Source organism: Hydractinia symbiolongicarpus, chromosome 4 (assembly GCF_029227915.1).
Source record: "Hydractinia symbiolongicarpus strain clone_291-10 chromosome 4, HSymV2.1, whole genome shotgun sequence".
NCBI lineage: Eukaryota > Metazoa > Cnidaria > Hydrozoa > Anthoathecata > Hydractiniidae > Hydractinia > Hydractinia symbiolongicarpus.
Window position 1 is genome coordinate 17,985,421 of NC_079878.1, and position 72,089 is coordinate 18,057,509.

Here is a 72,089-nt window from a genome sequence, read left to right on the forward strand (position 1 = left end):
TCCACGTAAATAACGTGCTTCTACGAGCATAGACAGGTGGCCATAGGTCTAGTCCTTGCACTCTTAATGGACTATGACGCATCAAGTCGTTTTCCATTCCTCAATGGCCATAGAACACCATCAACTACATGCGCAGTCTTCTAAATGCTGTAATACGGCTTTTTGCAGCCTAACAGGGATCTTACACGTAAATCACGTCTTCCAGGAGCCTAGACAGGTGAGGATCGGTCTGATCCTTCCCCTCTCAATGGACTACGAGTCCTCAAGTCGTTTTCCATTCCGCAATGGCCATAGAACACCGTCAAGTACGTGCACAGTCTTCCAAAAAGTTATAATACGGCCTTTTGCAGCCTAATAAGAGCTTAACACGTAAATCAGGACCTTCCCGGAGCCCAGACTTGCTGCCATAGGTCTAGTCCTTCCACTCATCATGGACTACGACGCCTCAAGTCGTTTTTCATTCTGCAATGGCCATAGAACACCATCAACTGCATGCACGGCCTTCTAAATTTGTAGTACGGTCTTTTGCAGCCTAATAGGGCCTTATACGTGAATGACGTGCTTCTACGAGCATAGACAGGTGGCCATAGGTCTAGTCCTTGCACTCTTAATGGACTATGACGCATCAAGTCGTTTTCCATTCCTCAATGGCCATAGAACACCATCAACTACATGCACAGTCTTCTAAATGCTGTAATACGGCTTTTTGCAGCCTAACAGGGATCTTACAAGTAAATCACGTGTTCCAGGAGCCTAGAGAGGTGAGGATCGGTCTGATCCTTCCCCTCTCAATGGACTACGACGCCTCAAGTCGTTCTCCATTCCACAATGGCCATAGAACACCGTCAAGTACGTGCACAGTCTTCCAAAAGGTTATAATATGGCCTTTTGCATCCTAATAAGAGCCTAACACGTAAATAACGACCTTCCCGGAGCCCAGACTTGTTGCCATAGGTCTAGTCATTCCACTCATCATGGACTACAACGCCTTAAGTCGTTTTCCATTCTGCAATGGCCATAGAACACCATCAACTACATGCGCAGTCTTCTAAAGGCTGTAATACGGCTTTTTGCAGCCTAACAGGGACCTTACACGTAAATCACGTGCTTCAAGTAGCCTAGACCGGCGGGGATCAGTCTAGTCCTTTCACACTCTATGAACTACGACGCCTAAAATCGTTTTCTATTCCGCAATGGCCATAGAACACCGTCAAGTACGTGCCCAAACTTCTAAAGCTTATAATACGGCCCTTTGCAGCCTAATAAGGGCCTTACACGTAAATGACGTTCTTCTACGAGCATAGACAGGTGGCCATAGGTCTAGTCCTTGCACTCTCAATGGAATACGACGCCTCAAGTCGTTTTCCATTCTGCAATGGCCATAGAGCACCATCAACTACATGCACAGACTTCCAAAGGTGTAATACGGCTTTTTGCAGTCTAATAGGGGCCTTATACGTGAATGACGTGCTTCTACGAGCATAGACCGGTGAGGATCGGTTCAGTCTTTCCACTCTCAATGGACTGCGACGTCTCAAGTGGTTTTCCATTCCGCAATGGCCATGGAACACCGTCAAGTACGTGCACAATCTTCTAAAGGATATAATACGGCCTATTGCAGGCTAATAAGGGTCTTCCACGTAAATGACGTGCTTTTACGAGCATAAACAGGTGGCCACAGGTATAGTCCTTGCACTCTTAATGGACTACGACGCGTCAAGTCGTTTTCCATTCCTCAGTGGCCATAGAACACCATCAACTACATGCGCAGTCTTCTAAAGGCTGTATTACGGCTTATTGCAGCCTAATAGGGGCCTTACACGTAAATCACGTGCTTCAAGTAGCCTAGACTGGTGCGGATCGGTCTAGTCCTTCAGCTCTCAATGAACTGCGTTGCCTCAAGTCATTTTCCATTCCGCAATGGCCATAGAACACCGTCAAATACGTGAACATTCTTCTAAAGGTTATAATACGGTCCTTTGTATGCTAATAAGCGCCATACACGTGAATGACGTGCTTCTACGAGCATAGACCTGTGAGGATCGGTTTAGTCTTTCCACTCTCAATGGACTACGACGACTCAAGTGGTTCTCCAATCCGCATTGGCCATAGAACACCGTGAAGTTCGTCATTAGTCTTCTAAATGTTGTGATATGGCATTTTGCAGCCCAGTAACGGCCATACACGTTAGTCACGTGCTTCCACGACCATAGACCGGTGGGGATTGCTCTAGTCCTCCCACTGTCAATGGACTACGACGCCTCAAGTCGTTTTCCATTTCGCAATAGCCATAGAACACCATCAAGTACGTGCCCAGTCTTCTAAAGATTATAATACGGCCTTCTGCAGCCTAATAAGGGCTTAACACGTAAATCACGACCTTCCCGGAGCCCAGACTTGTTGCCATAGGTCTAGTCATTCCACTCATCATAGACTACAACGCCTCAAGTCGTTTTCCATTCTGCCATTTCCATAGAACACCATCAACTACATGCGCAGTCTTCTAAAGGCTGTAATACGGCTTTTTGCAGCCTAACAGGGACCTTACACGTAAACCACGTGCTTCAAGTAGCCTAGACCGGCGGGGATCAGTCTAGTCCTTTCACACTCTATGAACTACGACGCCTAAAATCGTTTTCTATTCCGCAATGGCAATAGAACACCGTCAAGTACGTGCCCAAACTTCTAAAGCTCATAATACGGCCCTTTGCAGCCTAATAAGGGCCTTACACGTAAATGACGTTCTTCTACGAGCATAGACAGGTGGCCATAGGTCTAGTCCTTGCACTCTCAATGGAATACGACGCTTCAAGTCGTTTTCCATTCTGCAATGGCCATAGAGCACCATCAACTACATGCACAGACTTCCAAAGGTGTGATACGGATTTTTGCAGTCTAATAGGGGCCTTATACGTGAATGACGTGCTTCTACGAGCATAGACCGGTGAGGATCGGTTCAGTCTTTCCACTCTCAATGGACTGCGACGTCTCAAGTCGTTTTCCATTCCGCAATGGCCATAGAACACCGTCAAGTACGTGCACAGTCTTCCAAAAGGTTCTAATACGGCCTTTTGCAGCCTAATAAAGGCCTTACACGTAAATGACGTGCTTCTACGAGCATAGACTGGTGGCCATAGGTCTAGTCCTTGCACTCATCATGGACTTCGACGCCTCAAGTCGTTTTCTATTCCGCAATGGCCATAGAACACCGTCAAGTACGTGCCCAAACTTCTAAAGCTTATAATACGGCCTTTTGCAGCCTAATAAGGGCCTTACACGTAATTGACGTTCTTCTACGAGCATAGACAGGTGGCCATAGGTCTAGTCCTTTCACACTCTATGAACTACGACGCCTAAAATCGTTTTCTATTCCGCAATGGCCATAGAACACCGTCAAGTACGTGCCCAAACTTCTAAAGCTTATAATACGGCCTTTTGCAGCCTAATAAGGGCCTTACACGTAATTGACGTTCTTCTACGAGCATAGACAGGTGGCCATAGGTCTAGTCCTTGCACTCTTAATGGACATGACGCATCAAGTCGTTTTCCATTCCTCAATGGCCATAGAACACCATCAACTACATGCGCAGTCTTCTAAATGCTGTAATACGGCTTTTTGCAGCCTAACAGGGATCTTACACGTAAATCACGTGTTCCAGGAGCCTAGAGAGGTGAGGATCGGTCTGATCCTTCCCCTCTCAATGGACTACGACGCCTCAAGTCGTTTTCCATTCCACAATGGCCATAGAACACCGTCAAGTACGTGCATAGTCTTCCAAAAGGTTATAATATGGCCTTTTGCAGCCTAATAAGAGCCTAACACGTAAATAACGACCTTCCCGGAGCCCAGACTTGTTGCCATAGGTCTAGTCATTCCACTCATCATGGACTACAACGCCTCAAGTCGTTTTCCATTCTGCAATGGCCATAGAACACCATCAACTGCATGCACGGCCTTCTAAATTTGTAGTACGGTCTTTTGCAGCCTAATAGGGCCTTATACGTGAATGACGTGCTTCTACGAGCATAGACAGGTGGCCATAGCTCTAGTCCTTGCACTCTTAATGGACTATGACGCATCAAGTCGTTTTCCATTCCTCAATGGCCATAGAACACCATCAACTACATGCACAGTCTTCTAAATGCTGTAATACGGCTTTTTGCAGCCTAACAGGGATCTTACAAGTAAATCACGTGTTCCAGGAGCCTAGAGAGGTGAGGATCGGTCTGATCCTTCCCCTCTCAATGGACTACGACGCCTCAAGTCGTTTTCCATTCCACAATGGCCATAGAACACCGTCAAGTACGTGCACAATCTTCTAAAGGATATAATACGGCCTATTGCAGGCTAATAAGGGTCTTCCACGTAAATGACGTGCTTTTACGAGCATAAACAGGTGGCCACAGGTATAGTCCTTGCACTCTTAATGGACTACGACGCGTCAAGTCGTTTTCCATTCCTCAGTGGCCATAGAACACCATCAACTACATGCGCAGTCTTCTAAAGGCTGTATTACGGCTTATTGCAGCCTAATAGGGGCCTTACACGTAAATCACGTGCTTCAAGTAGCCTAGACTGGTGCGGATCGGTCTAGTCCTTCAGCTCTCAATGAACTGCGTTGCCTCAAGTCATTTTCCATTCCGCAATGGCCATAGAACACCGTCAAATACGTGAACATTCTTCTAAAGGTTATAATACGGTCCTTTGTATGCTAATAAGCGCCATACACGTGAATGACGTGCTTCTACGAGCATAGACCTGTGAGGATCGGTTTAGTCTTTCCACTCTCAATGGACTACGACGACTCAAGTGGTTCTCCAATCCGCATTGGCCATAGAACACCGTGAAGTTCGTCATTAGTCTTCTAAATGTTGTGATATGGCATTTTGCAGCCCAGTAACGGCCATACACGTTAGTCACGTGCTTCCACGACCATAGACCGGTGGGGATTGCTCTAGTCCTCCCACTGTCAATGGACTACGACGCCTCAAGTCGTTTTCCATTTCGCAATAGCCATAGAACACCATCAAGTACGTGCCCAGTCTTCTAAAGATTATAATACGGCCTTCTGCAGCCTAATAAGGGCTTAACACGTAAATCACGACCTTCCCGGAGCCCAGACTTGTTGCCATAGGTCTAGTCATTCCACTCATCATAGACTACAACGCCTCAAGTCGTTTTCCATTCTGCCATTTCCATAGAACACCATCAACTACATGCGCAGTCTTCTAAAGGCTGTAATACGGCTTTTTGCAGCCTAACAGGGACCTTACACGTAAACCACGTGCTTCAAGTAGCCTAGACCGGCGGGGATCAGTCTAGTCCTTTCACACTCTATGAACTACGACGCCTAAAATCGTTTTCTATTCCGCAATGGCCATAGAACACCGTCAAGTACGTGCCCAAACTTCTAAAGCTCATAATACGGCCCTTTGCAGCCTAATAAGGGCCTTACACGTAAATGACGTTCTTCTACGAGCATAGACAGGTGGCCATAGGTCTAGTCCTTGCACTCTCAATGGAATACGACGCCTCAAGTCGTTTTCCATTCTGCAATGGCCATAGAGCACCATCAACTACATGCACAGACTTCCAAAGGTGTGATACGGATTTTTGCAGTCTAATAGGGGCCTTATACGTGAATGACGTGCTTCTACGAGCATAGACCGGTGAGGATCGGTTCAGTCTTTCCACTCTCAATGGACTGCGACGTCTCAAGTCGTTTTCCATTCCGCAATGGCCATAGAACACCGTCAAGTACGTGCACAGTCTTCCAAAAGGTTCTAATACGGCCTTTTGCAGCCTAATAAAGGCCTTACACGTAAATGACGTGCTTCTACGAGCATAGACTGGTGGCCATAGGTCTAGTCCTTGCACTCATCATGGACTTCGACGCCTCAAGTCGTTTTCTATTCCGCAATGGCCATAGAACACCGTCAAGTACGTGCCCAAACTTCTAAAGCTTATAATACGGCCTTTTGCAGCCTAATAAGGGCCTTACACGTAATTGACGTTCTTCTACGAGCATAGACAGGTGGCCATAGGTCTAGTCCTTCCACTCATCATGGACTACAACGCCTCAAGTCGTTTTCCATTCTGCAATGGCCATAGAACACCATCAACTGCATGCACGGCCTTCTAAATTTGTAGTACGGTCTTTTGCAGCCTAATAGGGCCTTATACGTGAATGACGTGCTTCTACGAGCATAGACAGGTGGCCATAGCTCTAGTCCTTGCACTCTTAATGGACTATGACGCATCAAGTCGTTTTCCATTCCTCAATGGCCATAGAACACCATCAACTACATGCACAGTCTTCTAAATGCTGTAATACGGCTTTTTGCAGCCTAACAGGGATCTTACAAGTAAATCACGTGTTCCAGGAGCCTAGAGAGGTGAGGATCGGTCTGATCCTTCCCCTCTCAATGGACTACGACGCCTCAAGTCGTTTTCCATTCCACAATGGCCATAGAACACCGTCAAGTACGTGCACAGTCTTCCAAAAGGTTATAATATGGCCTTTTGCAGCCTAATAAGAGCCTAACACGTAAATAACGACCTTCCGGGAGCCCAGACTTGTTGCCATAGGTCTAGTCATTCCACTTATCATGGACTACAACGCCTCAAGTCGTTTTCCATTCTGCAATGGCCATAGAACACCATCAACTACATGCGCAGTCTTCTAAAGGCTGTAATACGGCTTTTTGCAGCCTAACAGGGACCTTACACGCAAATCACGTGCTTCAAGTAGCCTAGACCGGCGGGGATCAGTCTAGTCCTTTCACACTCTATGAACTACGACGCCTAAAATCGTTTTCTATTCCGCAATGGCCATAGAACACCGTCAAGTACGTGCCCAAACTTCTAAAGCTTATAATACGGCCTTTTGCAGCCTAATAAGGGCCTTACACGTAATTGACGTTCTTCTACGAGCATAGACAGGTGGCCATAGGTCTAGTCCTTGCACTCTTAATGGACTATGACGCATCAAGTCGTTTTCCATTCCTCAATGGCCATAGAACACCATCAACTACATGCGCAGTCTTCTAAATGCTGTAATACGGCTTTTTGCAGCCTAACAGGGATCTTACACGTAAATCACGTGTTCCAGGAGCCTAGAGAGGTGAGGATCGGTCTGATCCTTCCCCTCTCAATGGACTACGACGCCTCAAGTCGTTTTCCATTCCACAATGGCCATAGAACACCGTCAAGTACGTGCATAGTCTTCCAAAAGGTTATAATATGGCCTTTTGCAGCCTAATAAGAGCCTAACACGTAAATAACGACCTTCCCGGAGCCCAGACTTGTTGCCATAGGTCTAGTCATTCCACTCATCATGGACTACAACGCCTCAAGTCGTTTTCCATTCTGCAATGGCCATAGAACACCATCAACTGCATGCACGGCCTTCTAAATTTGTAGTACGGTCTTTTGCAGCCTAATAGGGCCTTATACGTGAATGACGTGCTTCTACGAGCATAGACAGGTGGCCATAGCTCTAGTCCTTGCACTCTTAATGGACTATGACGCATCAAGTCGTTTTCCATTCCTCAATGGCCATAGAACACCATCAACTACATGCACAGTCTTCTAAATGCTGTAATACGGCTTTTTGCAGCCTAACAGGGATCTTACAAGTAAATCACGTGTTCCAGGAGCCTAGAGAGGTGAGGATCGGTCTGATCCTTCCCCTCTCAATGGACTACGACGCCTCAAGTCGTTTTCCATTCCACAATGGCCATAGAACACCGTCAAGTACGTGCACAGTCTTCCAAAAGGTTATAATATGGCCTTTTGCAGCCTAATAAGAGCCTAACACGTAAATAACGACCTTCCGGGAGCCCAGACTTGTTGCCATAGGTCTAGTCATTCCACTCATCATGGACTACAACGCCTCAAGTCGTTTTCCATTCTGCAATGGCCATAGAACACCATCAACTACATGCGCAGTCTTCTAAAGGCTGTAATACGGCTTTTTGCAGCCTAATAAGGGCCTTACACGTAATTGACGTTCTTCTACGAGCATAGACAGGTGGCCATAGGTCTAGTCCTTTCACACTCTATGAACTACGACGCCTAAAATCGTTTTCTATTCCGCAATGGCCATAGAACACCGTCAAGTACGTGCCCAAACTTCTAAAGCTTATAATACGGCCTTTTGCAGCCTAATAAGGGCCTTACACGTAATTGACGTTCTTCTACGAGCATAGACAGGTGGCCATAGGTCTAGTCCTTGCACTCTTAATGGACTATGACGCATCAAGTCGTTTTCCATTCCTCAATGGCCATAGAACACCATCAACTACATGCGCAGTCTTCTAAATGCTGTAATACGGCTTTTTGCAGCCTAACAGGGATCTTACACGTAAATCACGTGTTCCAGGAGCCTAGAGAGGTGAGGATCGGTCTGATCCTTCCCCTCTCAATGGACTACGACGCCTCAAGTCGTTTTCCATTCCACAATGGCCATAGAACACCGTCAAGTACGTGCATAGTCTTCCAAAAGGTTATAATATGGCCTTTTGCAGCCTAATAAGAGCCTAACACGTAAATAACGACCTTCCCGGAGCCCAGACTTGTTGCCATAGGTCTAGTCATTCCACTCATCATGGACTACAACGCCTCAAGTCGTTTTCCATTCTGCAATGGCCATAGAACACCATCAACTGCATGCACGGCCTTCTAAATTTGTAGTACGGTCTTTTGCAGCCTAATAGGGCCTTATACGTGAATGACGTGCTTCTACGAGCATAGACAGGTGGCCATAGCTCTAGTCCTTGCACTCTTAATGGACTATGACGCATCAAGTCGTTTTCCATTCCTCAATGGCCATAGAACACCATCAACTACATGCACAGTCTTCTAAATGCTGTAATACGGCTTTTTGCAGCCTAACAGGGATCTTACAAGTAAATCACGTGTTCCAGGAGCCTAGAGAGGTGAGGATCGGTCTGATCCTTCCCCTCTCAATGGACTACGACGCCTCAAGTCGTTTTCCATTCCACAATGGCCATAGAACACCGTCAAGTACGTGCACAGTCTTCCAAAAGGTTATAATACGGCCTATTGCAGGCTAATAAGGGTCTTCCACGTAAATGACGTGCTTTTACGAGCATAAACAGGTGGCCACAGGTATAGTCCTTGCACTCTTAATGGACTACGACGCGTCAAGTCGTTTTCCATTCCTCAGTGGCCATAGAACACCATCAACTACATGCGCAGTCTTCTAAAGGCTGTATTACGGCTTATTGCAGCCTAATAGGGGCCTTACACGTAAATCACGTGCTTCAAGTAGCCTAGACTGGTGCGGATCGGTCTAGTCCTTCAGCTCTCAATGAACTGCGTTGCCTCAAGTCATTTTCCATTCCGCAATGGCCATAGAACACCGTCAAATACGTGAACATTCTTCTAAAGGTTATAATACGGTCCTTTGTATGCTAATAAGCGCCATACACGTGAATGACGTGCTTCTACGAGCATAGACCTGTGAGGATCGGTTTAGTCTTTCCACTCTCAATGGACTACGACGACTCAAGTGGTTCTCCAATCCGCATTGGCCATAGAACACCGTGAAGTTCGTCATTAGTCTTCTAAATGTTGTGATATGGCATTTTGCAGCCCAGTAACGGCCATACACGTTAGTCACGTGCTTCCACGACCATAGACCGGTGGGGATTGCTCTAGTCCTCCCACTGTCAATGGACTACGACGCCTCAAGTCGTTTTCCATTTCGCAATAGCCATAGAACACCATCAAGTACGTGCCCAGTCTTCTAAAGATTATAATACGGCCTTCTGCAGCCTAATAAGGGCTTAACACGTAAATCACGACCTTCCCGGAGCCCAGACTTGTTGCCATAGGTCTAGTCATTCCACTCATCATAGACTACAACGCCTCAAGTCGTTTTCCATTCTGCCATTTCCATAGAACACCATCAACTACATGCGCAGTCTTCTAAAGGCTGTAATACGGCTTTTTGCAGCCTAACAGGGACCTTACACGTAAACCACGTGCTTCAAGTAGCCTAGACCGGCGGGGATCAGTCTAGTCCTTTCACACTCTATGAACTACGACGCCTAAAATCGTTTTCTATTCCGCAATGGCCATAGAACACCGTCAAGTACGTGCCCAAACTTCTAAAGCTCATAATACGGCCCTTTGCAGCCTAATAAGGGCCTTACACGTAAATGACGTTCTTCTACGAGCATAGACAGGTGGCCATAGGTCTAGTCCTTGCACTCTCAATGGAATACGACGCCTCAAGTCGTTTTCCATTCTGCAATGGCCATAGAGCACCATCAACTACATGCACAGACTTCCAAAGGTGTGATACGGATTTTTGCAGTCTAATAGGGGCCTTATACGTGAATGACGTGCTTCTACGAGCATAGACCGGTGAGGATCGGTTCAGTCTTTCCACTCTCAATGGACTGCGACGTCTCAAGTCGTTTTCCATTCCGCAATGGCCATAGAACACCGTCAAGTACGTGCACAGTCTTCCAAAAGGTTCTAATACGGCCTTTTGCAGCCTAATAAAGGCCTTACACGTAAATGACGTGCTTCTACGAGCATAGACTGGTGGCCATAGGTCTAGTCCTTGCACTCATCATGGACTTCGACGCCTCAAGTCGTTTTCTATTCCGCAATGGCCATAGAACACCGTCAAGTACGTGCCCAAACTTCTAAAGCTTATAATACGGCCTTTTGCAGCCTAATAAGGGCCTTACACGTAATTGACGTTCTTCTACGAGCATAGACAGGTGGCCATAGGTCTAGTCCTTCCACTCATCATGGACTACAACGCCTCAAGTCGTTTTCCATTCTGCAATGGCCATAGAACACCATCAACTGCATGCACGGCCTTCTAAATTTGTAGTACGGTCTTTTGCAGCCTAATAGGGCCTTATACGTGAATGACGTGCTTCTACGAGCATAGACAGGTGGCCATAGCTCTAGTCCTTGCACTCTTAATGGACTATGACGCATCAAGTCGTTTTCCATTCCTCAATGGCCATAGAACACCATCAACTACATGCACAGTCTTCTAAATGCTGTAATACGGCTTTTTGCAGCCTAACAGGGATCTTACAAGTAAATCACGTGTTCCAGGAGCCTAGAGAGGTGAGGATCGGTCTGATCCTTCCCCTCTCAATGGACTACGACGCCTCAAGTCGTTTTCCATTCCACAATGGCCATAGAACACCGTCAAGTACGTGCACAGTCTTCCAAAAGGTTATAATATGGCCTTTTGCAGCCTAATAAGAGCCTAACACGTAAATAACGACCTTCCGGGAGCCCAGACTTGTTGCCATAGGTCTAGTCATTCCACTTATCATGGACTACAACGCCTCAAGTCGTTTTCCATTCTGCAATGGCCATAGAACACCATCAACTACATGCGCAGTCTTCTAAAGGCTGTAATACGGCTTTTTGCAGCCTAACAGGGACCTTACACGCAAATCACGTGCTTCAAGTAGCCTAGACCGGCGGGGATCAGTCTAGTCCTTTCACACTCTATGAACTACGACGCCTAAAATCGTTTTCTATTCCGCAATGGCCATAGAACACCGTCAAGTACGTGCCCAAACTTCTAAAGCTTATAATACGGCCTTTTGCAGCCTAATAAGGGCCTTACACGTAATTGACGTTCTTCTACGAGCATAGACAGGTGGCCATAGGTCTAGTCCTTGCACTCTTAATGGACTATGACGCATCAAGTCGTTTTCCATTCCTCAATGGCCATAGAACACCATCAACTACATGCGCAGTCTTCTAAATGCTGTAATACGGCTTTTTGCAGCCTAACAGGGATCTTACACGTAAATCACGTGTTCCAGGAGCCTAGAGAGGTGAGGATCGGTCTGATCCTTCCCCTCTCAATGGACTACGACGCCTCAAGTCGTTTTCCATTCCACAATGGCCATAGAACACCGTCAAGTACGTGCATAGTCTTCCAAAAGGTTATAATATGGCCTTTTGCAGCCTAATAAGAGCCTAACACGTAAATAACGACCTTCCCGGAGCCCAGACTTGTTGCCATAGGTCTAGTCATTCCACTCATCATGGACTACAACGCCTCAAGTCGTTTTCCATTCTGCAATGGCCATAGAACACCATCAACTGCATGCACGGCCTTCTAAATTTGTAGTACGGTCTTTTGCAGCCTAATAGGGCCTTATACGTGAATGACGTGCTTCTACGAGCATAGACAGGTGGCCATAGCTCTAGTCCTTGCACTCTTAATGGACTATGACGCATCAAGTCGTTTTCCATTCCTCAATGGCCATAGAACACCATCAACTACATGCACAGTCTTCTAAATGCTGTAATACGGCTTTTTGCAGCCTAACAGGGATCTTACAAGTAAATCACGTGTTCCAGGAGCCTAGAGAGGTGAGGATCGGTCTGATCCTTCCCCTCTCAATGGACTACGACGCCTCAAGTCGTTTTCCATTCCACAATGGCCATAGAACACCGTCAAGTACGTGCACAGTCTTCCAAAAGGTTATAATATGGCCTTTTGCAGCCTAATAAGAGCCTAACACGTAAATAACGACCTTCCGGGAGCCCAGACTTGTTGCCATAGGTCTAGTCATTCCACTCATCATGGACTACAACGCCTCAAGTCGTTTTCCATTCTGCAATGGCCATAGAACACCATCAACTACATGCGCAGTCTTCTAAAGGCTGTAATACGGCTTTTTGCAGCCTAACAGGGACCTTACACGCAAATCACGTGCTTCAAGTAGCCTAGACCGGCGGGGATCAGTCTAGTCCTTTCACACTCTATGAACTACGACGCCTAAAATCGTTTTCTATTCCGCAATGGCCATAGAACACCGTCAAGTACGTGCCCAAACTTCTAAAGCTTATAATACGGCCTTTTGCAGCCTAATAAGGGCCTTACACGTAATTGACGTTCTTCTACGAGCATAGACAGGTGGCCATAGGTCTAGTCCTTGCACTCTTAATGGACTATGACGCATCAAGTCGTTTTCCATTCCTCAATGGCCATAGAACACCATCAACTACATGCGCAGTCTTCTAAATGCTGTAATACGGCTTTTTGCAGCCTAACAGGGATCTTACACGTAAATCACGTGTTCCAGGAGCCTAGAGAGGTGAGGATCGGTCTGATCCTTCCCCTCTCAATGGACTACGACGCCTCAAGTCGTTTTCCATTCCACAATGGCCATAGAACACCGTCAAGTACGTGCATAGTCTTCCAAAAGGTTATAATATGGCCTTTTGCAGCCTAATAAGAGCCTAACACGTAAATAACGACCTTCCCGGAGCCCAGACTTGTTGCCATAGGTCTAGTCATTCCACTCATCATGGACTACAACGCCTCAAGTCGTTTTCCATTCTGCAATGGCCATAGAACACCATCAACTGCATGCACGGCCTTCTAAATTTGTAGTACGGTCTTTTGCAGCCTAATAGGGCCTTATACGTGAATGACGTGCTTCTACGAGCATAGACAGGTGGCCATAGCTCTAGTCCTTGCACTCTTAATGGACTATGACGCATCAAGTCGTTTTCCATTCCTCAATGGCCATAGAACACCATCAACTACATGCACAGTCTTCTAAATGCTGTAATACGGCTTTTTGCAGCCTAACAGGGATCTTACAAGTAAATCACGTGTTCCAGGAGCCTAGAGAGGTGAGGATCGGTCTGATCCTTCCCCTCTCAATGGACTACGACGCCTCAAGTCGTTTTCCATTCCACAATGGCCATAGAACACCGTCAAGTACGTGCACAGTCTTCCAAAAGGTTATAATATGGCCTTTTGCAGCCTAATAAGAGCCTAACACGTAAATAACGACCTTCCGGGAGCCCAGACTTGTTGCCATAGGTCTAGTCATTCCACTCATCATGGACTACAACGCCTCAAGTCGTTTTCCATTCTGCAATGGCCATAGAACACCATCAACTACATGCGCAGTCTTCTAAAGGCTGTAATACGGCTTTTTGCAGCCTAACAGGGACTTTACACGTAAATCACGTGCTTCAAGTAGCCTAGACCGGCGGGGATCAGTCTAGTCCTTTCACACTCTATGAACTACGACGCCTAAAATCGTTTTCTATTCCGCAATGGCCATAGAACACCGTCAAGTACGTGCCCAAACTTCTAAAGCTTATAATACGGCCTTTTGCAGCCTAATAAGGGCCTTACACGTAAATGACGTTCTTCTACGAGCATAGACAGGTGGCCATAGGTCTAGTCCTTGCACTCTCAATGGAATACGACGCCTCAAGTCGTTTTCCAATCTGCAATGGCCATAGAGCACCATCAACTACATGCACAGACTTCCAAAGGTGTAATACGGCTTTTTGCAGTCTAATAGGGGCCTTATACGTGAATGACGTGCTTCTACGAGCATAGACCGGTGAGGATCGGTTCAGTCTTTCCACTCTCAATGGACTGCGACGTCTCAAGTCGTTTTCCATTCCGCAATGGCCATAGAACACCGTCAAGTACGTGCACAGTCTTCCAAAAGGTTCTAATACGGCCTTTTGCAGCCTAATAAAGGCCTTACACGTAAATGACGTGCTTCTACGAGCATAGACTGGTGGCCATAGGTCTAGTCCTTGCACTCATCATGGACTACGACGCCTCAAGTCGTTTTCTATTCCGCAATGGCCATAGAACACCGTCAAGTACGTGCACAATCTTCTAAAGGTTATAATACGGCCTTTTGCAGCGTAATAAGAGCCTAACACGTAAATGACGTGCTTCTACGAGCATAGACAGGTGGCCACAGGTATAGTCCTTGCACTCTTAATGGACTACGACGCGTCAAATCGTTTTCCATTCCTCAGTGGCCATAGAACACCATCAACTACAAGCGCAGTCTTCTAAAGGCTGTATTACGGCTTATTGCAGCCTAATAGGGGCCTTACACGTAAATCACGTGCTTCAAGTAGCCTAGACTGGTGCGGATCGGTCTAGTCCTTCAGCTCTCAATGAACTGCGTTGCCTCAAGTCATTTTCCATTCCGCAATGGCCATAGCACACCTTCAAATACGTGAACATTCTTCTAAAGGTTATAATACGGTCCTTTGTATGCTAATAAGCGCCTTACACGTGAATGACGTGCTTCTACGAGCATAGACCTGTGAGGATCGGTTTAGTCTTTCCACTCTCAATGGACTACGACGACTCAAGTGGTTTTCCAATTCGCATTGGCCATAGAACACCGTGAAGTTCGTCATTAGTCTTCTAAATGTTGTGATATGGCATTTTGCAGCCCAGTAACGGCCACACACGTTAGTCACGTGCTTCCACGACCATAGACCGGTGGGGATTGCTCTAGTCCTCCCACTGTCAATGGACTACGACGCCTCAAGTCGTTTTCCATTCCGCAATAGCCATAGAACACCATCAAGTACGTGCCCAGTCTTCTAAAGATTATAATACGGCCTTCTGCAGCCTAATAAGGGCTTAACACGTAAATCACGACCTTCCCGGAGCCCAGACTTGTTGCCAAAGGTCTAGTCATTCCACTCATCATAGACTACAACGCCTCAAGTCGTTTTCCATTCTGCCATTTCCATAGAACACCATCAACTACATGCGCAGTCTTCTAAAGGCTGTAATACGGCTTTTTGCAGCCTAACAGGGACCTTACACGTAAATCACGTGCTTCAAGTAGCCTAGACCGGCGGGGATCAGTCTAGTCCTTTCACACTCTATGAACTACGACGCCTCAAATCGTTTTTCATTCTGCAATGGCCATAGAGCACCATCAACTGCATGCACGGCCTTCTAAAATTTGTAGTACGGTCTTTTGCAGCCTAATAGGTGCCTTATTGCGAATTACGTGCTCCTACGAGCATAGACCGGTGAGGATCGGTTCAGTCTTTCCACTCTCAATGGACTACGACGTCTCAAGTGGTTTTCCATTCCGTAATGGCCATGGAACACCGTCAAGTACGTGCACAATCTTCTAAAGGATATAATACGGCCTATTGCAGGCTAATAAGGGTCTTCCACGTAAATGACGTGCTTCTACGAGCTTAGACAGGTGGCCACAGGTATAGTCCTTGCACTCTTAATGGATTACGACGCGTCAAGTCGTTTTCCATTCCTCAGTGGCCATAGAACACCATCAACTACATGCGCAGTCTTCTAAAGGCTGTATTACGGCTTATTGCAGCCTAATAGGGTCCTTATACGTAAATTACGTGCTTCTACGAGTATAGACCGGTGAGGATTGGTTCAGTCTTTCCACTCTCAATGGACTACGACGTCTCAAGTGGTTTTCCATTCCGCAATGGCCATGGAACACCGTCGAGTACGTGCACAATCTTCTAAAGGATATAATAGGGCCTATTGCAGGCTAATAAGGGTCTTCCACGCAAATGACGTGCTTTTACGAGCATAAACAGGTGGCCACAGGTATAGTCCTTGCACTCTTAATGGACTACGACGCGTCAAGTCGTTTTCCATTCCTCAGTGGCCATAGAACACCATCAACTACATGCGCAGTCTTCTAAAGGCTGTATTACGGCTTATTGCAGCCTAATAGGGGCCTTACACGTAAATCACGTGCTTCAAGTAGCCTAGACTGGTGCGGATCGGTCTAGTCCTTCAGCTCTCAATGAACTGCGTTGCCTCAAGTCATTTTCCATTCCGCAATGGCCATAGCACACCTTCAAATACGTGAACATTCTTCTAAAGGTTATAATACGGTCCTTTGTATGCTAATAAGCGCCTTACACGTGAATGACGTGCTTCTACGAGCATAGACCTGTGAGGATCGGTTTAGTCTTTCCACTCTCAATGGACTACGACGACTCAAGTGGTTTTCCAATTCGCATTGGCCATAGAACACCGTGAAGTTCGTCATTAGTCTTCTAAATGTTGTGATATGGCATTTTGCAGCCCAGTAACGGCCACACACGTTAGTCACGTGCTTCCACGACCATAGACCGGTGGGGATTGCTCTAGTCCTCCCACTGTCAATGGACTACGACGCCTCAAGTCGTTTTCCATTCCGCAATAGCCATAGAACACCATCAAGTACGTGCCCAGTCTTCTAAAGATTATAATACGGCCTTCTGCAGCCTAATAAGGGCTTAACACGTAAATCACGACCTTCCCGGAGCCCAGACTTGTTGCCATAGGTCTAGTCATTCCACTCATCATAGACTACAACGCCTCAAGTCGTTTTCCATTCTGCCATTTCCATAGAACACCATCAACTACATGCGCAGTCTTCTAAAGGCTGTAATACGGCTTTTTGCAGCCTAACAGGGACCTTACACGTAAATCACGTGCTTCAAGTAGCCTAGACCGGCGGGGATCAGTCTAGTCCTTTCACACTCTATGAACTACGACGCCTCAAATCGTTTTTCATTCTGCAATGGCCATAGAGCACCATCAACTGCATGCACGGCCTTCTAAAATTTGTAGTACGGTCTTTTGCAGCCTAATAGGTGCCTTATTGCGAATTACGTGCTTCTACGAGCATAGACCGGTGAGGATCGGTTCAGTCTTTCCACTCTCAATGGACTACGACGTCTCAAGTGGTTTTCTATTCCGCAATTGCCATAGAACACCGTCAAGTACGTGCACAGTCTTCCAAAAGTTATAACACGGCCTTTCGCAGCCTAATAAAGGCCTTACACGTAAATGACGTGCTTCTACCAGCATAGACAGGTGGCCATAGGTCTAGTCCTTGCACTCTTAATGGACTACGACGCATCAAGTCGTTTTCCAGTCCTCAATAGCCATAGAACACCGTCAAGTACGTGCACAGTCTTCCAAAACGTTATAAAACGGCCTTTGGCTGTCGAATAAAGGCCTTACACGTAAATGACGTGCTTCTAAGAGCATAGACCGGCGGGGATCAGTCTAGTCCTCTCACACTCTATGAACTACGACGCCTCAAATCGTTTTCTATTCCGCAATGGCCATAGAACACCGTCAAGTACGTGCACAAACTTCTAAAGGTTATAATACGGCCTTTTGCAGCCGAATAAGAGCCTAACACGTAAGTCACGACCTTCCCGGAGCCCAGACTTGTTGCCATAGGTCTAGTCCTTCCACTCATCATGGACTACGACGCCTCAAGTCGTTTTTCATTCTGCAATGGCCGTAGAACACCATCAACTGCATGCACGGCCTTCTAAAATTTGTAGTACGGTTTTTTGCAGCCTAATAGGGGCCTTATACGTGAATGACGCGCTTCTACGAGCATAGACAGGTGGCAGAAGGTCTAGTCCTTCCACTCATCATGGACTACGACGCCTCAAGTCGGTTTCCATTCCGCAATGGCCATAGAACACCGTCAAGTACGTGCACAGTCTTCCAAAAGGTTATAACACGGCCTTTTGCAGCCTAATAAAGGCCTTACAAGTAAATGACGTGCTTCTACCAGCATAGACAGGTGGCCATAGGTCTAGTCCTTGCACTCTTAATGGACTACGACGTCTCAAGTGGTTTTCCAATCCGCAATGGCCATAAAAAACCGTCAAGTACGTGCACAGTCTTCCAAAAGGTTATAATACTGTCTTATGCAGCCTAATAGGGGCCTTATACATGAGTTACGTGCTTCTACGAGCATAAATCGGTGAGGATCGGTTCAGTCTTTCCACTCTCAATGGACTACGACGTCTCAAGTAGTTTTCCAATCCGCAATGGCCATAAAAAACCGTCAAGTACGTGCACAGTCTTCCAAAAGGTTATAATACGGCCTTTTGCAGCCTAATAAAGGCCTTACACGTAAATGACATACATCTACGAGCATAGACCGGCGGGGATCAGTCTAATCCTTTAACACTCTATGAACTACGACGCCTCAAATCGTTTTCTATTCCGCAATTGCCATAGAACACCGTCAAGTACGTGCACAGTCTTCCAAAAGGTTATAACACGGCCTTTCGCAGCCTAATAAAGGCCTTACACGTAAATGACGTGCTTCTACCAGCATAGACAGGTGGCCATAGGTCTAGTCCTTGCACTCTTAATGGACTACGACGCATCAAGTCGTTTTCCAGTCCTCAATAGCCATAGAACACCGTCAAGTACGTGCACAGTCTTCCAAAACGTTATAAAACGGCCTTTGGCTGTCGAATAAAGGCCTTACACGTAAATGACGTGCTTCTAAGAGCATAGACCGGCGGGGATCAGTCTAGTCCTCTCACACTCTATGAACTACGACGCCTCAAATCGTTTTCTATTCCGCAATGGCCATAGAACACCGTCAAGTACGTGCACAAACTTCTAAAGGTTATAATACGGCCTTTTGCAGCCGAATAAGAGCCTAACACGTAAGTCACGACCTTCCCGGAGCCCAGACTTGTTGCCATAGGTCTAGTCCTTCCACTCATCATGGACTACGACGCCTCAAGTCGTTTTTCATTCTGCAATGGCCGTAGAACACCATCAACTGCATGCACGGCCTTCTAAAATTTGTAGTACGGTTTTTTGCAGCCTAATAGGGGCCTTATACGTGAATGACGCGCTTCTACGAGCATAGACAGGTGGCAGAAGGTCTAGTCCTTCCACTCATCATGGACTACGACGCCTCAAGTCGTTTTCCATTCCGCAATGGCCATAGAACACCGTCAAGTACGTGCACAGTCTTCCAAAAGGTTATAACACGGCCTTTTGCAGCCTAATAAAGGCCTTACAAGTAAATGACGTGCTTCTACCAGCATAGACAGGTGGCCATAGGTCTAGTCCTTGCACTCTTAATGGACTACGACGTCTCAAGTGGTTTTCCAATCCGCAATGGCCATAAAAAACCGTCAACTGCATGCACGGCCTTCTAAAATTTGTAGTACGGTTTTTTGCAGCCTAATAGGGGCCTTATACGTGAATGACGCGCTTCTACGAGCATAGACAGGTGGCAGAAGGTCTAGTCCTTCCACTCATCATGGACTACGACGCCTCAAGTCGTTTTCCATTCCGCAATGGCCATAGAACACCGTCAAGTACGTGCACAGTCTTCCAAAAGGTTATAACACGGCCTTTTGCAGCCTAATAAAGGCCTTACAAGTAAATGACGTGCTTCTACCAGCATAGACAGGTGGCCATAGGTCTAGTCCTTGCACTCTTAATGGACTACGACGTCTCAAGTGGTTTTCCAATCCGCAATGGCCATAAAAAACCGTCAAGTACGTGCACAGTCTTCCAAAAGGTTATAATACTGTCTTATGCAGCCTAATAGGGGCCTTATACGTGAATGACGCGCTTCTACGAGCATAGACAGGTGGCAGAAGGTCTAGTCCTTCCACTCATCATGGACTACGACGCCTCAAGTCGTTTTCCATTCCGCAATGGCCATAGAACACCGTCAAGTACGTGCACAGTCTTCCAAAAGGTTATAACACGGCCTTTTGCAGCCTAATAAAGGCCTTACAAGTAAATGACGTGCTTCTACCAGCATAGACAGGTGGCCATAGGTCTAGTCCTTGCACTCTTAATGGACTACGACGTCTCAAGTGGTTTTCCAATCCGCAATGGCCATAAAAAAGCGTCAAGTACGTGCACAGTCTTTCAAAAGGTTATAATACTGTCTTATGCAGCCTAATAGGGGCCTTATACATGAATTACGTGCTTCTACGAGCATAGATCGGTGAGGATCGGTTCAGTCTTTCCACTCTCAATGGACTACGACGTCTCAAGTTGTTTTCCAATCCGCAATGGCCATAAAAAACCGTCAAGTACGTGCACAGTCTTCCAAAAGGTTATAATACGGCCTTTTGCAGCCTAATAAAGGCCTTACACGTAAATGACATACATCTACGAGCATAGACCGGCGGGGATCAGTCTAATCCTTTAACACTCTATGAACTACGACGCCTCAAATCGTTTTCTATTCCGCAATTGCCATAGAACACCGTCAAGTACGTGCACAGTCTTCCAAAAGGTTATAACACGGCCTTTCGCAGCCTAATAAAGGCCTTACACGTAAATGACGTGCTTCTACCAGCATAGACAGGTGGCCATAGGTCTAGTCCTTGCACTCTTAATGGACTACGACGCATCAAGTCGTTTTCCAGTCCTCAATAGCCATAGAACACCGTCAAGTACGTGCACAGTCTTCCAAAACGTTATAAAACGGCCTTTGGCTGTCGAATAAAGGCCTTACACGTAAATGACGTGCTTCTACGAGCATAGACCGGCGGGGATCAGTCTAGTCCTCTCACACTCTATGAACTACGACGCCTCAAATCGTTTTCTATTCCGCAATGGCCATAGAACACCGTCAAGTACGTGCACAAACTTCTAAAGGTTATAATACGGCCTTTTGCAGCCGAATAAGAGCCTAACACGTAAGTCACGACCTTCCCGGAGCCCAGACTTGTTGCCATAGGTCTAGTCCTTGCACTCTCAATGGAATACGACGCCTCAAGTGGTTTTCCAATCTGCAATGGCCATAGAGCACCATCAACTACATGCACAGACTTCCAAAGGTGTAATACGGCTTTTTGCAGTCTAATAGGGGCCTTATACGTGAATGACGTGCTTCTACGAGCATAGACCGGTGAGGATCGGTTCAGTCTTTCCACTCTCAATGGACTGCGACGTCTCAATTCGTTTTCCATTCCGCAATGGCCATAGAACACCGTCAAGTACGTGCACAGTTTTCCAAAAGGTTCTAATACGGCCTTTTGCAGCCTAATAAAGGCCTTACACGTAAATGACGTGCTTCTACGAGCATAGACTGGTGGCAATAGGTCTAGTCCTTGCACTCATCATGGACTACGACGCCTCAAGTCGTTTTCTATTCCGCAATGGCCATAGAACACCGTCAAGTACGTGCACAATCTTCTAAAGGTTATAATACGGCCTTTTGCAGCGTAATAAGAGCCTAACACGTAAATGACGTGCTTCTACGAGCATAGACAGGTGGCCACAGGTATAGTCCTTGCACTCTTAATGGACTACGACGCGTCAAATCGTTTTCCATTCCTCAGTGGCCATAGAACACCATCAACTACAAGCGCAGTCTTCTAAAGGCTGTATTACGGCTTATTGCAGCCTAATAGGTGCCTTATTTGTGAATTACGTGCTTCTACGAGCATAGACCGGTGAGGATCAGTTCAGTCTTTCCACTCTCAATGGACTACGACGTCTCAAGTGGTTCTCCATTCCGCAATGGCCAGGGAACACTGTCAAGTACGTGTACAATCTTCTAAAGGATATAATACGGCCTATTGCAAGCTAATAAGGGTCTTCCACGAAAATGACGTGCTTCTACGAGCATAAACAGGTGGCCACAGGTATAGTCCTTGCACTATTAATGGACTACGACGCGTCAAGTCGTTTTCCATTCCTCAGTGGCCATAGAACACCATCAACTACATGCGCAGTCTTCTAAAGGCTGTATTACGGCTTATTGCAGCCTAATAGGGGCCTTACACGTAAATGACGTGCTTCTACGAGCATAGACCGGCAGGGATCAGTCTAATCCTTTCACACTCTATAAACTACGACGCCTTAAATCGTTTTCCATTCTGCAATGGCCATAGAACACCATCAACTGCATGCACGGCCTTCTAAAATTTGTAGTACGGTCTTTTGCAGCCTAATAGGGGCCTTATACATGAATTACGTGCTTCTACGAGCATAGACCGGTGAGGATCGGTTCAGTCTTTCCACTCTCAATGGACTACGACGTCTCAAGTGGTTTTCCATTCCGCAATGGCCATGGAACACCGTCAAGTACGTGCACAATCTTCTAAAGGATATAATACGGCCTATTGCAGGCTAATAAGCGCCTTACACGTGAATGACGTGCTTCTACGAGCATAGACCTGTGAGGATCGGTTTAGTCTTTCCACTCTCAATGGACTACGACGACTCAAGTGGTTTTCCAATCCGCATTGGCCATAGAACACCGTGAAGTTCGTCATTAGTCTTCTAAATGTTGTGATATGGCATTTTGCAGCCCAGTAACGGCCATACACGTTAGTCACGTGCTTCCACGACCATAAACCGGTGGGGATTGCTCTAGTCCTCCCACTGTCAATGGACTACGACGCCTCAAGTCGTTTTCCATTCTGCAATAGCCATAGAACACCATCAAGTACGTGCCCAGTCTTCTAAAGATTATAATACGGCCTTCTGCAGCCTAATAAGGGCTTAACACGTAAATCACGACCTTCCCGGAGCCCAGACTTGTTGCCATAGGTCTAGTCATTCCACTCATCATAGACTACAACGCCTCAAGTCGTTTTCCATTCTGCCATTTCCATAGAACACCATCAACTACATGCGCAGTCTTCTAAAGGCTGTAATACGGCTTTTTGCAGCCTAACAGGGACCTTACACGTAAATCACGTGCTTCAAGTAGCCTAGACCGGCGGGGATCAGTCTAGTCCTTTCACACTCTATGAACTACGACGCCTCAAATCGTTTTTCATTCTGCAATGGCCATAGAGCACCATCAACTGCATGCACGGCCTTCTAAAATTTGTAGTACGGTCTTTTGCAGCCTAATAGGTGCCTTATTTGCGAATTACGTGCTTCTACGAGCATAGACCGGTGAGGATCGGTTCAGTCTTTCCACTCTCAATGGACTACGACGTCTCAAGTGGTTTTCCATTCCGTAATGGCCATGGAACACCGTCAAGTACGTGCACAATCTTCTAAAGGATATAATACGGCCTATTGCAGGCTAATAAGGGTCTTCCACGTAAATGACGTGCTTCTACGAGCATAGACAGGTGGCCACAGGTATAGTCCTTGCACTCTTAATGGATTACGACGCGTCAAGTCGTTTTCCATTCCTCAGTGGCCATAGAACACCATCAACTACATGCGCAGTCTTCTAAAGGCTGTATTACGGTTTATTGCAGCCTAATAGGGGCCTTATACGTAAATTACGTGCTTCTACGAGTATAGACCGGTGAGGATCGGTTCAGTCTTTCCACTCTCAATGGACTACGACGTCTCAAGTGGTTTTCCATTCCGCAATGGCCATGGAACACCGTCAAGTACGTGCACAATCTTCTAAAGGATATAATACGGCCTATTGCAGGCTAATAAGGGTCTTCCACGTAAATGACGTGCTTTTACGAGCATAAACAGGTGGCCACAGGTATAGTCCTTGCACTCTTAATGGACTACGACGCGTCAAGTCGTTTTCCATTCCTCAGTGGCCATAGAACACCATCAACTACATGCGCAGTCTTCTAAAGGCTGTATTACGGCTTATTGCAGCCTAATAGGGGCCTTACACGTAAATCACGTGCTTCAAGTAGCCTAGACTGGTGCGGATCGGTCTAGTCCTTCAGCTCTCAATGAACTGCGTTGCCTCAAGTCATTTTCCATTCCGCAATGGCCATAGCACACCTTCAAATACGTGAACATTCTTCTAAAGGTTATAATACGGTCCTTTGTATGCTAATAAGCGCCTTACACGTGAATGACGTGCTTCTACGAGCATAGACCTGTGAGGATCGGTTTAGTCTTTCCACTCTCAATGGACTACGACGACTCAAGTGGTTTTCCAATTCGCATTGGCCATAGAACACCGTGAAGTTCGTCATTAGTCTTCTAAATGTTGTGATATGGCATTTTGCAGCCCAGTAACGGCCATACACGTTAGTCACGTGCTTCCACGACCATAGACCGGTGGGGATTGCTCTAGTCCTCCCACTGTCAATGGACTACGACGCCTCAAGTCGTTTTCCATTCCGCAATAGCCATAGAACACCATCAAGTACGTGCCCAGTCTTCTAAAGATTATAATACGGCCTTCTGCAGCCTAATAAGGGCTTAACACGTAAATCACGACCTTCCCGGAGCCCAGACTTGTTGCCATAGGTCTAGTCATTCCACTCATCATAGACTACAACGCCTCAAGTCGTTTTCCATTCTGCCATTTCCATAGAACACCATCAACTACATGCGCAGTCTTCTAAAGGCTGTAATACGGCTTTTTGCAGCCTAACAGGGACCTTACACGTAAATCACGTGCTTCAAGTAGCCTAGACCGGCGGGGATCAGTCTATTCCTTTCACACTCTATGAACTACGACGCCTCAAATCGTTTTTCATTCTGCAATGGCCATAGAGCACCATCAACTGCATGCACGGCCTTCTAAAATTTGTAGTACGGTCTTTTTTTTAGCCTAATAGGTGCCTTATTGCGAATTACGTGCTTCTACGAGCATAGACCGGTGAGGATCGGTTCAGTCTTTCCACTCTCAATGGACTACGACGTCTCAAGTGGTTTTCCATTCCGTAATGGCCATGGAACACCGTCAAGTACGTGCACAATCTTCTAAAGGATATAATACGGCCTATTGCAGGCTAATAAGGGTCTTCCACGTAAATGACGTGCTTCTACGAGCATAGACAGGTGGCCACAGGTATAGTCCTTGCACTCTTAATGGATTACGACGCGTCAAGTCGTTTTCCATTCCTCAGTGGCCATAGAACACCATCAACTACATGCGCAGTCTTCTAAAGGCTGTATTACGGCTTATTGCAGCCTAATAGGGGCCTTACACGTAAATCACGTGCTTCAAGTAGCCTAGACTGGTGCGGATCGGTCTAGTCCTTCAGCTCTCAATGAACTGCGTTGCCTCAAGTCATTTTCCATTCCGCAATGGCCATAGAACACCGTCAAATACGTGAACATTCTTCTAAAGGTTATAATACGGTCCTTTGTATGCTAATAAGCGCCATACACGTGAATGACGTGCTTCTACGAGCATAGACCTGTGAGGATCGGTTTAGTCTTTCCACTCTCAATGGACTACGACGACTCAAGTGGTTCTCCAATCCGCATTGGCCATAGAACACCGTGAAGTTCGTCATTAGTCTTCTAAATGTTGTGATATGGCATTTTGCAGCCCAGTAACGGCCATACACGTTAGTCACGTGCTTCCACGACCATAGACCGGTGGGGATTGCTCTATTCCTCCCACTGTCAATGGACTACGACGCCTCAAGTCGTTTTCCATTTCGCAATAGCCATAGAACACCATCAAGTACGTGCCCAGTCTTCTAAAGATTATAATACGGCCTTCTGCAGCCTAATAAGGGCTTAACACGTAAATCACGACCTTCCCGGAGCCCAGACTTGTTGCCATAGGTCTAGTCATTCCACTCATCATAGACTACAACGCCTCAAGTCGTTTTCCATTCTGCCATTTCCATAGAACACCATCAACTACATGCGCAGTCTTCTAAAGGCTGTAATACGGCTTTTTGCAGCCTAACAGGGACCTTACACGTAAATCACGTGCTTCAAGTAGCCTAGACCGGCGGGGATCAGTCTATTCCTTTCACACTCTATGAACTACGACGCCTCAAATCGTTTTTCATTCTGCAATGGCCATAGAGCACCATCAACTGCATGCACGGCCTTCTAAAATTTGTAGTACGGTCTTTTTTTTAGCCTAATAGGTGCCTTATTGCGAATTACGTGCTTCTACGAGCATAGACCGGTGAGGATCGGTTCAGTCTTTCCACTCTCAATGGACTACGACGTCTCAAGTGGTTTTCCATTCCGTAATGGCCATGGAACACCGTCAAGTACGTGCACAATCTTCTAAAGGATATAATACGGCCTATTGCAGGCTAATAAGGGTCTTCCACGTAAATGACGTGCTTCTACGAGCTTAGACAGGTGGCCACAGGTATAGTCCTTGCACTCTTAATGGATTACGACGCGTCAAGTCGTTTTCCATTCCTCAGTGGCCATAGAACACCATCAACTACATGCGCAGTCTTCTAAAGGCTGTATTACGGCTTATTGCAGCCTAATAGGGGCCTTATACGTAAATTACGTGCTTCTACGAGTATAGACCGGTGAGGATTGGTTCAGTCTTTCCACTCTCAATGGACTACGACGTCTCAAGTGGTTTTCCATTCCGCAATGGCCATGGAACACCGTGGAGTACGTGCACAATCTTCTAAAGGATATAATACGGCCTATTGCAGGCTAATAAGGGTCTTCCACGCAAATGACGTGCTTTTACGAGCATAAACAGGTGGCCACAGGTATAGTCCTTGCACTCTTAATGGACTACGACGCGTCAAGTCGTTTTCCATTCCTCAGTGGCCATAGAACACCATCAACTACATGCGCAGTCTTCTAAAGGCTGTATTACGGCTTATTGCAGCCTAATAGGGGCCTTACACGTAAATCACGTGCTTCAAGTAGCCTAGACTGGTGCGGATCGGTCTAGTCCTTCAGCTCTCAATGAACTGCGTTGCCTCAAGTCATTTTCCATTCCGCAATGGCCATAGCACACCTTCAAATACGTGAACATTCTTCTAAAGGTTATAATACGGTCCTTTGTATGCTAATAAACGCCTTACACGTGAATGACGTGCTTCTACGAGCATAGACCGGTGAGGATCGGTTTAGTCTTTCCACTCCCAATGGACTACGACGACTCAAGTGGTTTTCCAATCCGCATTGGCCATAGAACACCGTGAAGTTCGTCATTAGTCTTCTAAATGTTGTGATATGGCATTTTGCAGCCCAGTAACGGCCATACACGTTAGTCACGTGCTTCCACGACCATAGACCGGTGGGGATTGCTCTAGTCCTCCCACTGTCAATGGACTACGACGCCTCAAGTCGTTTTCCATTCCGCAATAGCCATAGAACACCATCAAGTACGTGCCCAGTCTTCTAAAGATTATAATACGGCCTTCTGCAGCCTAATAAGGGCTTAACACGTAAATCACGACCTTCCCGGAGCCCAGACTTGTTGCCATAGGTCTAGTCATTCCACTCATCATAGACTACAACGCCTCAAGTCGTTTTCCATTCTGCCATTTCCATAGAACACCATCAACTACATGCGCAGTCTTCTAAAGGCTGTAATACGGCTTTTTGCAGCCTAACAGGGACCTTACACGTAAATCACGTGCTTCAAGTAGCCTAGACCGGCGGGGATCAGTCTAGTCCTTTCACACTCTATGAACTACGACGCCTCAAATCGTTTTTCATTCTGCAATGGCCATAGAGCACCATCAACTGCATGCACGGCCTTCTAAAATTTGTAGTACGGTCTTTTGCAGCCTAATAGGTGCCTTATTGCGAATTACGTGCTTCTACGAGCATAGACCGGTAAGGATCGGTTCAGTCTTTCCACTCTCAATGGACTACGACGTCTCAAGTGGTTTTCTATTCCGCAATTGCCATAGAACACCGTCAAGTACGTGCACAGTCTTCCAAAAGGTTATAACACGGCCTTTCGCAGCCTAATAAAGGCCTTACACGTAAATGACGTGCTTCTACCAGCATAGACAGGTGGCCATAGGTCTAGTCCTTGCACTCTTAATGGACTACGACGCATCAAGTCGTTTTCCAGTCCTCAATAGCCATAGAACACCGTCAAGTACGTGCACAGTCTTCCAAAACGTTATAAAACGGCCTTTGGCTGTCGAATAAAGGCCTTACACGTAAATGACGTGCTTCTACGAGCATAGACCGGCGGGGATCAGTCTAGTCCTCTCACACTCTATGAACTACAACGACTCAAATCGTTTTCTATTCCGCAATGGCCATAGAACACCGTCAAGTACGTGCACAAACTTCTAAAGGTTATAATACGGCCTTTTGCAGCCGAATAAGAGCCTAACACGTAAGTCACGACCTTCCCGGAGCCCAGACTTGTTGCCAAAGGTCTAGTCCTTCCACTCATCATGGACTACGACGCCTCAAGTCGTTTTTCATTCTGCAATGGCCGTAGAACACCATCAACTGCATGCACGGCCTTCTAAAATTTGTAGTACGGTTTTTTGCAGCCTAATAGGGGCCTTATACGTGAATGACGCGCTTCTACGAGCATAGACAGGTGGCAGAAGGTCTAGTCCTTCCACTCATCATGGACTACGACGCCTCAAGTCGTTTTCCATTCCGCAATGGCCATAGAACACCGTCAAGTACGTGCACAGTCTTCCAAAAGGTTATAACACGGCCTTTTGCAGCCTAATAAAGGCCTTACAAGTAAATGACGTGCTTCTACCAGCATAGACAGGTGGCCATAGGTCTAGTCCTTGCACTCTTAATGGACTACGACGTCTCAAGTGGTTTTTCAATCCGCAATGGCCATAAAAAACCGTCAAGTACGTGTACAGTCTTCCAAAAGGTTATAATACTGTCTTATGCAGCCTAATAGGGGCCTTATACGTGAATGACGCGCTTCTACGAGCATAGACAGGTGGCAGAAGGTCTAGTCCTTCCACTCATCATGGACTACGACGCCTCAAGTCGTTTTCCATTCCGCAATGGCCATAAAAAACCGTCAAGTACGTGCACAGTCTTCCAAAAGGTTATAATACGGCCTTTTGCAGCCTAATAAAGGCCTTACACGTAAATGACATACATCTACGAGCATAGACCGGCGGGGATCAGTCTAATCCTTTAACACTCTATGAACTACGACGCCTCAAATCGTTTTCTATTCCGCAATTGCCATAGAACACCGTCAAGTACGTGCACAGTCTTCCAAAAGGTTATAACACGGCCTTTCGCAGCCTAATAAAGGCCTTACACGTAAATGACGTGCTTCTACCAGCATAGACAGGTGGCCATAGGTCTAGTCCTTGCACTCTTAATGGACTACGACGCATCAAGTCGTTTTCCAGTCCTCAATAGCCATAGAACACCGTCAAGTACGTGCACAGTCTTCCAAAACGTTATAAAACGGCCTTTGGCTGTCGAATAAAGGCCTTACACGTAAATGACGTGCTTCTACGAGCATAGACCGGCGGGGATCAGTCTAGTCCTCTCACACTCTATGAACTACGACGCCTCAAATCGTTTTCTATTCCGCAATGGCCATAGAACACCGTCAAGTACGTGCACAAACTTCTAAAGGTTATAATACGGCCTTTTGCAGCCTAATAAAGGCCTTACAAGTAAATGACGTGCTTCTACCAGCATAGACAGGTGGCCATAGGTCTAGTCCTTGCACTCTTAATGGACTACGACGTCTCAAGTGGTTTTCCAATCCGCAATGGCCATAAAAAACCGTCAAGTACGTGCACAGTCTTCCAAAAGGTTATAATACTGTCTTATGCAGCCTAATAGGGGCCTTATACATGAATTGCGTGCTTCTACGAGCATAGATCGGTGAGGATCGGTTCAGTCTTTCCACTCTCAATGGACTACGACGTCTCAAGTAGTTTTCCAATCCGCAATGGCCATAAAAAACCGTCAAGTACGTGCACAGTCTTCCAAAAGGTTATAATACGGCCTTTTGCAGCCTAATAAAGGCCTTACACGTAAATGACATACATCTACGAGCATAGACCGGCGGGGATCAGTCTAATCCTTTAACACTCTATGAACTACGACGCCTCAAATCGTTTTCTATTCCGCAATTGCCATAGAACACCGTCAAGTACGTGCACAGTCTTCCAAAAGGTTATAACACGGCCTTTCGCAGCCTAATAAAGGCCTTACACGTAAATGACGTGCTTCTACCAGCATAGACAGGTGGCCATAGGTCTAGTCCTTGCACTCTTAATGGACTACGACGCATCAAGTCGTTTTCCAGTCCTCAATAGCCATAGAACACCGTCAAGTACGTGCACAGTCTTCCAAAACGTTATAAAACGGCCTTTGGCTGTCGAATAAAGGCCTTACAAGTAAATGACGTGCTTCTACGAGCATAGACCGGCGGGGATCAGTCTAGTCCTCTCACACTCTATGAACTACGACGCCTCAAATCGTTTTCTATTCCGCAATGGCCATAGAACACCGTCAAGTACGTGCACAAACTTCTAAAGGTTATAATACGGCCTTTTGCAGCCGAATAAGAGCCTAACACGTAAGTCACGACCTTCCCGGAGCACAGACTTGTTGCCATAGGTCTAGTCCTTCCACTCATCATGGACTACGACGCCTCAAGTCGTTTTTCATTCTGCAATGGCCGTAGAACACCATCAACTGCATGCACGGCCTTCTAAAATTTGTAGTACGGTTTTTTGCAGCCTAATAGGGGCCTTATACGTGAATGACGCGCTTCTACGAGCATAGACAGGTGGCAGAAGGTCTAGTCCTTCCACTCATCATGGACTACGACGCCTCAAGTCGTTTTCCATTCCGCAATGGCCATAGAACACCGTCAAGTACGTGCACAGTCTTCTAAAGGCTGTATTACGGCTTATTGCAGCCTAATAGGGGCCTTATACGTAAATTACGTGCTTCTACGAGTATAGACCGGTGAGGATTGGTTCAGTCTTTCCACTCTCAATGGACTACGACGTCTCAAGTGGTTTTCCATTCCGCAATGGCCATGGAACACCGTGGAGTACGTGCACAATCTTCTAAAGGATATAATACGGCCTATTGCAGGCTAATAAGGGTCTTCCACGCAAATGACGTGCTTTTACGAGCATAAACAGGTGGCCACAGGTATAGTCCTTGCACTCTTAATGGACTACGACGCGTCAAGTCGTTTTCCATTCCTCAGTGGCCATAGAACACCATCAACTACATGCGCAGTCTTCTAAAGGCTGTATTACGGCTTATTGCAGCCTAATAGGGGCCTTACACGTAAATCACGTGCTTCAAGTAGCCTAGACTGGTGCGGATCGGTCTAGTCCTTCAGCTCTCAATGAACTGCGTTGCCTCAAGTCATTTTCCATTCCGCAATGGCCATAGCACACCTTCAAATACGTGAACATTCTTCTAAAGGTTATAATACGGTCCTTTGTATGCTAATAAACGCCTTACACGTGAATGACGTGCTTCTACGAGCATAGACCGGTGAGGATCGGTTTAGTCTTTCCACTCCCAATGGACTACGACGACTCAAGTGGTTTTCCAATCCGCATTGGCCATAGAACACCGTGAAGTTCGTCATTAGTCTTCCAAATGTTGTGATATGGCATTTTGCAGCCCAGTAACGGCCATACACGTTAGTCACGTGCTTCCACGACCATAGACCGGTGGGGATTGCTCTAGTCCTCCCACTGTCAATGGACTACGACGCCTCAAGTCGTTTTCCATTCCGCAATAGCCATAGAACACCATCAAGTACGTGCCCAGTCTTCTAAAGATTATAATACGGCCTTCTGCAGCCTAATAAGGGCTTAACACGTAAATCACGACCTTCCCGGAGCCCAGACTTGTTGCCATAGGTCTAGTCATTCCACTCATCATAGACTACAACGCCTCAAGTCGTTTTCCATTCTGCCATTTCCATAGAACACCATCAACTACATGCGCAGTCTTCTAAAGGCTGTAATACGGCTTTTTGCAGCCTAACAGGGACCTTACACGTAAATCACGTGCTTCAAGTAGCCTAGACCGGCGGGGATCAGTCTAGTCCTTTCACACTCTATGAACTACGACGCCTCAAATCGTTTTTCATTCTGCAATGGCCATAGAGCACCATCAACTGCATGCACGGCCTTCTAAAATTTGTAGTACGGTCTTTTGCAGCCTAATAGGTGCCTTATTGCGAATTACGTGCTTCTACGAGCATAGACCGGTAAGGATCGGTTCAGTCTTTCCACTCTCAATGGACTACGACGTCTCAAGTGGTTTTCTATTCCGCAATTGCCATAGAACACCGTCAAGTACGTGCACAGTCTTCCAAAAGGTTATAACACGGCCTTTCGCAGCCTAATAAAGGCCTTACACGTAAATGACGTGCTTCTACCAGCATAGACAGGTGGCCATAGGTCTAGTCCTTGCACTCTTAATGGACTACGACGCATCAAGTCGTTTTCCAGTCCTCAATAGCCATAGAACACCGTCAAGTACGTGCACAGTCTTCCAAAACGTTATAAAACGGCCTTTGGCTGTCGAATAAAGGCCTTACACGTAAATGACGTGCTTCTACGAGCATAGACCGGCGGGGATCAGTCTAGTCCTCTCACACTCTATGAACTACGACGACTCAAATCGTTTTCTATTCCGCAATGGCCATAGAACACCGTCAAGTACGTGCACAAACTTCTAAAGGTTATAATACGGCCTTTTGCAGCCGAATAAGAGCCTAACACGTAAGTCACGACCTTCCCGGAGCCCAGACTTGTTGCCATAGGTCTAGTCCTTCCACTCATCATGGACTACGACGCCTCAAGTCGTTTTTCATTCTGCAATGGCCGTAGAACACCATCAACTGCATGCACGGCCTTCTAAAATTTGTAGTACGGTTTTTTGCAGCCTAATAGGGGCCTTATACGTGAATGACGCGCTTCTACGAGCATAGACAGGTGGCAGAAGGTCTAGTCCTTCCACTCATCATGGACTACGACGCCTCAAGTCGTTTTCCATTCCGCAATGGCCATAGAACACCGTCAAGTACGTGCACAGTCTTCCAAAAGGTTATAACACGGCCTTTTGCAGCCTAATAAAGGCCTTACAAGTAAATGACGTGCTTCTACCAGCATAGACAGGTGGCCATAGGTCTAGTCCTTGCACTCTTAATGGACTACGACGTCTCAAGTGGTTTTTCAATCCGCAATGGCCATAAAAAACCGTCAAGTACGTGTACAGTCTTCCAAAAGGTTATAATACTGTCTTATGCAGCCTAATAGGGGCCTTATACGTGAATGACGCGCTTCTACGAGCATAGACAGGTGGCAGAAGGTCTAGTCCTTCCACTCATCATGGACTACGACGCCTCAAGTCGTTTTCCATTCCGCAATGGCCATGGAACACCGTCAAGTACGTGCACAATCTTCTAAAGGATATAATACGGCCTTTTGCAGCCGAATAAGAGCCTAACACGTAAGTCACGACCTTCCCGGAGCCCAGACTTGTTGCCATAGGTCTAGTCCTTGCACTCTTAATGGACTACGACGTCTCAAGTCGTTTTCCATTCCGCAATGGCCATAGAACACCATCAACTACATGCGCAGTCTTCTAAAGGCTGTATTACGGCTTATTGCAGCCTAATAGGGGCCTTATACGTGAATTACGTGCTTCTACGAGTATAGACCGGTGAGGATCGGTTCAGTCTTTCCGCTCTCAATGGACTACGACGTCTCAAGTGGTTTTCCAATCCGCAATGGCCATAAAAAACCGTCAAGTACGGGCACAGTCTTCCAAAAGGTTATAATAGGTTCTTATGCAGCCTAATAGGGGCCTTATACGTGAATTACGTGCTTCTACGAGCATATCGGTGAGGATCGGTTCAGTCTTTCCACTCTCAATGGACTACGACGTCTCAACTAGTTTTCCAATCCGCAATGGCCATAAAAAACCGTCAAGTACGTGCACAGTCTTCAAAAAGGTTATAATACCGTCTTTTGCAGCCTAATAAAGGCCTTACACGTAAATGACATACATCTACGAGCATAGACCGGCGGGGATCAGTCTAATCCTTTCACACTCTATGAACTACGACGCCTTAAGTCGTTTTCCATTCTGCAATGGCCATAGAATACCATCAACTGCATGCACGGCCTTCTAAAATTTGTAGTACGGTCTTTTGCAGCCTAATAGGGGCCTTATACATGAATTACGTGCTTCTACGAGCATAGACCGGTGAGGATCGGTTCAGTCTTTCCACTCTCAATGGACTACGACGTCTCAAGTGGTTTTCCATTCCGCAATGGCCATGGAACACCGTCAAGTACGTGCACAATCTTCTAAAGGATATAATACGGCCTATTGCAGGCTAATAAGGGTCTTCCACGTAAATGACGTGCTTTTACGAGCATAAACAGGTGGCCACAGGTATAGTCCTTGCACTCTTAATGGACTACGAAGCGTCAAGTCGTTTTCCATTCCTCAGTGGCCATAGAACACCATCAACTACATGCGCAGTCTTCTAAAGGCTGTATTACGGCTTATGGCAGCCTAATAGGGGCCTTACACGTAAATGACGTGCTTCTACGAGCATAGACCGGCAGGGATCAGTCTAATCCTTTCACACTCTATGAACTACGACGCCTTAAATCGTTTTCCATTCTGCAATGGCCATAGAACACCATCAACTGCATGCACGGCCTTCTAAAATTTGTAGTACGGTCTTTTGCAGCCTAATAGGGGCCTTATACATGAATTACGTGCTTCTACGAGCATAGACTGGTGAGGATCGGTTCAGTATTTCCACTCTCAATGGACTACGACGTCTCAAGTGGTTTTCCATTCCGCAATGGCCATGGAACACCGTCAAGTACGTGCACAATCTTCTAAAGGATATAATACGGCCTATTGCAGGCTAATAAGGGTCTTCCACGTAAATGACGTGCTTTTACGAGCATAAACAGGTGGCCACAGGTATAGTCCTTGCACTCTTAATGGACTACGACGCGTCAAGTCGTTTTCCATTCCTCAGTGGCCATAGAACACCATCAACTACATGCGCAGTCTTCTAAAGGCTGTAATACGGCTTTTTGCAGCCTAACAGGGACCTTACACGTAAATCACGTGCCTCAAGTAGCCTAGACCGGCGGGGATCAGTCTAGTCCTTTCACACTCTATGACCTACGACGCCTCAAATCGTTTTTCATTCTGCAATGGCCATAGAGCACCATCAACTGCATGCACGGCCTTCTAAAATTTGTAGTACGGTCTTCTGCAGCATATTAGGTGCCTTATTTGCGAATTACGTGCTTCTACGAGCATAGACCGGTGAGGATCGGTTCAGTCTATCCACTCTCAATGGACTACGACGTCTCAAGTGGTTTTCCATTCCGTAATGGCCATGGAACACCGCCAAGTACGTGCACAATCTTCTAAAGGATATAATACGGCCTATTGCATGCTAATAAGGGTCTTCCACGTAAATGACGTGCTTCTACGAGCATAGACAGGTGGCCACAGGTATAGTCCTTGCACTCTTAATGGACTACGACGCGTCAAGTCGTTTTCCATTCCTCAGTGGCCATAGAACACCATCAACTACATGCGCAGTCTTCTAAAGGCTGTATTACGGCTTGTTGCAGCCTAATAGGGGCCTTATACGTGAATTACGTGCTTCTACGAGTATAGACCGGTGAGGATCGGTTCAGTCTTTCCACTCTCAATGGACTACGACGTCTCAAGTGGTTTTCCAATCCGCAATGGCCATAAAAAACCGTCAAGTACGTGCACAGTCTTCCAAAAGGTTATAATACGGTCTTATGCAGCCTAATAGGGGCCTTATACGTGAATTACGTGCTTCTACGAGCATATCGGTGAGGATCGGTTCAGTCTTTCCACTCTCAATGGACTACGACGTCTCAACTAGTTTTCCAATCCGCAATGGCCATAAAAAACCGTCAAGTACGTGCACAGTCTTCCAAAAGGTTAAAATACCGTCTTTTGCAGCCTAATAGGGGCCTTATACGTGAATTACGTGCTTCTACGAGCATATCGGTGAGGATCGGTTCAGTCTTTCCACTCTCAATGGACTACGACGTCTCAACTAGTTTTCCAATCCGCAATGGCCATAAAAAACCGTCAAGTACGTGCACAGTCTTCCAAAAGGTTAAAATACCGTCTTTTGCAGCCTAATAAAGGCCTTACACGTAAATGACATGCTTCTACGAGCATAGACCGGCGGGGATCAGTCTAATCCTTTCACACTCTATGAACTACGACGCCTTAAGTCGTTTTCCATTCTGCAATGGCCATAGAACACCATCAACTGCATGCACGGCCTTCTAAAATTTGTAGTACTGTCTTATGCAGCATAATAGGGGCCTTATATGTGAATTACGTGTTTCTACGGGTATAGACCGGTGAGGATAAATGACATGCTTCTACGAGCATAGACCGGCGGGGATCAGTCTAATCCTTTCACACTCTATGAACTACGACGCCTCAAATCGTTTTCTATGCCGCAATAGCCATAGAACACCGTCAAGTACGTGCACAATCTTCTAAAGGTTATAATACGGCCTTTTCCAGCCTAATAAGAGCCTAACACGCAAGTCACGACCTTCCCGGAGCCCAGAATTGTTGCCATAGGTCTAGTCATTCCAGTCATCATGGACTACGACGCCTCAAGTCGTTTTCCATTCTGCAATGGCCATAGAACACCATCAACTGCATGCACGGCCTTCTAAAATTTGTAGTACGGTCTTTTGCAGCCTAATAGGGGCCTTATACGTTAATTACGTGCTTCTACGAGCATAGACCGGTGAGGATCGGTTCAGTCTTTCCACTCTAATTGGACTACGACGTCTCAAGTCGTTTTCCATTCCGCAATGGCCATAGAACACCGTCAAGTACGTGCATAGTCTTCCAAAAGGTTATAACACGGCCTTTTGCAGCTTAATAAAGGCCATACACGTAAATGACGTGCTTCTACCAGCATAGACAGGTGGCCATAGGTCTAGTCCTTGCACTCTTAATGGACTACGACGCATCAAGTCGTTTTCCAGTCCTCAATAGCCATAGAACACCGTCAAGTACGTACACAGTCTTCCAAAACGTTATAATACGGCCTTTGGCTGTCGAATAAAGGCCTTACACGTAAATGACGTGCTTCTACGAGCATACACCGGCGGGGATCAGTCTAGTCCTCTCACACTCTATGAACTACGACGCCTCAAATCGTTTTCTATTCCGCAATGGCCATAGAACACCGTCAAGTACGTGCACAAACTTCTTAGGGTTATAATACGGCCTTTTGCAGCCTAATGAGAGCCTAACACGTAAATCACGACCTTCCCGGAGCCCAGACTTGTTGCCATAGGTCTAGTCCTTCCACTCATCATGGACTACGACGCCTCAAGTCGTTTTTCATTCTGCAATGGCCATAGAACACCATCAACTGCATGCACGGCTTTCTAAAATTTGTAGTACGGTCTTTTGCAGCCTAATAGGGGCCTTATACGTAAATGACGCGGTTCTACGAGCATAGACGGGTGGCAGAAGGTCTAGTCCTTCCTCTCATCATGAACTACGACGCCTCAAGTCGTTTTCCATTCAGCAATGGCCATAGAACAATATGGAGTACGTGCACTGTCTTCCAAAAGGTTATAACACGGCCTTTTGCAGCCTAATAAAGGCCTTACAAGTAAATGACGTGCTTCTACCAGCATAGACAGGTGGCCATAGGTCTAGTCCTTGCACTCTTAATGGACTACGACGTCTCAAGTGGTTTTCCAATCCGCAATGGCCATAAAAAACCGTCAAGTACGTGCACAGTCTTCCAAAAGGTTATAATACTGTCTTATGCAGCCTAATAGGGGCCTTATACATGAATTACGTGCTTCTACGAGCATAGATCGGTGAGGATCGGTTCAGTCTTTCCACTCTCAATGGACTACGACGTCTCAAGTAGTTTTCCAATCCGCAATGGCCATAAAAAACCGTCAAGTACGTGCACAGTCTTCCAAAAGGTTATAATACGGCCTTTTGTAGCCTAATAAAGGCCTTACACGTAAATGACATGCTTCTACGAGCATAGACCGGCGGGGATCAGTCTAATCCTTTCACACTCTATGAACTACGACGCCTCAAATCGTTTTCTATTCCGCAATGGCCATAGAACACCGTCAAGTACATGCACAGTCTTCCAAAAGGTTATAACACGGCCTTTTGCAGCCTAATAAAGACCTTACACGTAAATCACGACCTTCCCGGAGCCCAGACTTGTTGCCATAGGTCTAGTCCTTCCACTCATCATGGACTACGACGCCTCAAGTCGTTTTTCATTCTGCAATGGCCATAGAACACCATCAACTGCATGCACGGCCTTCTAAAATTTGTAGTACGGTCTTTTGCAGCCTAATAGGGGCCTTATACGTGAATGATGCGCTTCTACGAGCATAGACAGGTGGAAGAAGGTCTAGTCCTTCCACTCATCATGGACTACGACGCCTCAAGTCGTTTTCCATTCCGCAATGGGCATAGAACACCGTCAAGTACGTGCACAGTCTTCCAAAAGGTTATAACACGGCCTTTTGCAGCCTAATAAAGGCCTTACAAGTAAATGACATGCTTCTACCAGCATAGACAGGTGCGCATAGGTCTAGTCCTTGCACTCTTAATGGACTACGACGTCTCAAGTGGTTTTCCAATCCGCAATGGCCATAAAAAACCGTCAAGTACGTGCGCAGTCTTCCAAAAGGTTATAATACTGTCTTATGCAGCCTAATTGGGGCCTTATACATGAATTACGAGCTTCTACGAGCATAGATCGGTGAGGATCGGTTCAGTCTTTCCACTCTCAATGGACTACGACGTCTCAAGTAGTTTTCCAATTCGCAATGGCCATAAAAAACCGTCAAGTACGTGCACAGTCTTCCAAAACGTTATTATACGGCCTTTTGCAGCCTAATAAAGGCCTTACACGTAAATAACATGCTTCTACGAGCATAGACCGCCGGGGATCAGTCTAGTCCTTTCACACTCTATGAACTACGACGCCTCAAATCGTTTTCTATTCCGCAATGGCCATAGAACACCGTCAAGTACGTGCACAAACTTCTAAAGGTTATAATACGGCCTTTTGCAGCCTAATAAGAGCCTAACACGTAAATCACTACCTTCCCGGAGCCCAGACTTGTTGCCATAGGTCTAGTCCTTCCACTCATCATGGACTACGACGCCTCAAGTCGTTTTTCATTCTGCAATGGCCATAGAACACCATCAACTGCATGCACGGCCTTCTAAAATTTGTAGTACGGCCTTTCGCAGCCTAATAGGGGCCTTATACGTGAATGATGCGCTTCTACGAGCATAGACAGGTGGAAGAAGGTCTAGTCCTTCCACTCATCATGGACTACGACGCCTCAAGTCGTTTTCCATTCCGCAATGGCCATAGAACACCGTCAAGTACGTGTACAGTCTTCCAAAAGGTTATAACACGGCCTTTTGCAGCCTAATAAAGGCCTTACAAATAAATGACATGCTTCTACCAGCATAGACAGGTGCGCATAGGTCTAGTCCTTGCACTCTTAACGGACTACGACGTCTCAAGTGGTTTTCCAATCCGCAATGGCCATAAAAAACCGTCAAGTACGTGCGCAGTCTTCCAAAAGGTTATAATACTGTCTTATGCAGCCTAATTGGGGCCTTATACATGAATTACGAGCTTCTACGAGCATAGATCGGTGAGGATCGGTTCAGTCTTTCCACTCTCAATGGACTACGACGCATCAAGTCGTTTTCCAGTCCTCAATAGCCATAGAACACCGTCAAGTACGTGCACAGTCTTCCAAAACGTTATAAAACGGCCTTTGGCAGCCTAATAAAGGCCTTACAAGTAAATGACGTGCTTCTACGAGCATAGACCGGCGGGGATCAGTCTAGTCCTCTCACACTCTATGAACTACGACGCCTCAAATCGTTTTCTATTCCGCAATGGCCATAGAACACCGTCAAGTACGTGCACAAACTTCTAAAGGTTATAATACGGCCTTTTGCAGCCGAATAAGAGCCTAACACGTAAGTCACGACCTTCCCGGAGCACAGACTTGTTGCCATAGGTCTAGTCCTTCCACTCATCATGGACTACGACGCCTCAAGTCGTTTTTCATTCTGCAATGGCCGTAGAACACCATCAACTGCATGCACGGCCTTCTAAAATTTGTAGTACGGTTTTTTGCAGCCTAATAGGGGCCTTATACGTGAATGACGCGCTTCTACGAGCATAGACAGGTGGCAGAAGGTCTAGTCCTTCCACTCATCAGGGACTACGACGCCTCAAGTCGTTTTCCATTCCGCAATGGCCATAGAACACCGTCAAGTACGTGCACAGTCTTCCAAAAGGTTATAACACGGCCTTTTGCAGCCTAATAAAGGCCTTACAAGTAAATGACGTGCTTCTACCAGCATAGACAGGTGGCCATAGGTCTAGTCCTTGCACTCTTAATGGACTACGACGTCTCAAGTCGTTTTCCATTCCGCAATGGCCATAGAACACCATCAACTACATGCGCAGTCTTCTAAAGGCTGTATTACGGCTTATTGCAGCCTAATAGGGGCCTTATACGTGAATTACGTGCTTCTACGAGTATAGACCGGTGAGGATCGGTTCAGTCTTTCCGCTCTCAATGGACTACGACGTCTCAAGTGGTTTTCCAATCCGCAATGGCCATAAAAAACCGTCAAGTACGTGCACAGTCTTCCAAAAGGTTATAATAGGGTCTTATGCAGCCTAATAGGGGCCTTATACGTGAATTACGTGCTTCTACGAGCATATCGGTGAGGATCGGTTCAGTCTTTCCACTCTCAATGGACTACGACGTCTCAACTAGTTTTCCAATCCGCAATGGCCATAAAAAACCGTCAAGTACGTGCACAGTCTTCAAAAAGGTTATAATACCGTCTTTTGCAGCCTAATAAAGGCCTTACACGTAAATGACATACATCTACGAGCATAGACCGGCGGGGATCAGTCTAATCCTTTCACACTCTATGAACTACGACGCCTTAAGTCGTTTTCCATTCTGCAATGGCCATAGAATACCATCAACTGCATGCACGGCCTTCTAAAATTTGTAGTACGGTCTTTTGCAGCCTAATAGGGGCCTTATACATGAATTACGTGCTTCTACGAGCATAGACTGGTGAGGATCGGTTCAGTATTTCCACTCTCAATGGACTACGACGTCTCAAGTGGTTTTCCATTCCGCAATGGCCATGGAACACCGTCAAGTACGTGCACAATCTTCTAAAGGATATAATACGGCCTATTGCAGGCTAATAAGGGTCTTCCACGTAAATGACGTGCTTTTACGAGCATAAACAGGTGGCCACAGGTATAGTCCTTGCACTCTTAATGGACTACGACGCGTCAAGTCGTTTTCCATTCCTCAGTGGCCATAGAACACCATCAACTACATGCGCAGTCTTCTAAAGGCTGTAATACGGCTTTTTGCAGCCTAACAGGGACCTTACACGTAAATCACGTGCCTCAAGTAGCCTAGACCGGCGGGGATCAGTCTAGTCCTTTCACACTCTATGACCTACGACGCCTCAAATCGTTTTTCATTCTGCAATGGCCATAGAGCACCATCAACTGCATGCACGGCCTTCTAAAATTTGTAGTACGGTCTTCTGCAGCATATTAGGTGCCTTATTTGCGAATTACGTGCTTCTACGAGCATAGACCGGTGAGGATCGGTTCAGTCTATCCACTCTCAATGGACTACGACGTCTCAAGTGGTTTTCCATTCCGTAATGGCCATGGAACACCGCCAAGTACGTGCACAATCTTCTAAAGGATATAATACGGCCTATTGCATGCTAATAAGGGTCTTCCACGTAAATGACGTGCTTCTACGAGCATAGACAGGTGGCCACAGGTATAGTCCTTGCACTCTTAATGGACTACGACGCGTCAAGTCGTTTTCCATTCCTCAGTGGCCATAGAACACCATCAACTACATGCGCAGTCTTCTAAAGGCTGTATTACGGCTTATTGCAGCCTAATAGGGGCCTTATACGTGAATTACGTGCTTCTACGAGTATAGACCGGTGAGGATCGGTTCAGTCTTTCCACTCTCAATGGACTACGACGTCTCAAGTGGTTTTCCAATCCGCAATGGCCATAAAAAACCGTCAAGTACGTGCACAGTCTTCCAAAAGGTTATAATACGGTCTTATGCAGCCTAATAGGGGCCTTATACGTGAATTACGTGCTTCTACGAGCATATCGGTGAGGATCGGTTCAGTCTTTCCACTCTCAATGGACTACGACGTCTCAACTAGTTTTCCAATCCGCAATGGCCATAAAAAACCGTCAAGTACGTGCACAGTCTTCCAAAAGGTTAAAATACCGTCTTTTGCAGCCTAATAGGGGCCTTATACGTGAATTACGTGCTTCTACGAGCATATCGGTGAGGATCGGTTCAGTCTTTCCACTCTCAATGGACTACGACGTCTCAACTAGTTTTCCAATCCGCAATGGCCATAAAAAACCGTCAAGTACGTGCACAGTCTTCCAAAAGGTTAAAATACCGTCTTTTGCAGCCTAATAAAGGCCTTACACGTAAATGACATGCTTCTACGAGCATAGACCGGCGGGGATCAGTCTAATCCTTTCACACTCTATGAACTACGACGCCTTAAGTCGTTTTCCATTCTGCAATGGCCATAGAACACCATCAACTGCATGCACGGCCTTCTAAAATTTGTAGTACTGTCTTATGCAGCATAATAGGGGCCTTATATGTGAATTACGTGTTTCTACGGGTATAGACCGGTGAGGATAAATGACATGCTTCTACGAGCATAGACCGGCGGGGATCAGTCTAATCCTTTCACACTCTATGAACTACGACGCCTCAAATCGTTTTCTATGCCGCAATAGCCATAGAACACCGTCAAGTACGTGCACAATCTTCTAAAGGTTATAATACGGCCTTTTCCAGCCTAATAAGAGCCTAACACGCAAGTCACGACCTTCCCGGAGCCCAGAATTGTTGCCATAGGTCTAGTCATTCCAGTCATCATGGACTACGACGCCTCAAGTCGTTTTCCATTCTGCAATGGCCATAGAACACCATCAACTGCATGCACGGCCTTCTAAAATTTGTAGTACGGTCTTTTGCAGCCTAATAGGGGCCTTATACGTTAATTACGTGCTTCTACGAGCATAGACCGGTGAGGATCGGTTCAGTCTTTCCACTCTAATTGGACTACGACGTCTCAAGTCGTTTTCCATTCCGCAATGGCCATAGAACACCGTCAAGTACGTGCATAGTCTTCCAAAAGGTTATAACACGGCCTTTTGCAGCTTAATAAAGGCCATACACGTAAATGACGTGCTTCTACCAGCATAGACAGGTGGCCATAGGTCTAGTCCTTGCACTCTTAATGGACTACGACGCATCAAGTCGTTTTCCAGTCCTCAATAGCCATAGAACACCGTCAAGTACGTACACAGTCTTCCAAAACGTTATAATACGGCCTTTGGCTGTCGAATAAAGGCCTTACACGTAAATGACGTGCTTCTACGAGCATACACCGGCGGGGATCAGTCTAGTCCTCTCACACTCTATGAACTACGACGCCTCAAATCGTTTTCTATTCCGCAATGGCCATAGAACACCGTCAAGTACGTGCACAAACTTCTTAGGGTTATAATACGGCCTTTTGCAGCCTAATGAGAGCCTAACACGCAAATCACGACCTTCCCGGAGCCCAGACTTGTTGCCATAGGTCTAGTCCTTCCACTCATCATGGACTACGACGCCTCAAGTCGTTTTTCATTCTGCAATGGCCATAGAACACCATCAACTGCATGCACGGCTTTCTAAAATTTGTAGTACGGTCTTTTGCAGCCTAATAGGGGCCTTATACGTGAATGACGCGGTTCTACGAGCATAGACGGGTGGCAGAAGGTCTAGTCCTTCCTCTCATCATGAACTACGACGCCTCAAGTCGTTTTCCATTCAGCAATGGCCATAGAACAATATGGAGTACGTGCACTGTCTTCCAAAAGGTTATAACACGGCCTTTTGCAGCCTAATAAAGGCCTTACAAGTAAATGACGTGCTTCTACCAGCATAGACAGGTGGCCATAGGTCTAGTCCTTGCACTCTTAATGGACTACGACGTCTCAAGTGGTTTTCCAATCCGCAATGGCCATAAAAAACCGTCAAGTACGTGCACAGTCTTCCAAAAGGTTATAATACTGTCTTATGCAGCCTAATAGGGGCCTTATACATGAATTACGTGCTTCTACGAGCATAGATCGGTGAGGATCGGTTCAGTCTTTCCACTCTCAATGGACTACGACGTCTCAAGTAGTTTTCCAATCCGCAATGGCCATAAAAAACCGTCAAGTACGTGCACAGTCTTCCAAAAGGTTATAATACGGCCTTTTGTAGCCTAATAAAGGCCTTACACGTAAATGACATGCTTCTACGAGCATAGACCGGCGGGGATCAGTCTAATCCTTTCACACTCTATGAACTACGACGCCTCAAATCGTTTTCTATTCCGCAATGGCCATAGAACACCGTCAAGTACATGCACAGTCTTCCAAAAGGTTATAACACGGCCTTTTGCAGCCTAATAAAGACCTTACACGTAAATCACGACCTTCCCGGAGCCCAGACTTGTTGCCATAGGTCTAGTCCTTCCACTCATCATGGACTACGACGCCTCAAGTCGTTTTTCATTCTGCAATGGCCATAGAACACCATCAACTGCATGCACGGCCTTCTAAAATTTGTAGTACGGTCTTTTGCAGCCTAATAGGGGCCTTATACGTGAATGATGCGCTTCTACGAGCATAGACAGGTGGAAGAAGGTCTAGTCCTTCCACTCATCATGGACTACGACGCCTCAAGTCGTTTTCCATTCCGCAATGGGCATAGAACACCGTCAAGTACGTGCACAGTCTTCCAAAAGGTTATAACACGGCCTTTTGCAGCCTAATAAAGGCCTTACAAGTAAATGACATGCTTCTACCAGCATAGACAGGTGCGCATAGGTCTAGTCCTTGCACTCTTAATGGACTACGACGTCTCAAGTGGTTTTCCAATCCGCAATGGCCATAAAAAACCGTCAAGTACGTGCGCAGTCTTCCAAAAGGTTATAATACTGTCTTATGCAGCCTAATTGGGGCCTTATACATGAATTACGAGCTTCTACGAGCATAGATCGGTGAGGATCGGTTCAGTCTTTCCACTCTCAATGGACTACGATGTCTCAAGTAGTTTTCCAATTCGCAATGGCCATAAAAAACCGTCAAGTACGTGCACAGTCTTCCAAAAGGTTATAATACGGCCTTTTGCAGCCTAATAAAGGCCTTACACGTAAATAACATGCTTCTACGAGCATAGACCGGCGGGGATCAGTCTAATCCTTTCACACTCTATGAACTACGACGCCTCAAATCGTTTTCTATTCCGCAATGGCCATAGAACACCGTCAAGTACATGCACAGTCTTCCAAAAGGTTATAACACGGCCTTTTGCAGCCTAATAAAGACCTTACACGTAAATCACGACCTTCCCGGAGCCCAGACTTGTTGCCATAGGTCTAGTCCTTCCACTCATCATGGACTACGACGCCTCAAGTCGTTTTTCATTCTGCAATGGCCATAGAACACCATCAACTGCATGCACGGCCTTCTAAAATTTGTAGTACGGTCTTTTGCAGCCTAATAGGGGCCTTATACGTGAATGATGCGCTTCTACGAGCATAGACAGGTGGAAGAAGGTCTAGTCCTTCCACTCATCATGGACTACGACGCCTCAAGTCGTTTTCCATTCCGCAATGGCCATAGAACACCGTCAAGTACGTGCACAGTCTTCCAAAAGGTTATAACACGGCCTTTTGCAGCCTAATAAAGGCCTTACAAATAAATGACATGCTTCTACCAGCATAGACAGGTGCGCATAGGTCTAGTCCTTGCACTCTTAACGGACTACGACGTCTCAAGTGGTTTTCCAATCCGCAATGGCCATAAAAAACCGTCAAGTACGTGCGCAGTCTTCCAAAAGGTTATAATACTGTCTTATGCAGCCTAATTGGGGCCTTATACATGAATTACGAGCTTCTACGAGCATAGATCGGTGAGGATCGGTTCAGTCTTTCCACTCTCAATGGACTACGACGTCTCAAGTAGTTTTCCAATTCGCAATGGCCATAAAAAACCGTCAAGTACGTGCACAGTCTTCCAAAAGGTTATAATACGGCCTTTTGCAGCCTAATAAAGGCCTTACACGCAAATGACATGCTTCTACGAGCATAGACCGGCGGGGATCAGTCTAATCCTTTCACACTCTATGAACTACGACGCCTAAAATCGTTTTCTATTCCGCAATGGCCATAGAACACCGTCAAGTACGTGCACAATCTTCTAAAGGTTTTAATACGGTCTTTTGCAGCCGAATAAGAGCCTAACACGTAAATCACGACCTTCCCGGAGCCCAGACTTGCTGTCATAGGTCTAGTCCTTCCACTCATCATGGACTACGACGCCTCAAGTCGTTTTCCATTCCGCAATGGCCATAGAACACCGTCAAGTACGTGCACAGTCTTCCAAAAGGTTATAACACGGCCTTTTGCAGCCTAATAAGAGCCTAACACGTAAATCAGGACCTTCCGGAGCCCAGACTTGTTGCCATAGGTCAAGTACGTGAACATTCTTCTAAAGGTCATAATACGGTCGTTTGCATGCTAATAAGCGCCATACACGTGAATGACGTGCTTCTACGAGCATAGACCGGTGAGGATCGGTTTAGTCTCTCCACTCTCAATGTACTACGACGACTCAAGTGGTTTTCCAATCTGCATTGGCCATAGACCACCGTGAAGTTCGTCATTAGTGTTCTAAATGTTGTGATATGGCATTTTGCAGCCCAGTAACGGACCTACACGTTAGTCACGTGCTTCCACGACCATAGACCGGCGGGGATCAGTCTAGTCCTTTCACACTCTATGAACTACGACGACTTAAATCGTTTTCTATTCCGCAATGGCCATAGAACACCGTCAAGTACGTGCACAATCTTCTAAAGGATATAATACGGCCTATTGCAGGCTAATAAGGGTCTTCCACGTAAATGACGTGCTTCTACGAGCATAGACAGGTGGCCACAGGTATAGTCCTTGCACTCTTAATGGACTACGGCGCGTCAAGTCGTTTTCCATTCCTCAGTGGCCATAGAACACCATCAACTACATGCGCAGTCTTCTAAAGGCTGTATTACGGCTTATTGCAGCCTAATAGGGGCCTTACACGTAAATCACGTGCTTCAAGTAGCCTAGACTTGTGCGGATCGGCCTAGTCCTTCAGCTCTCAATGAACTGCGTTGCCTCAAGTCATTTTCCATTCCGCAATGGCCATAGCACACCGTCAAGTACGTGAACATTCTTCTAAACGTTATAATACGGTCTTTTGCATGCTAATAAGCGCCTTACACGTGAATGACGTGCTTCTACGACCATAGACTGGTGGGGTTTGCTCTAGTCCTTCCACTGTCAATGGACTACGACGCCTCCAGTCGTTTTCCATTCCGCAATAGCCATAGAACACCATCAAGTACGTGCACAGTCTTCTAAAGATTAAAATACGGCCTTCTGCAGCCTAGTAAGAGCCTAACACGTAAATCACGACCTTCCCGGAGCCCAGACTTGTTGCCATAGGTCTAGTCATTCCACTCATCATGGACTACAACGCCTCAAGTCGTTTTCCATTCTGCAATGCCCATAGAACACCATCAACTACATGCGCAGTCTTCTAAAGGCTGTAATACGGCTTTTTGCAGCCTAACAGGGACCTTACACTTAAATCACGTGCTTCAAGTAGCCTAGACCGGCGGGGATCAGTCTAGTCCTTTTACACTCTATGAACTACGACGCCTTAAATCGTTTTCTATTCCGTAATGGCCATAGAACACCGTCAAGTACGGGCACAATCTTCTAAAGGATATAATACGGCCTATTGCAGGCTAATAAGGGTCTTCCACGTAAATGACGTGCTTCTACGAGCATAGACAGGTGGCCACAGGTATAGTCCTTGCACTCTTAATGGACTACGACGCGTCAAGTCGTTTTCCATTCCTCAGTGGCCATAGAACACCATCAACTACATGCACAGTCTTCTAAAGGCTGTATTACGGCTTATTGCAGCCTAATAGGGGCCTTACACGTAAATCGCGTGCTTCAAGTAGCCTAGACTGGTGCGGATCGGTCTAGTCCTTCAGCTCTCAATGAACTGCGTTGCCTCAAGTCATTTTCCATTCCGCAATGGTCGTAGCACACCGTCAAGTACGTGAACATTCTTCTAAATGTTATAATACGGTCTTTTGCATTCTAATAAGTGCCTTACACGTGAATGACGTGCTTCTACGAGCATAGACCGGTGAGGATCGGTTTAGTCTTTCCACTCTGAATGGACTACGACGATTCAAGTGGTTTTCCAATCCGCATTGGCCATAAAACACCGTGAAGTTCGTCATTAGTCTTCTAAATGTTGTGATATGGCATTTTGCATCCCAGTAACGGCCTTACACGTTAGTCACGTGCTTCCACGACCATAGACCGGTGGGGATTGCTCTAGTCCTTCCACTGTCAATGGAATACGACGCCTCAAGTCGTTTTCCATTTCGCAATAGCCATAAAACACCATCAAGTACGTGCACAGTCTTCTAAAGATTATAATACGGCCTTCTGCAGCCTAATAAGGGCCTTACACGTACATTATGTGCTTCGACGACCATAGACAGGTGGGGATTGGTGTAGTCCTTGCAGTCTCAATGGAATACGACGCCTCAAGTCGTTTTCCATTCTGCAACAGCCATAGAGCACCATCAACTACATGCACAGACTTCTAAAGGATGTAATACGGCTTTTTGCAGTCTAATAGGGGCCTTATACGTGAATGACGTGCTTCTACGAGCATAGACCGGTGAGGATCGGTTCAGTCTTTCCACTCTCAATGGACTGCGACGTCTCAAGTCGTTTTCCATTCCGCAATGGCCATAGAACACCGTCAAGTACGTGCACAATCTTCTAAAAGATATAATACGCCCTATTGCAGGCTAATAAGGGTCATCCACGTAAATGACGTTCTTCTACGAGCATAGACAGGTGGCCACAGGTATAGTCCTTGCACTCTTAATGGACTACGACGCGTCAAGTCGTTTTCCATTCCTCAGTGGCCATAGAACACCATCAACTACATGCGCAGTCTTCTAAAGGCTGTATTACGGCTTATTGCAGCCTAATAGGGGCCTTACACGTAAATCGCGTGCTTCAAGTAGCCTAGACTGGTGCGGATCGGTCTAGTCCTTCAGCTCTCAATGAACTGCGTTGCCTCAAGTCATTTTCCATTCCGCAATGGCCATAGCACACCGTCAAGTACGTGAACCTTCTTCTAAAGGTTAGAATACGGTCTTTTGCATGCCAATAAGCGCCTTACACGTGAATGACGTGCTTCTACGAGCATAGACCGGTGAGGATCGGTTTAGTCTTTCCACTCTCAATGGACTACGACGACTCAAGTGGTTTTCCAATCCGCATTGGCCATAGAACACCGTGAAGTTCGTCATTAGTCTTCTAAATGTTGTGATATGGCACTTTGCAGCCCTGTAACGGCCATACACGTTAGTCACGTGCTTTCACGACCATAGACCAGTGGGGATTGCTCTAGACATTCCACTGTCAATGGACTACGACGCCTCAAGTCGTTTTCCATTCCGCAATAGCCATAAAACACCATCAAGTACGTGCACAGTCTTCTAAAGATTATAATACGGCCTTCTGCAGCCTAATAAGGGCCTTACACGTACACTATGTGCTTCGACGACCATAGACAGGTGGGGATTGGTGTAGTCCTTGCAGTCTGAATGGAATACGACGCCTCAAGTCGTTTTCCTTTCTGCAATGGCCATAGAGCACCATCAACTACATGCGCAGTCTTCCAAAACGTTATTATACGGCCTTTTGCTGTCGAATAAAGGCCTTACACGTAAATGACGTGCTTCTACGAGCATAGACCGGCGGGGATCAGTCCAGTCCTTTCACACTCTATGAACTACGACGCCTCAAATCGTTTTCTATTCCGCAATGGCCATAGAACACCGTCAAGTACGTGCACAAACTTCTAAAGGTTATAATACATCCTTCTGCAGCCTAATAAGGGCCTAACACGTACATCACGACCTTCCCGGAGCCCAGACTTGTTGCCATAGGTCTAGTCATTCCACTCATCATAGACTACAACGCCTCAAGTCGTTTTCCATTCTGCCATTTCCATAGAACACCATCAACTACATGCGCAGTCTTCTAAAGGCTGTAATACGGCTTTTTGCAGCCTAACAGGGACCTTACACGTAAATCACGTGCTTCAAGTAGCCTAGACCGGCGGGGATCAGTCTAGTCCTTTCACATTCTATGAACTACGACGCCTCAAATCGTTTTTCATTCTGCAATGGCCATAGAGCACCATCAACTGCATGCACGGCCTTCTAAAATTTGTAGTACGGTCTTTTGCAGCCTAATAGGTGCCTTATTTGCGAATTACGTGCTTCTACGAGCATAGACCGGTGAGGATCGGTTCAGTCTTTCCACTCTCAATGGACTACGACGTCTCAAGTGGTTTTCCATTCCGTAATGGCCATGGAACACCGTCAAGTACGTGCACAATCTTCTAAAGGATAAAATACGGCCTATTGCAGGCTAATAAGGGTCTTCCACGTAAATGACGTGCTCTTACGAGCATAGACAGGTGGCCACAGGTATAGTCCTTGCACTCTTAATGGACTACGACGCGTCAAGTCGTTTTCCATTCCTCAGTGGCCATAGAACACCATCAACTACATGCGCAGTCTTCTAAAAGCTGTATTACGGCTTATTGCAGCCTAATAGGGGCCTTATACGTGAAGTACGTGCTTCTACGAGTATAGACCGGTGAGGATCGGTTCAGTCTTTTCACTCTCAATGGACTACGACGTCTCAAGTGGTTTTCCAATCCGCAATGGCCATAAGAAAACGTCAAGTACGTGCACAGTCTTCCAAAAGTTATAATACGGTCTTATGCAGCCTAATAGGGGCCTTATACGTGAATTACGTGCTTCTACGAGCATATCGGTGAGGATCGGTTCAGTCTTTCCACTCTCAATGGATTACGACGTCTCAACTAGTTTTATAATCCGCAATGGCAATAAAAAACCGTCAAGTACGTGCACAGTCTTCCAAAAGGTTATAAAACCGTCTTTTGCAGCCTAATAAAGGCCTCACACGTAAATGACATGCTTCTACGAGCATAGACCGGCGGGGATCAGTCTAATCCTTTCACACTCTATGAACTACGACGCCTCAAGTCGTTTTTCATTCTGCAATGGCCATAGAACACCATCAACTGCATGCACGGCCTTCTAAAATTTGTAGTACGGTCTTATGCAGCATAATAGGGGCCTTATACGTGAATTACGTGCTTCTACGAGTATAGACCGGTGAGGATAAATGACATGCTTCTACGAGCATAGACCGGCGGGGATCAGTCTAATCTTTTCACACTCTATGAACTACGACGCCTCAAGTCGTTTTTCATTCTGCAATGGCCATAGAACACCATCAACTGCATGCACGGCCTTCTAAAATTTGTAGTACGGTCTTATGCAGCATAATAGGGGCCTTATACGTGAATTACGTGCTTCTACGAGTATAGACCGGTGAGGATAAATGACATGCTTCTACGAGCATAGACCGGCGGGGATCAGTCTAATCCTTTCACACTCTATGAACTACGGCGCCTCAAATCGTTTTCTATTCCGCAATAGCCATAGAACACCGTCAAGTACGTGCACAATCTTCTAAAGGTTATAATACGGCCTTTTGCAGCCTAATAAGAGCCTAACACGCAAGTCACAACCTTCCCGGAACCCAGAATTGTTGCCATAGGTCTAGTCATTCCAGTCATCATGGACTACGACGCCTCAAGTCGTTTTCCATTCTGCAATGGCCATAGAACACCATCAACTGCATGCACGACCTTCTAAAATTTGTAGTACGGTCTTTTGCAGCCTAATAGGGGCCTTATACATTAATTACGTGCTTCTACGAGCATAGATCGGTGAGGATCGGTTCAGTCTTTCCACTCTCAATGGACTACGACGTCTCAAGTAGTTTTCCAATCTGCAATGGCCATAAAAAACCGTCAAGTACGTGCACAGTCTTCCAAAAGGTTATAATACGGCCTTTTGCAGCCTCGTAAAGGCCTTACACGTAAATGACATGCTTCTACGAGCATAGACCGGCGGGGATCAGTCTAATCCTTTCACACTCTATGAACTACGACGCCTCAAATCGTTTTCTATTCCGCAATGGCCATAGAACACCGTCAAGTACGTGCACAGTCTTCCAAAAGGTTATAACACGGCCTTTTGCAGCCTAATAAAGTCCTTACACGTAAATGACGTGCTTCTACCGGCATAGACAGGTGGCCATAGGTCTAGTCCTTGCACTCTTAATGGACTACGACGCATCAAGTCGTTTTCCAGTCCTCAATAGCCATAGAACACCGTCAAGTACGTGCACAGTCTTCCAAAACGTTATAATACGGCCTTTGGCTGTCGAATAAAGGCCTTACACGTAAATGACGTGCTTCTACGAGCATAGACCGGCGGGGATCAGTCTAGTCCTCTCACACTCTATGAACTACGACGCCTCAAATCGTTTTCTATTCCGCAATGGCCATAGAACACCGTCAAGTACGTGCACAAACTTCTAAAGGTTATAATACGGCCTTTTGCAGCCGAATAAGAGCCTAACACGTAAATCACGACCTTCCCGGAGCCCAGACTTGTTGCCATAGGTCTAGTCCTTCCACTCATCATGGACTACGACGCTTCAAGTCGTTTTTCATTCTGCAATGGCCATAGAACACCATCAACTGCATACACGGCCTTCTAAAATTTGTAGTACGGTCTTTTGCAGCCTAATAGGGGCCTTATACGTGAATGACGCGCTTCTACGAGCATAGACAGGTGGCAGAAGGTCTAGTCCTTCCACTCATCATGGACTACGACGCCTCAAGTCGTTTTCCATTCCGCAATGGCCATAGAACACCGTCAAGTACGTGCACAGTCTTCCAAAAGGTTATAACACGGCCTTTTGCAGCCTAATAAAGGCGTTACAAGAAAATGACGTGCTTCTACCAGCATAGACAGGTGGCCATAGGTCTAGTCCTTGCACTCTTAATGGATTACGACGTCTCAAGTGGTTTTCCAATCCGCAATGGCCATAAAAAACCGTCAAGTACGTGCACAGTCTTCCAAAAGGTTATAATACTGTCTTATGCAGCCTAATTGGGGCCTTATACATGAATTACGTGCTTCTACGAGCATAGATCGGTGAGGATCGGTTCAGTCTTTTCACTCTCAATGGACTACGACGTCTCAAGTGGTTTTCCAATCCGCAATGGCCATAAAAAACCGTCAAGTACGTGCACAGTCTTCCAAAAGTTATAATACGGTCTTATGCAGCCTAATAGGGGCCTTATACGTGAATTACGTGCTTCTACGAGCATATCGGTGAGGATCGGTTCAGTCTTTCCACTCTCAATGGATTACGACGTCTCAACTAGTTTTATAATCCGCAATGGCCATAAAAAACCGTCAAGTACGTGCACAGTCTTCCAAAAGGTTATAATACCGTCTTTTGCAGCCTAATAAAGGCCTTACACGTAAATGACATGCTTCTACGAGCATAGACCGGTGGGGATCAGTCTAATCCTTTCACACTCTATGAACTACGACGCCTCAAGTCGTTTTCCATTCTGCAATGGCCATAGAACACCATCAACTGCATGCACGGCCTTCTAAAATTTGTAGTACGGTCTTATGCAGCATAATAGGGGCCTTATACGTGAATTACGTGCTTCTACGAGTATAGACCGGTGAGGATAAATGACATGCTTCTACGAGCATAGAGCGGCGGGGATCAGTCTAATCCTTTCACACTCTATGAACTACGACGCCTCAAATCGTTTTCTATTCCGCAATAGCCATAGAACACCGTCAAGTACGTGCACAATCTTCTAAAGGTTATAATACGGCCTTTTGCAGCCTAATAAGAGCCTAACACGCAAGTCACGACCTTCCCGGAGCCCAGAATTGTTGCCATAGGTCTAGTCATTCCAGTCATCATGGACTACGACGCCTCAAGTCGTTTTCCATTCTGCAATGGCCATAGAACACCATCAACTGCATGCACGACCTTCTAAAATTTGTAGTACGGTCTTTTGCAGCCTAATAGGGGCCTTATACGTTAATTACGTGCTTCTACGAGCATAGACCGGTGAGGATCGGTTCAGTCTTTCCACTCTAATTGGACTACGACGTCTCAAGTCGTTTTCCATTCAGCAATGGCCATAGAACAATGTGAAGTACGTGCACAGTCTTCTAAAAGGTTATAACACGGCCTTTTGCAGCCTAATAAAGGCCTTACAAGTAAATGACGTGCTTCTACCAGCATAGACAGGTGGCCATAGGTCTATTCCTTGCACTCTTAATGGACTACGACGTCTCAAGTGGTTTTCCAATCCGCAATGGCCATAAAAAACCGTCAAGTACGTGCACAGTCTTCCAAAAGGTTATAATACTGTCTTATGCAGCCTAATAGGGGCCTTATACATGAATTACGTGCTTCTACGAGCATAGATCGGTGAGGATCGGTTCAGTCTTTCCACTCTCAATGGACTACGACGTCTCAAGTAGTTTTCCAATCCGCAATGGCCATAAAAAACCGTCAAGTACGTGCACAGTCTTCCAAAAGGTTATAATACGGCCTTTTGCAGCCTAGTAAAGGCCTTACACGTAAATGACATGCTTCTACGAGCATAGACCGGCGGGGATCAGTCTAATCCTTTCACACTCTATGAACTACGACGCCTCAAATCGTTTTCTATTCCGCAATGGCCATAGAACACCGTCAAGTACGTGCACAGTCTTCCAAAAGGTTATAACACGGCCTTTTGCAGCCTAATAAAGGCCTTACACGTAAATGACGTGCTTCTACCAGCATAGACAGGTGGCCATAGGTCTAGTCCTTGCACTCTTAATGGACTACGACGCATCAAGTCGTTTTCCAGTCCTCAATAGCCATAGAACACCGTCAAGTACGTGCACAGTCTTCCAAAATGTTATAATACGGCCTTTGGCTGTCGAATAAAGGCCTTACACGTAAATGACGTGCTTCTACGAGCATAGACCGGCGGGGATCAGTCTAGTCCTCTCACACTCTATGAACTACGACGCCTCAAATCGTTTTCTATTCCGCAATGGCCATAGAACACCGTCAAGTACGTGCACAAACTTCTAAAGGTTATAATACGGCCTTTTGCAGCCGAATAAGAGCCTAACACGTAAATCACGACCTTCCCGGAGCCCAGACTTGTTGCCATAGGTCTAGTCCTTCCACTCATCATGGACTACGACGCCTCAAGTCGTTTTTCATTCTGCAATGGCCATAGAACACCATCAACTGCATGCACGGCCTTCTAAAATTTGTAGTACGGTCTTTTGCAGCCTAATAGGGGCCTTATACGTGAATGACGCGCTTCTACGAGCATAGACAGGTGGCAGAAGGTCTAGTCCTTCCACTCATCATGGACTACGACGCCTCAAGTCGTTTTACATTCCGCAATGGCCATAGAACACCGTCAAGTACGTGCACAGTCTTCCAAAAGGTTATAACACGGCCTTTTGCAGCCTAATAAAGGCGTTACAAGAAAATGACGTGCTTCTACCAGCATAGACAGGTGGCCATAGGTCTAGTCCTTGCACTCTTAATGGACTACGACGTCTCAAGTGGTTTTCCAATCCGCAATGGCCATAAAAAACCGTCAAGTACGTGCACAGTCTTCCAAAAGGTTATAATACTGTCTTATGCAGCCTAATTGGGGCCTTATACATGAATTACGTGCTTCTACGAGCATAGATCGGTGAGGATCGGTTCAGTCTTTCCACTCTCAATGGGCTACGACGTCTCAAGTAGTTTTCCAATTCGCAATGGCCATAAAAAACCGTCAAGTACGTGCACAGTCTTCCAAAAGGTTATAATACGGCATATTGCAGGCTAATAAGGGTCTTCCACGTAAATGACGTGCTTCTACGAGCATAGAGAGGTGGCCACAGGTATAGTCCTTGCACTCTTAATGGACTACGACGCGTCAAGTCGTTTTCCATTCCTCAGTGGCCATAGAACACCATCAAATACATGCGAAGTCTTCTAAAGGCTGTATTACGGCTTATTGCAGCCTAATAGGGGCCTTATACGTGAATTACGTGCTTCTACGAGTATAGACCGGTGAGGATCGGTTCAGTCTTTTCACTCTCAATGGACTACGACGTCTCAAGTGGTTTTCCAATCCGCAATGGCCATAAAAAACCGTCAAGTACGTGCACAGTCTTCCAAAAGTTATAATACGGTCTTATGCAGCCTAATAGGGGCCTTATACGTGAATTACGTGCTTCTACGAGCATATCGGTGAGGATCGGTTCAGTCTTTCCACTCTCAATGGATTACGACGTCTCAACTAGTTTTATAATCCGCAATGGCCATAAAAAACCGTCAAGTACGTGCACAGTCTTCCAAAAGGTTATAATACCGTCTTTTGCAGCCTAATAAGGGCCTTACACGTAAATGACATGCTTCTACGAGCATAGACCGGCGGGGATCAGTCTAATCCTTTCACACTCTATGAACTACGACGCCTCAAGTCGTTTTCCATTCTGCAATGGCCATAGAACACCATCAACTGCATGCACGGCCTTCTAAAATTTGTAGTACGGTCTTATGCAGCATAATAGGGGCCTTATACGTGAATTACGTGCTTCTACGAGTATAGACCGGTGAGGATAAATGACATGCTTCTACGAGCATAGACCGGCGGGGATCAGTCTAATCCTTTCACACTCTATGAACTACGACGCCTCAAATCGTTTTCTATTCCGCAATAGCCATAGAACACCGTCAAGTACGTGCACAATCTTCTAAAGGTTATAATACGGCCTTTTGCAGCCTAATAAGAGCCTAACACGCAAGTCACGACCTTCCCGGAGCCCAGAATTGTTGCCATAGGTCTAGTCATTCCAGTCATCATGAACTACGACGCCTCAAGTCGTTTTCCATTCTGCAATGGCAATAGAACACCATCAACTGCATGCACGACCTTCTAAAATTTGTAGTACGGTCTTTTGCAGCCTAATAGGGGCCTTATACGTTAATTACGTGCTTCTACGAGCATAGACCGGTGAGGATCGGTTCAGTCTTTCCACTCTAATTGGACTACGACGTCTCAAGTCGTTTTCCATTCCGCAATGGCCATAGAACACCGTCAAGTACGTACTCAGTCTTCCAAAACGTTATAATACGGCCTTTGGCTGTCGAATAAAGGCCTTACACGTAAATGACATGCTTCTACGAGCATAGACCGGCGGGGATCAGTCTAATCCTTTCACACTCTATGAACTACGACGCCTCAAATCGTTTTCTATTCCGCAATAGCCATAGAACACCGTCAAGTACGTGCACAATCTTCTAAAGGTTATAATACGGCCTTTTGCAGCCTAATAAGAGCCTAACACGCAAGTCACGACCTTCCCGGAGCCCAGAATTGTTGCCATAGGTCTAGTCATTCCAGTCATCATGAACTACGACGCCTCAAGTCGTTTTCCATTCTGCAATGGCAATAGAACACCATCAACTGCATGCACGACCTTCTAAAATTTGTAGTACGGTCTTTTGCAGCCTAATAGGGGCCTTATACGTTAATTACGTGCTTCTACGAGCATAGACCGGTGAGGATCGGTTCAGTCTTTCCACTCTAATTGGACTACGACGTCTCAAGTCGTTTTCCATTCCGCAATGGCCATAGAACACCGTCAAGTACGTACTCAGTCTTCCAAAACGTTATAATACGGCCTTTGGCTGTCGAATAAAGGCCTTACACGTAAATGACGAGCTTCTACGAGCAAACACCGGCGGGGATCAGTCTAGTCCTCTCGCACTCCATGAACTACGACGCCTCAAATCGTTTTCTATTCCGCAATGGCCATAGAACACCGTCAAGTACGTGCACAAACTTCTAAAGGTTATAATACGGCCTTTTGCAGCCTAATAAGAGCCTAACACGTAAATCACGACCTTCCCGGAGCCCAGACTTGTTGCCATAGGTCTAGTCCTTCCACTCATCATGGACTACGACGCCTCAAGTCGTTTTTCATTCTGCAATGGCCATAGAACACCATCAACTGCATGCACGGCCTTCTAAAATTTGTAGTACGGTCTTTTGCAGCCTAATAGGGGCCTTATACGTGAATGACGCGCTTCTACGAGCATAGACAGGTGGCAGAAGGTCTAGTCCTTCCACTCATCATGGACTACGACGCCTCAAGTCGTTTTCCATTCAGCAATGGCCATAGAACAATGTGAAGTACGTGCACAGTCTTCCAAAAGGTTATAACACGGCCTTTTGCAGCCTAATAAAGGCCTTACAAGTAAATGACGTGCTTCTACCAGCATAGACAGGTGGCCATTGGTCTAGTCCTTGCACTCTTAATGGACTACGACGTCTCAAGTGGTTTTCCAATCCGCAATGGCCATAAAAAACCGTCAAGTACGTGCACAGTCTTCCAAAAGGTTATAATACTGTCTTATGCAGCCTAATAGGGGCCTTATACATGAATTACGTGCTTCTACGAGCATAGATCGGTGAGGATCGGTTCAGTCTTTCCACTCTCAATGGATTACGACGTCTCAACTAGTTTTATAATCCGCAATGGCCATAAAAAACCGTCAAGTACGTGCACAGTCTTCCAAAAGGTTATAATACCGTCTTTTGCAGCCTAATAAGGGCCTTACACGTAAATGACATGCTTCTACGAGCATAGACCGGCGGGGATCAGTCTAATCCTTTCACACTCTATGAACTACGACGCCTCAAGTCGTTTTCCATTCTGCAATGGCCATAGAACACCATCAACTGCATGCACGGCCTTCTAAAATTTGTAGTACGGTCTTATGCAGCATAATAGGGGCCTTATACGTGAATTACGTGCTTCTACGAGTATAGACCGGTGAGGATAAATGACATGCTTCTACGAGCATAGACCGGCGGGGATCAGTCTAATCCTTTCACACTCTATGAACTACGACGCCTCAAATCGTTTTCTATTCCGCAATAGCCATAGAACACCGTCAAGTTCGTGCACAAACTTCTAAAGGTTATAATACGGCCTTTTGCAGCCTAATAAGAGCCTAACACGTAAATCACGACCTTCCCGGAGCCCAGACTTGTTGCCATAGGTCTAGTCCTTCCACTCATCATGGACTACGACGCCTCAAGTCGTTTTTCATTCTGCAATGGCCATAGAACACCATCAACTGCATGCACGGCCTTCTAAAATTTGTAGTACGGTCTTTTGCAGCCTAATAGGGGCCTTATACATGAATTACGTGCTTCTACGAGCATAGACCGGTGAGGATCGGTTCAGTCTTTCCACTCTCAATGGACTACGACGTCTCAAGTGGTTTTCCATTCCGCAATGGCCATGGAACACCGTCAAGTACGTGCACAATCTTCTAAAGGATATAATACGGCCTATTGCAGGCTAATAAGGGTCTTCCACGTAAATGACGTGCTTTTACGAGCATAAACAGGTGGCCACAGGTATAGTCCTTGCACTCTTAATGGACTACGACGCGTCAAGTCGTTTTCCATTCCTCAGTGGCCATAGAACACCATCAACTACATGCGCAGTCTTCTAAAGGCTGTAATACGGCTTTTTGCAGCCTAACAGGGACCTTACACGTAAATCACGTGCTTCAAGTAGCCTAGACCGGCGGGGATCAGTCTAGTCCTTTCACACTCTATGAACTACGACGCCTCAAATCGTTTTTCATTCTGCAATGGCCATAGAGCACCATCAACTGCATGCACGGCCTTCTAAAATTTGTAGTACGGTCTTTTGCAGCCTAATAGGTGCCTTATTTGCGAATTACGTGCTTCTACAAGCATAGACCGGTGAGGATCGGTTCAGTCTTTCCACTCTCAATGGACTACGACGTCTCAAGTGGTTTTCCATTCCGTAATGGCCATGGAACACCGTCAAGTACGTGCACAATCTTCTAAAGGATTTAATACGGCCTATTGCAGGCTAATAAGGGTCTTCCACGTAAATGACGTGCTTCTACGAGCATAGACAGGTGGCCACAGGTATAGTCCTTGCACTCTTAATGGACTACGACGCGTCAAGTCGTTTTCCATTCCTCAGTGGCCATAGAACACCATCAACTACATGCGCAGTCTTCTAAAGGCTGTATTACGGCTTATTGCAGCCTAATAGGGGCCTTATACGTGAATTACGTGCTTCTACGAGTATAGACCAGTGAGGATCGGTTCAGTCTTTCCGCTCTCAATGGACTACGACGTCTCAAGTGGTTTTCCATCCTGCAATGGCCATAAAAAACCGTCAAGTACGTGCACAGTCTTCCAAAAGGTTATAATACGGTCTTATGCAGCCTAATAGGGGCCTTATACGTGAATTACGTGCTTCTACGAGCATATCGGTGAGGATCGGTTCAGTCTTTCCACTCTCAATGGACTACGACGTCTCAACTAGTTTTCCAATCGGCAATGGCCATAAAAAACCGTCAAGTACGTGCACAGTCTTCCAAAAGGTTATAATACCGTCTTTTGCAGCCTAATAAAGGCCTTACACGTAAATGACATGCTTCTACGAGCATAGACCGGCGGGGATCAGTCTAATCCTTTCACACTCTATGAACTTCGACGCCTTAAGTCGTTTTCCATTCTGCAATGGCCATAGAACACCATCAACTGCATGCATGGCCTTCTAAAATTTGTAGTACGGTCTTATGCAGCAAAATAGGGGCCTTATACGTGAATTACGTGTTTCTACGAGTATAGACCGGTGAGGATAAATGACATGCTTCTACGAGCATAGACCGGCGGGGATCAGTCTAATCCTTTCACACTCTATGAACTACGACGCCTCAAATCGTTTTCTATTCCGCAATAGCCATAGAACACCGTCAAGTACGTGCACAATCTTCTAAAGGTTATAATACGGCCTTTTGCAGCCTAATAAGAGCCTAACATGCAAGTCACGACCTTCCCGGAGCCCAGAATTGTTGCCATAGGTCTAGTCATTCCAGTCATCATGGACTACGACGCCTCAAGTCGTTTTCCATTCTTTAATGGCCATAGAACACCATCAACTGCATGCACGGCCTTCTAAAATTTGTAGTACGGTCTTTTGCAGCCTAATAGGGGCCTTATACGTTAATTACGTGCTTCTACGAGCATAGACCGGTGAGGATCGGTTCAGTCTTTCCACTCCAATTGGACTACGACATCTCAAGTCGTTTTCCATTCCGCAATGGCCATAGAACACCGTCAAGTACGTGCATAGTCTTCCAAAAGGTTATAACACGGCCTTTTGCAGCCTAATAAGAGCCTAACACGTAAATCACGACCTTCCCGGAGCCCAGACTTGTTGCCATGGGTCTAGTCCTTTCACTCATCATGGACTACGATGCCTCAAGTCGTTTTTCATTCTGCAATGGCCATAGAACACCATCAACTGCCTGCACGGCCTTCTAAAATTTGTAGTACGGTCTTTTGCAGCCTAATAGGGGCCTTATACGTGAATGACGCGCTTCTACGAGCATAGACAGGTGGCAGAATGTCTAGTCCTTCCTCTCATCATGGACTACGGCGCCTCAAGTCGTTTTCCATTCAGCAATGGCCATAGAACAATGTGAAGTACGTGCACAGTCTTCTAAAAGGTTATAACACGGCCTTTTGCAGCCTAATAAAGGCCTTACAAGTAAATGACGTGCTTCTACCAGCATAGACAGGTGGCCATAGGTCTAGTCCTTGCACTCTTAATGGACTACGACGTCTCAAGTGGTTTTCCAATCCGCAATGGCCATAAAAAACCGTCAAGTACGTGCACAGTCTTCCAAAAGGTTATAATACTGTCTTATGCAGCCTAATAGGGGCCTTATACATGAATTACGTGCTTCTACGAGCATAGATCGGTGAGGATCGGTTCAGTCTTTCCACTCTCAATGGACTACGACGTCTCAAGTAGTTTTCCAATCCGCAATGGCCATAAAAAACCGTCAAGTACGTGCACAGTCTTCCAAAAGGTTATAATACGGCCTTTTGCAGCCAATAAAGGCCTTACACGTAAATGACATGCTTCTACGAGCATAGACCGGCGGGGATCATTCTAATCCTTTCACACTCTATGAACTACGACGCCTCAAATCGTTTTCTATTCCGCAATGGCCATAGAACAACGTCAAGTACGTGCACAGTCTTCCAAAAGGTTATAACACGGCCTTTTGCAGCCTAATAAAGGCCTTACACGTAAATGACGTGCTTCTACCAGCATAGACAGGGGGCCATAGGTCTAGTCCTTGCACTCTTAATGGACTACGACGCATCAAGTCGTTTTCCAGTCCTCAATAGCCATAGAACACCGTCAAGTACGTGCACAGTCTTCCAAAACGTTATAATACGGCCTTTGGCTGTCGAATAAAGGCCTTACACGTAAATGACGTGCTTCTACGAGCATAGACCGGCGGGGATCAGTCTAATCCTTTCACACTCTATGAACTACGACGCCTCAAATCGTTTTCTATTCCGCAATAGCCATAGAACACCGTCAAGTACGTGCACAATCTTCTAAAGGTTATAATACGGCCTTTTGCAGCCTAATAAGAGCCTAACATGCAAGTCACGACCTTCCCGGAGCCCAGAATTGTTGCCATAGGTCTAGTCATTCCAGTCATCATGGACTACGACGCCTCAAGTCGTTTTTCATTCTGCAATGGCCATAGAACACCATCAACTGCCTGCACGGCCTTCTAAAATTTGTAGTACGGTCTTTTACAGCCTAATAGGGGCCTTATACGTTAATTACGTGCTTCTACGAGCATAGACCGGTGAGGATCGGTTCAGTCTTTCCACTCCAATTGGACTACGACATCTCAAGTCGTTTTCCATTCCGCAATGGCCATAGAACACCGTCAAGTACGTGCATAGTCTTCCAAAAGGTTATAACACGGCCTTTTGCAGCCTAATAAAGGCCTTACACGTAAATGACGTGCTTCTACCAGCATAGACAGGTGGCCATAGGTCTAGTCCTTGCACTCTTAATGGACTACGACGCATCAAGTCGTTTTCCAGTCCTCAATAGCCATAGAACACCGTCAAGTACGTACACAGTCCTCCAAAACGTTATAATACGGCCTTTGGCTGTCGAATAAAGGCCTTACACGTAAATGACGTGCTTCTACGAGCATAGACCGGCGGGGATAAGTCTAGTCCTCTCACACTCTATGAACTACGACGCCTCAAATCGTTTTCTATTCCGCAATGGCCACAGAACACCGTCAAGTACGTGCACAAACTTCTAAATGTTATAATACGGCCTTTTGCAGCCTAATAAGAGCCTAACACGTAAATCACGACCTTCCCGGAGCCCAGACTTGTTGCCATAGGTCTAGTCCTTTCACTCATCATGGACTACGACGCCTCAAGTCGTTTTTCATTCTGCAATGGCCATAGAACACCATCAACTGCCTGCACGGCCTTCTAAAATTTGTAGTACGGTCTTTTGCAGCCTAATAGGGGCCTTATACGTGAATGACGCGCTTCTACGAGCATAGACAGGTGGCAGAATGTCTAGTCCTTCCTCTCATCATGGACTACGGCGCCTCAAGTCGTTTTCCATTCAGCAATGGCCATAGAACAATGTGAAGTACGTGCACAGTCTTCTAAAAGGTTATACCACGGCCTTTTGCAGCCTAATAAAGGCCTTACAAGTAAATGACGTGCTTCTACCAGCATAGACAGGTGGCCATAGGTCTAGTCCTTGCACTCTTAATGGACTACGACGTCTCAAGTGGTTTTCCAATCCGCAATGGCCATAAAAAACCGTCAAGTACGTGCACAGTCTTCCAAAAGGTTATAATACTGTCTTATGCAGCCTAATAGGGGCCTTATACATGAATTACGCGCTTCTACGAGCATAGATCGGTGAGGATCGGTTCAGTCTTTCCACTCTCAATGGACTACGACGTCTCAAGTAGTTTTCCAATCCGCAATGGCCATAAAAAACCGTCAAGTACGTGCACAGTCTTCCAAAAGGTTATAATACGGCCTTTTGCAGCCTAATAAAGGCCTTACACGTAAATGACATGCTTCTACGAGCATAGACCGGCGGGGATCATTCTAATCCTTTCACACTCTATGAACTACGACGCCTCAAATCGTTTTCTATTCCGCAATGGCCATAGAACAACGTCAAGTACGTGCACAGTCTTCCAAAAGGTTATAACACGGCCTTTTGCAGCCTAATAAAGGCCTTACACGTAAATGACGTGCTTCTACCAGCATAGACAGGTGGCCATAGGTCTAGTCCTTGCACTCTTAATGGACTACGACGCATCAAGTCGTTTTCCAGTCCTCAATAGCCATAGAACACCGTCAAGTACGTGCACAGTCTTCCAAAACGTTATAATACGGCCTTTGGCTGTCGAATAAAGGCCTTACACGTAAATGAGGTGCTTCTACGAGCATAGACCGGCGGGGATCAGTCTAATCCTTTCACACTCCATGAACTACGACGGCTCAAATCGTTTTCTATTCTGCAATAGCCATAGAACACCGTCAAGTACGTGCACAATCTTCTAAAGGTTACAATACGGCCTTTTGCAGCCTAATAAGAGCCTAACACGCAAATCACGACCTTCCCGGAGCCCAGAATTGTTGCCATAGGTCTAGTCATTCCAGTCATCATGGACTACGACGCCTCAAGTCGTTTTCCATTCTTCAATGGCCATAGAACACCATCAACTGCATGCACGGCCTTCTAAAATTTGTAGTACGGTCTTTTGCAGCCTAATAGGGGCCTTATACGTTAATTACGTGCTTCTACGAGCATAGACCGGTGAGGATCGGTTCAGTCTTTCCACTCCAATTGGACTACGACATCTCAAGTCGTTTTCCATTCCGCAATGGCCATAGAACACCGTCAAGTACGTGCATTGTCTTCCAAAAGGTTATAATACGGCCTTTTGCAGCCTAATAAAGACCTTACACGTAAATGACGTGCTTCTACGAGCATAGACAGGTGGCCATAGGTCTAGTTCTTGCACTCATTATGGACCACGACGCCCAAGTCGTTTTCCATACTGCAATGGCCATAGAACACCGTCAAGTACGTACACAGTCTTCCAAAACGTTATAATACGGCCTTTGGCTGTCGAATAAAGGCCTTACACGTAAATGACGTGCTTCTACGAGCCCACACCGGCGGGGATCAGTCTAGTCCTCTCACACTCTATGAACTACGACGCCTTAAATCGTTTTCTATTCCGCAATGGCCATAGAACACCGTCAAGTACGTGCACAAACTTCTAAAGGTTATAATACGGCCTTTTGCAGCCTAATAAGAGCCTAACACGTAAATCACGACCTTCCCGGAGCCCAGACTTGTTGCCATAGGTCTAGTCCTTTCACTCATCATGGACTACGACGCCTCAAGTCGTTTTTCATTCTGCAATGGCCATAGAACACCATCAACTGCCTGCACGGCCTTCTAAAATTTGTAGTACGGTCTTTTGCAGCCTAATAGGGGCCTTATACGTGAATGACGCGCTTCTACGAGCATAGACAGGTGGCAGAAGGTCTAGTCCTTCCTCTCATCATGGACTACGGCGCCTCAAGTCGTTTTCCATTCAGCAATGGCCATAGAACAATGTGAAGTACGTGCACAATCTTCTAAAAGGTTATAACACGGCCTTTTGCAGCCTAATAAAGGCCTTACAAGTAAATGACGTGCTTCTACCAGCATAAATCGGTGAGGATCGGTTCAGTCTTTCCACTCTCAATGGACTACGACGTCTCAAGTATTTTTCCAATCCGCAATGGCCATAAAAAACCGTCAAGTACGTGCACAGTCTTCCAAAAGGTTATAATACGGCCTTTTGCAGCCTAATAAAGGCCTTACACGTAAATGACATGCTTCTACGAGCATAGACCGGCGGAGATCAGTCTAGTCCTCTCACACTCTATGAACTACGACGCCTCAAATCGTTTTCTATTCCGCAATGGCCATAGAACACCGTCAAGTACGTGCACAAACTTCTAAAGGTTATAATACGGCCTTTTGCAGCCGAATAAGAGCCTAACACGTAAATCACGACCTTCCCGGAGCACAGACTTGTTGCCATAGGTCTAGTCCTTCCACTCATCATGGACTACGACGCCTCAAGTCGTTTTTCATTCTGCAATGGCCATAGAACACCATCAACTGCATGCACGGCCTTCTAAAATTTGTAGTACGGTCTTTTGCAGCCTAATAGGGGCCTTATACGTGAATGACGCGCTTCTACGAGCATAGACAGGTGGAAAAAGGTCTAGTCCTTGCACTCTTAATGGACTACGACGTCTCAAGTGGTTTTCCAATCCGCAATGGCCATAGAAAACCGTCAAGTACGTGCACAGTCTTCCAAAAGGTTATATTACTGTCTTATGCAGCCTAATTGGGGCCTTATACATGAATTACGAGCTTCTACGAGCATAGATCGGTGAGGATCGGTTTAGTCTTTCCACTCTCAATTGACTACGACGTCTCAAGTAGTTTTCCAATTCGCAATGCTCATAAAAAACCGTCAAGTACGTGCACAGTCTTCCAAAAGGTTATAATACGGCCTTTTGCAGCCTAATAAATGCCTTACACGTAAATGACATGCTTCTACGAGCATAGACCGGCGGGGATCAGTCTAATCCTTTCACACTCTATTAACTACGACGCCTCAAATCGTTTTCTATTCCGCAATGGCCATAGAACACCGTCAAGTACGTGCACAATCTTCTAAAGGTTTTAATACGGTCTTTTGCAGCCTAATAAGAGCCTAACACGTAAATCACGGCCTTCCCGAGCCCAGACTTGCTGTCATAGGTCTAGTCCTTCCACTCATCATGGACTACGACGCCTCAAGTCGTTTTCCATTCCGCAATGACCATAAAAAACCGTCAAGTACGTGCACAGTCTTCCAAAAGGTTATAATACGGCCTTTTGCAGCCTAATAAAGACCTTACACGTAAATGACGTGCTTCTACGAGCATAGACAGGTGGCCATAGGTCTAGTTCTTGCACTCATTATGGACCACGACGCCCAAGTCGTTTTCCATACTGCAATGGCCATAGAACACCATCAACTGCATGCACGGTGTTCTAAAATTTGTAGTACGGTCTTTTGCAGCCTAATAGGGCCTTATACCTGAATGACGTGCGTCTACGAGCATAGACAGGTGGCCATAGGTCTAGTCCTTGCACTCTTAATACACTATGACGCATCAAGTCGTTTTCCATTCCTCAATGGCCATAGAACACCATCAACTACATGCGCAGTCTTCTAAATGCTGTAATACGGCTTTTTTGCAGCCTAACAGGGACCTTACACGTAAATCACGTGCTTCAAGTAGCCTAGATCGGCGGGGATCAGTCTAGTCCTTCCACCCATCATGGACTACGACGCCTCAAGTCGTCTTTCATTCTGCAATGGCCATAGAACACCATCAACTGCATGCACGGCCTTCTAAAATTTGTAGTACGGTCTTTTGCAGCCTAATAGGGGCCTTATACGTGAATTACGTGCTTCTACGAGCATAGACCGGTGAGGATCGGTTCAGTCTTTCCACTCTCAATGGACTACGACGTCTCAAGTGGTTTTCCATTCCGCAATGGCCATGGAACACCGTCAAGTACGTGCACAATCTTCTAAAGGATATAATACGGCTATTGCAGGCTTATAAGGGTCTTCCACGTAAATGACGTGCTTTTACGAGCATAGACAGGTGGCAACAGGTATAGTCCTTGCACTCTTATTGGACTACGACGCGTCAAGTCGTTTTCCATTCCTCAGTGGCCATAGAACACCATCAACTACATGCGCAGTCTTCTAAAGGCTGTATTACGGCTTATTGCAGCCTAATAGGGGCCTTACACGTAAATCACGTGCTTCAAGTAGCCTAGACTTGTGTGGATCGGTCTAGTCCTTCAGTTCTCAATGAACTGCGTTGCCTCAAGTCATTTTCCATTCCGCAATGGCCATAGCACACCGTCAAGTACGTGAACATTCTTCTAAAGGTTATAATACGGTCTTTTGCATGCTAATAAGCGCCTTACACGTGAATGACGTGCTTCTACGACCATAGACCGGTGGGGATTGCTCTAGTCCTTCCACTGTCAATGGTTTACGACGCCTCAAGTCGTTTTCCATTCCCCAATAGCCATAGAACACAATCAAGTACGTGCACAGTCTTCTAAAGATTAAAATACGGCCTTCTGCAGCCTAATAAGAGCCTAACACGTAAATCACGACCTTCCCGGAGCCCAGACTTGTTGCCATAGGTCTAGTCATTCCACTCATCATGGACTACAACGCCTCAAGTCGTTTTCCATTCTGCAATGCCCATAGAACACCATCAACTACATGCGCAGTCTTCTAAAGGCTGTAATACGGCTTTTGCAGCCTAACAGGGACCTTACACTTAAATCACGTGTTTCAAGTAGCCTAGACCGGCGGGGATCAGTCTAGTCCTTTCACACTCTATGAACTACGACGCCTTAAATCGTTTTCTATTCCGCAATGGCCATAGAACACCGTCAAGTACGGGCACAATCTTCTAAAGGATATAATACGGCCTATTGCAGGCTAATAAGGGTCTTCCACGTAAATGACGTGCTTCTACGAGCATAGACAGGTGGCCACAGGTATAGTCCTTGCACTCTTAATGGACTGCGACGCGCCAATCGTTTTCCATTCCTCAGTGGCCATAGAACAACATCAACTACATGCGCAGTCTTCTAAAGGCTGTATTACGGCTTACTGCAGCCTAATAGGGGCCTTATACGTAAATCGCGTGCTTCAAGTAGCCTAGACTGGTGCGGATCGGTCTAGTCCTTCAGCTCTCAATGAACTGCGTTGCCTCAAGTCATTTTCCATTCCGCAATGGCCGTAGCACACCGTCAAGTACGTGAACATTCTTCTAAAGGTTATAATACGGCCTTTTGCAGCCTAATAAGAGCCCAACACGTAAATCACGACCTTCCCCGGGCTCAGACTTGTTGCCATAGGTCTAGTCCTTCCACTCATCATGGACTACGACGCCTCAAGTGGTTTTCCAATCTGCATTGGCCATAGAACACCGTGAAGTTCGTCATTAGTCTTCTAAATGTTGTGATATGGCATTTTGCAGCCCAGTAACGGCCATACACGTTAGTCACGTGCTTCCACGACCATAGACCGGTGGGGATTGCTCTAGTCCTTCCACTGTCAATGGACTACGACGCCTCAAGTCGTTTTCCATTCCGCAATAGCCATAGAACACCATCAAGTACGTGCACCGTCTTCTAAAGATTAAAATACGGCCTTCTGCGGCCTAATAAGGGCCTTACACGTACATTATGTGCTTCGACGACCATAGACAGGTGGGGATTGGTGTAGTCCTTCCACTCTCAATGGAATACGACGCCTCAAGTCGTTTTCCATTCTGCAATGGCCATAGAGCACCATCAACTACATGCGCAGACTTCTAAAGGATGTAATACGGCTTTTTGCAGTCTAATAGGGGCCTTATACGTGAATGACGTGCTTCTACGAGCATTGACCGTTGAGGATCGGTTCAGTCTTTCCACTCTCAATGGACTACGACGTCTCAAGTGGTTTTCCAATCCGCAATGACCATAAAAAACCGTCAAGTACGTGCACAGTCTTCCAAAAGGTTATAATACGGCCTTTTGCAGCCTAATAAAAACCTTACACGTAAATGACGTGCTTCTACGAGCATAGACAGGTGGCCATAGGTCTAGTTCTTGCACTCATTATGGACCACGACGCCCAAGTCGTTTTCCATACTGCAATGGCCATAGAACACCATCAACTGCATGCACGGTCTTCTAAAATTTGTAGTACGGTCTTTTGCCGCCTAATAGGGCCTTATACGTGATTGACGTGCTTCTAAGAGCATAGACAGGTGGCCATAGGTCTAGTCCTTGCACTCTTAATGGACTATGACGCATCAAGTCGTTTTCCATTCCTCAATGGCCATAGAACACCATCAACTACATGCGCAGTCTTCTAAATGCTGTATTACGGCTTTTTGCAGCCTAACAGGGATCTTACATGTAAATCACGTGTTCCAGGAGCTTAGACAGGTGAGGATCGGTCTGATCCTTCCCCTCTCAATGGACTACGACGCCTCAAGTCGTTTTCCAGTCCTCAAAGCCATAGAACACCGCCAAGTACGTGCACAGTCTTCCAAAACGTTATAATACAGCCTTTTGCTGTCGAGTAAAGGCCTTACACGTAAATGACGTGCTTCTACGAGCATAGACCAGCGGGGATCAGTCTAGTCCTTTCACACTCTATGAACTACGACGCCTCAAATCATTTTCTCTTCCGCAATGGCCATAGAACACCGTCAAGTACGTGCAAAAACTTCTAAAGGTTATAATACGGCCTTTTGCAGCCTAATAAGAGCCTAACACGCAAATCACGACCTTCCCGGAGCCCAGTCTTGTTGCCATAGGTCTAGTCCTTCCACTCATCATGGACTACGACGTCTCAAGTCGTTTTTCATTCTGCAATGGCCATAGAACACCATCAACTGCATGCACGGCCTTCTAAAATTTGTAGTACGGTCTTTTGCAGCCTAATAAAGGCCTTACACGTAAATCTTGTGCTTCCACGAGTATAGACTGGTGGGAATCAGTTTAGTCTTCGACCCTCAATGGACTACGACGACTCAAGTGGTTTTCCAATCCGCATTGGCTATAGAACACCGTGAAGTTCGTCAATAGTCTTCTAAAGGTTGTAATACGGAATTTTGCAGCCCAGAAACGGCCTTACACGTTAGTCACGTGCTTCCACGACCATAGACCGGTGGGGATTGGTCTAGTCCTTCCAATAATCATGTACTACGACGCCTCAAGTCGTTTTCCATTCTGCAATGGCCATAGAACACCGTCAAGTACGTGCACAATCTTCTAAAGGTTATAATACTGCCTTTTGCAGCCTAATAAAGGCCTTACACGTAAATGACGTGCTTCTACGAGCATAGATCGGCGGGGATCAGTCTAATCCTTTCACACTCTATGAACTACGACGCCTTAAATCGTTTTCTATTCCGCAATGGCCATAGAACACCGTCAAGTACGTGCCCAAACTTCTAAAGCTTATAATACGGCTTTTTGCAGCCTAATAAAGGCCTTACACGTAAATGACGTTCTTCTACGAGCATAGACAGGTGGCCATAGGTCTAGTCCTTGCACTCTTAATGGACTATGACGCATCAAGTCGTTTTCCATTCCTCAATGGCCATAGAACACCATCAACTACATGCGCAGTCTTCTAAATGCTGTAATACGGCTTTTTGCAGCCTAACAGGGATCTTACACGTAAATCACGTCTTCCAGGAGCCTAGACAGGTGAGGATCGGTCTGATCCTTCCCCTCTCAATGGACTACGACGCCTCAAGTCGTTTTCCATTCCGCAATAGCCATAGAACACGATCAAGTACGTGCACAGTCTTCTAAAGATTATAATACGGTCTTCTGCAGCCTAATAAGAGCCTAACACGTAAATCACGACCTTCCCGGAGCCCAGACTTGTTGCCATAGGTCTAGTCATTCCACTCATCATGGACTACAACGCCTCAAGTCGTTTTCCATTCTG